At 45.1% G+C, this 71283-nt stretch overlaps 2 protein-coding genes and 1 long non-coding RNA gene across 11 annotated transcripts; 2 read left to right on the forward strand and 1 right to left on the reverse strand.

Moving 5' to 3' along the window:
• Nucleotides 1–15391: 15391 nt before the first annotated feature.
• Nucleotides 15392–52888, reverse strand: LOC123127234 (nuclear pore complex protein NUP205). 4 transcript variants are annotated; one of them, XR_006462201.1, is made up of 46 exons: nucleotides 52601–52888; nucleotides 52406–52501; nucleotides 51731–51805; nucleotides 51528–51632; nucleotides 51333–51443; nucleotides 50273–50432; nucleotides 49982–50064; nucleotides 49745–49867; nucleotides 49412–49639; nucleotides 46821–46910; nucleotides 46276–46431; nucleotides 45223–45339; nucleotides 44946–45152; nucleotides 44103–44204; nucleotides 43886–44017; nucleotides 36489–36619; nucleotides 36276–36395; nucleotides 35887–36004; nucleotides 34990–35187; nucleotides 34787–34905; nucleotides 34321–34471; nucleotides 34120–34232; nucleotides 33967–34048; nucleotides 33787–33873; nucleotides 33623–33700; nucleotides 32824–33018; nucleotides 26958–27050; nucleotides 26778–26891; nucleotides 26545–26703; nucleotides 26410–26465; nucleotides 26227–26299; nucleotides 25935–26125; nucleotides 25619–25829; nucleotides 24768–24932; nucleotides 23740–23910; nucleotides 23523–23657; nucleotides 22755–22898; nucleotides 22558–22680; nucleotides 22387–22479; nucleotides 21303–21431; nucleotides 20985–21085; nucleotides 20471–20590; nucleotides 20306–20381; nucleotides 20001–20105; nucleotides 19016–19171; nucleotides 17613–18910 (listed from the first exon to the last, which is right to left on the reverse strand). XR_006462201.1 is itself a non-coding variant. In XM_044546823.1 (45 exons), the coding sequence occupies exons 1-45, from the start codon at nucleotides 52745–52747 to the stop codon at nucleotides 15653–15655; spliced, it is 5562 nt and encodes a 1853-aa protein (XP_044402758.1). In that variant the 5' UTR covers nucleotides 52748–52888; the 3' UTR covers nucleotides 15392–15652. The 4 variants fall into 4 exon arrangements, 3 of the variants coding, with proteins under 3 accessions (XP_044402758.1, XP_044402760.1, XP_044402759.1); XM_044546823.1 differs by lacking the exons at nucleotides 17613–18910; nucleotides 19016–19171 and adding an exon at nucleotides 15392–15656 and having other exon boundaries at nucleotides 20026–20105; XM_044546825.1 differs by lacking the exon at nucleotides 19016–19171.
• On the forward strand, nucleotides 15675–19675 carry LOC123127235 (zinc finger BED domain-containing protein RICESLEEPER 2). 3 transcript variants are annotated; one of them, XM_044546826.1, is made up of 4 exons: nucleotides 15688–16244; nucleotides 16867–18958; nucleotides 19044–19144; nucleotides 19335–19675. In XM_044546826.1, exons 1-3 carry the CDS (start codon nucleotides 16116–16118, stop codon nucleotides 19136–19138), a joined length of 2316 nt encoding a protein of 771 aa, XP_044402761.1. In that variant the 5' UTR covers nucleotides 15688–16115; the 3' UTR covers nucleotides 19139–19144; nucleotides 19335–19675. The 3 variants fall into 3 exon arrangements, 1 of the variants encoding a protein (XP_044402761.1); XR_006462203.1 differs by having other exon boundaries at nucleotides 15675–16235; nucleotides 16867–19144; XR_006462202.1 differs by having other exon boundaries at nucleotides 15681–16244; nucleotides 16867–19144.
• Nucleotides 52889–54898: 2010 nt separating the features above from the next.
• Nucleotides 54899–60364, forward strand: LOC123127236 (uncharacterized). 4 transcript variants are annotated; one of them, XR_006462205.1, is made up of 8 exons: nucleotides 54900–55207; nucleotides 56425–56770; nucleotides 56854–56963; nucleotides 57694–57751; nucleotides 59085–59250; nucleotides 59377–59456; nucleotides 59897–59999; nucleotides 60117–60364. It is a non-coding gene; the product is annotated as an uncharacterized lncRNA (long non-coding RNA). The 4 variants fall into 4 exon arrangements; XR_006462207.1 differs by having other exon boundaries at nucleotides 56854–56958; XR_006462204.1 differs by having other exon boundaries at nucleotides 54899–55207; nucleotides 56854–57751.
• Nucleotides 60365–71283: the final 10919 nt, after the last annotated feature.

Consider the following 71283-nt stretch of genomic DNA (forward strand, 5'->3'; position numbering starts at 1 on the left):
GTTGTTGGTGTAGATCACCGTCACGAAGATTGCCACGGCGGCGTTCCGGCGCCACCGGGAGAGAGGGGGAGAGAGACCCCTTCCTATTCTTATTCCTTTACCTCCCCCACCGCTGCATAGAGGGGGTAGAGTTGGTGATGACGGAGGCAAAGTTGTTGGTGTAGATCACCGTCACGAAGATTGCCACGGCGGCGTTCCGGCGCCACCGGGAGAGAGGGGGAGAGAGCCCCCTTCCTATTCTTATTCCTTTACCTCCCCCCTGGATGGGAGGAGATTTCCCCCTCTGGTCCATGGATGCCATGGCGGTGGAGGGGTGGGAGCCCCTCCGAGATTGGATCTCTCTCTTTGTTCTCTTCTATTTCACCTTCCTGTTTTTTGGCCCTTCACCGTTTCTTAAATTCCCGGAGACCCATAACTCTGATTGGGCTAAAATTTTAACAAGATTTTTAGCCAGATATTAGCTTTCTTGCGGCCGAAGAAGGGCACCAAAAGCCTTAAAGGGGCACCACAAGCCTGCCAGGCGCGCCCTGGGTAGGGGGCGCGCCCCTCGAGCTTGTGGGCCCCTCAGGCATCATCTCGCGTTGATTCTTTTCCCCAAAAATCGCATATATTCCAAAATAAATCTCATAGCCCTCAAGCAAAGTACTTGTCAGAGGTCTCATACCTCTCGACATGGGCATGAGTATGAAATACCAATTTCAACTCTTGGAACATCTTATATGCTCTGTGGCGTTCAAAACATTTTTGAAGTCCCGGTTCTAAGCCGTAAAGCATGGTGCACTAAACTATCAAGTAGTCATCTTACCGAGCTTGTCAAACATTCATAATGTCTGCATCTGCTCCTGCAATAGGTCTGTCACCTAGCGGTGCATCAAGGGCATAATTCTTCTGTGCAACAACGAGGATCATCCTCAGATCATGGACCTAGTCCGCATCATTGCTACTATCATCTTTCAACTTAGTTTTCTCTAGGAACATATCAAAAACATAGGGGAGCTACAACGCAAGCTATTGATCTACGACATAGATATGCAAATACTATCAGGACTAAGTTCATGATAAATTAAGTTTAGTTAATCAAATTACTTAAGAACTCCCACTTAGATAGACATCCCTCGAGTCATCTAAATGATCACGTGATCCATATCAACTAAACCATGTCTGATCATCACGTGAGATGGAGTAGTTTTCAATGGTGAACATCTCTATGTTGATCATATCTACTATATGATTCACGTTCGACCTTTCGGTCTCCAGTGTTCCGAGGCCATGTCTGTACATGCTAGGCTCATCAAGCTTAACTCGAGTATTCTGCATGTGCAAAACTATCTTGCACTTGTTGTATGTGAACGTAGAGCTTATCACACCCGATCATCACGTGGTGTCTCGGCACGATGAACTGTAGCAACGGTGCATACTCAGGGAGAACACTTATACCTTGAAATTTTAGTAAGGGATCATCTTATAATGCTACCGCTGTACTAAGCAAAATAAGAGGCATAAAAGATAAACATCACATGCAATCAAAATATGTGACATGATATGGCCATCATCATCTTGTGCCTTTGATATCCATCTCCAAAGCACCGTCATGATCTCCATCGTCACCGGCTTGACACCTTGATCTCCATCATAGCGTCGTTGTCGTCTCGCCAACTATTGCTTCTACGACTATCGCTATTGCTTAATGATAAAGTAAAGCAATTACATGGCGATTGCATTTCATACAATAAAGCAACAACCATAAGGCTCCTGCCAGCTGCCGATAACTTTTAAAAAACATGATCATCTCATACAACAACTTATATCTCATCACGTCTTAACCATATCACATCACAGCATGCCTTGCAAAAACAAGTTAGACATCCTCTACTTTGTTGTTGCAAGTTTTACGTGGCTGCTACGGGCTTCTAGCCAGAACCGTTCTTACCTACGCATCAAAACCACAACGATTTTTCGTCAAGTGTGTTGTTTTAACCTTCAACAAGGACCGGTCGTAGTCAAACTCGATTCAACAAAAGTTGGAGAAACGGGCACCCACTAGCCACCTGTGTGTGAAGCACGTCGATAGAACCAGTCTCATGAACGTGGTCATGTAATGTCGGTCCGGGCCACTTCATCCAACAATACTGCCGAATCAAAGTAAGACGTTGGTGGTAAGCAGTATGACTATTATTGCCCACAACTCATTGTGTTCTACTCGTGCATATCATCTACGCATAGACCTGGCTCGGATGCCACTGTTGGGGAACGTGGCATGCAATTTCAAAAAAAAAGCATATGATCACGCAACATCTATCTAGGAGATGCATAGCAACGAGACTGGGAGAGTGTGTCCACGTACCCTCGTAGACCAAAAGCGGAAGCGTTAGGTTAACGCAGTTGATGTAGTGGAACGTCTTCACGATCCAACCGATCCAAGTATCGAACGTACGACACCTCCGTGTTCGGCACACGTTCAGCTCGGTGACATCCCTCAAGCTCTTGATCCAGTAGAGGGTCGAGGGAGAGTTCCGTTAGCACGACGGCATGGTGACGATGATGGTGATGTGATCCGTGCAGGGCTTCGCCTAAGCACTACGACGCTATGACCGGAGGTGTAAACTGTGGAGGGGGGCACCGCACACGACTAAGAGAAATCTTGGTGTGCCTTTGGGGTGCCCCCCACCCTCGTATATAAAGGGGGGAGGAGGAGGCCAGCGGCCTAGGAGGGGCGCGCCAAGGGGGAGTCCTACTTGGACTCCTAGTCCAAGTAGGATTCGAACCCCCCCCCCCCCACCTTTTCCTTCCAACGGAGGGGGAAAGAGGGAAGGGATAGGAAGAGGAGAAGGAAAGGGGGGGCGCCCCCTCCCTAGCCCAACTCTCCCTTGTGGGATGTCTCCTCTTCTCTCCCATGGCCCATGAGGCCCATGATCTCCCCGGGGGGTTCCGGTAACCCCTCGGTACTCTGATAAAATACTCGGATCACTCGGAACCATTCCGATGTCCGAATACAACCTTCCAATATATGAATCTTTACCTCTCGACCGTTTCGCATCTCCTTGTCGCGTCCGTGATCTCATCTGGGACTCCGAACAAACTTTAGTCACCAAAACACATAACTCATAATACAAATTGTCATCAAACATTAAGCGTGCGGACCCTACGGGTTCAAGAACTATGTAGACATGACCGAGACACATCTCCGGTCAATAACCAATAGCGGAACCTGGATGCTCATATTGGCTCCTATATTCTGTGAAGATCTTTATCGGTCAAACCGCATAACAACATACGTCATTCCCTTTGTCATCGCTATGTTACTTGCCCGAGATTCGATCGTCGGTATCATCATGCCTAGTTCAATCTCGTTACCGGCAAGTCTCTTTACTCATTCCATAATGCATCATCCCGCAACTAACTCATTAGTAACATTGCTTGCAAGGCTTATAGTGATGTGCATTGCCGAGAGGGCCCAGAGATACCTCTCCGATACACGGAGTGACAAATCCTAATCTCGATCTATGCCAACTCAACAGACACCTTCGGATACACCTGTAGAGCATCTTTGTAATCACCCAGTTACATTAGGACGTTTGATAGCACACAAGGTGTTCCTCTGGTATTCGGGAGTTGCATAATCTCATAGTTAGAGGAATATGTATAAATCATGAAGAAAGCAATAGCAATAAAACTAAACAATCATAATGCTAAGCTAACGGATGGGTCTTGTCCATCACATCATTATCTAATGATGTGATCCCGTTCATCAAATGACAACATATGTCTATAGTTAGGAAACTTAACCATCTTTGATTAACGAGCTAGTCAAGTAGAGGCATACTAGGGACACTCTGTTTGTCTATGTATTCACACATGTACTAAGTTTCCGGTTAATACAATTCTAGCATGAATAATAAACATTTATCATGATATAAGGAAATACAAATAACAACTTTATTATTGCCTCTAGGGCTTATTTCCTTCATTTATTCCATAGAGGCAACACTTTTAGATTCATTCATATGATCTCGAGGTAGATCGCATGTACTTTGTACCCCATTATATCAATACAATCAAAGCAGGGCATAGGATTTTACATCCTTGAGAGGGCCTGAGCCTGGGTAAACATTGTATCCCTATTCTTCCTGTTACCCTCTAGTTGAGACCACCATCTCGGGGCCCCCTACCCGAGATCTTCCGGATTTAGCTCTGACACTGGTGTCCTTCCCAACTGCTTGATATGCCTTTCAATAGTCGTCAGATCAAACAACTCATGATTCTCGTTCTTGCACCTCACGACATGCATCTCTCTCCACCAAAAGAGCACAGAAAAGGGAGAAAAAAGCAGTGCCGCTACTTGCACGTGTCGCCACTTGCTTGAACCACTAGTGATGCTACTCACCGCCCTGTCGTCAACATTGCTCCCACCTCATTGTCATTGGTTGCAATGTGGCTCGGCCCCGATCACAGATCCGCGTGCTCGCGGTCGCGGCAACCCCGGTCGTCATGGCTCTTGCTGGCTTCCCCACATGCAGCTCTCGTTGGCAACGGTCACACCTCCGGTGGAGCAGCAGCGGCGCCATCAGCTTGTAGCAATAGCATCCATAATTTTCAAAATTATCATGTCGAGGTTGCAGCACTGCAGTTGCCTATTACCAACAATGATACTAACAAGGCAAAAGTTGCAATGTTTAGTTTCCTTGGTACTTAGGCAGATTTTAGCACAAGTTAAGTGGCAAGCAATGCAGTCTACACATGCATATCTAGAGTATGGGCAGCGGATGGTAAACAACATGCAAGTACAAGAAAGTAAAGGGGTAGAGCTTGGAAGATCAAATGCAATAAAGGCACGGTGATTTTTGTCGTGGTTCCGATAGGTGGTGCTATCGTACGTCCACGTAAATGGAGACTTCAACCCACTGAGGGTAATGGATGCGCAAGTCCATGGAGGGCTCCACCCACAAAGGATCCACGAAGAAGCAACCATGTTTGTCCCATCACGGCTTACGCCCATGAAGGACTAGCCTCACTCGGGGTAGATCTTCATGAAGTAGGTTGTCTCCTTGCCCTTACAAACTCCTTGGTTCAACTCCACAAGCTTGGAGGCTCCCAAGTGACACCTAACCAATCTAGGAGATACCACTCTTCAAAAGGTAATAGATGGTGTTGTTGTGATGAACTCCTTGATCTTCTGCTTCAAAAGATAGTCTCCTCAACACTTAATCACCCTCTCACAGATTTAGCTATGTGGTAGGAGAAGGATTGGAGTGGAAAGCAACTTGGGGAGGCTAGAAATCAAGGATCAAAGGGTGGAGTGGAATCCCCTTGATTTCAACACAAGTGTAGGTGGTTCTCTCTCAAAAATTGGATATGAGAAGTGATGGTTTCATCCCAGTTGCTCTCTGAGTTGTTAGAATGGGTCGAGGTATATAGCAGCACCAAAATTCTAACTGTTATACACCTTTACGCACTACTTGGTGGGACCGGGTGAAAACACTCGGTGAGACCCACTGGTATGAAAGGTTTGAACTTTAGGCTTTTCGGTGAGACCGGATGGAACATCTTGGTGAGTGCTACTTGTGAACGGCGTTGGGATTTCCTCGAAGAGGAGAGGATGATGCAGTATAGTAGAGATAAGTATTTCCCTCGGTTAAGAACCAAGGTTATCAATCCAGTAGGAGAACCAAGCAACACCTCGTTAGTAGTACCTACACACAAAATAACAAACACTTGCACCCAATGCGAACAAGGGGTTGTTAATCCCTCGGCGGTTAATTGCAAGGATCAGATCTCATAGTGATAGATAGATAGATAGATAGATAAAACACAAAATAAATAAAGTAAATAAAATTGCAGTGAGGTATTTTTGGATTTTAATATATGATAAAGATATAGACCCCAGGGCCATAGTTTTCACTAGAGGCTTCTCTCTTGAAAATAGCATACGATGGGTAAACAAATTACTGTTGGGCAATTGACAGAAAAGCGAATAATCATGATGATATCCAAGGCAATGATCATGTATATAGGCATCACGTCTGAGACAACTAGACCGACTCTTGCCTGCATCTACTACTATTACTCCACACATTGAACGCTATCCAGCATGCATCTAGAGTATTAAGTTCATAAAGAACGGAGTAACGCCTTAAGCAAGATGACATGATGTAGACAAAGTAAACTCACGGATGAATAAACCCCATTGTTTTATCCTTAATGGCAACAATAAAAATACATGTCTTGTCCCTTTCTATCACTGGGATATATATCACCGCAAGATTGAACCCATCACAAAGCATCTCTCCCATTGCAAGAAAAATCAATCTAGTTGGCCAAACCAAATCAATAGTTTGGAGAGAAATACAAAGCTATAATAATCATGCATAAAAGAGTTCAGAGAAGACTCAAATAATATTCATGGATAATCTGGTCATAAACTCACAATTCATCGGATCCCAACAAACACACTACAAAAGTGATTACACCGAATAGATCTCCAAGAACATCAAGGAGAACATTGTATTGAAGACCAAAGATAGAGAAGAAGCCATATAGCTACTAGCTATGGACCGTAGGTCTGTGGTAAACTACTCACACATCATCGGAAGGGCAACAAGGTTGATATAGAGCCCCTTCGTGATCTATTCCCCCTTCGGCAGAGTACCGAAAAAGGCCTCCAAATGGGATCTTGCGAGAACAGAAGCTTGCGATAGCAGAAAAAGTGTTTCGGGTGGCTCTCTATTGCTTTCCTGATTTTAGAGAATTTATATAGGTAGAGTTATGTCAAACGAAGCAACAAGGGCCCCACAAGGCACCAGGGTGCACTTACCCCCTGAGCGCGCCCTGGTGGCTTGTGGGCCACCCCTTCGTCTTCTGAGCCTCTCTCGAAGCGTCTAGGGTCTCTTATGTCCAGAAAAAATCGTCAAAAAGTGTCGTGGCATTTGGAATTCGTTTGGTACTGATATCCTGGAAAACCAAAAACATGCAAAAAAACAGCAACTAGCACTTGGCACTAGGTTAATAGGTTAGTCCCAAAAAATGATATATATATATATAATGACATATATTGCATATAAAACATCCAAGACCGATACTATAATAGCATGGAACAATCAAAAATTATAGATACGTTGGAGACGTATCAGTGAGACCGATGGGTGATAACCTAATCACTTTCCACACTTCGGTGAGACCGATCGAAACCACTTAGAAATTCTGAGATGAATTCGATTGGCAATAGAAGCTTGGCAAGTGCTCTTCGGTGAGACCGAAGGGTCATCTCAGTGAGACCGAGTTGCTACGGTTTAGGCAGTGGCTATGTCAAGTGTTTTTCAGTGGGTCCGGATAGGAGTGGTTCAGTGCGACCGAGGTAGACTTTAGGGTTTTGGACATAGATGAATGTAAGAGTGTGGTTGAGGGTTTTGGAGCAATATCTCTAAGCACTTGAGCAGTTAGTCCATGATCAAAACCTCGTCCCCTTTTAATAGTATTGGCTTTCTTATGGACTCAATGTGATCTTGAATCAAACCAAAATGTACAGTCTTGAACCTTTGCCAACACATGTCCTTAGTAGCTTGAGGGGTCCACATTTTCATCCATGTACTTGCCTAAATTGAACTCTTCCTGAAATATATGCAAGGGAAACATTAGTCCAACAATATGTATGTTGACATGAATTACCAAAACCACCAAGGGAGCAAATCTGCTTTCAGCATCCTCGGTGTGTCGCAGCCCCATCGCAACATCTCTCATTGTCAATTGTAGCATCCACATTCGCCGGTTCCAACATCCTCGATGCGCCATCGTAGCTCACAACATTGCCGCTCGTAGCATCTGTTGTGATCAGTATAGCATCCTTGACACACTGTGCGCCCATCGCGACTTCCAGCGACGCCGATTCCAGCATTGCGTTGCCAAGGTTGCAGCACTCCGGTAGGACAATTCCAGCAACGCCAGCCACAAGCACGATGACTTGTCGCAGCTCCCGATGACACCGGTCGTGGCATCGACGGGAGCTGGTAGTAACACCGGGCATGCCGGCTGTAGCATCCTCTACGTCACCTTCATCAATACCCGATGCGGGACGTAACACCCCCAATGGCTGGTTCTAGCTCCTGGATCGGCGCGAGCGCGTGGCCGGTCGGCCAATTTTAGTCAAGGGGAGCTCTAGGAATCAGACTACTGGTATTTAGATTCATATCAGACTCCTGGCCCACCGTTAGATTGATGCAGCCTGGACGTGTGATTGGAGAGGTGGGCCTAGGTAGTTAGTTTGCATGTTGCACTAACTGCGATTTGTTTCCCATCAACTGCTCCCAGAAATCATGCTAGACCTACATAATTGTAGCAGTAACCTCCTCCTTACCGCTTCATCCGTACACACTTTGAAATTTGCAGAGAAACTGGTGCATCTGATGCATGTTGTTGGTCAATTTTTTGTGACTGGGAAGCACATATGGAAACACGTTCTAGCACTTCAGCAATTCATTTTTCTTACACCTCCTAGCGAATTTGCTTCCATATCAACTGAAGCTTGTTTCAATCTAGTGAGATTTTGTGTCCAGCGCGACCATTTATTTTGTTTAGACTGCGGGAAAATTTTACTTTGAATGACCATAGAGTTGTCACCGGTGCAATAATAAAATGTTCCCAACAATATAAATATATGATTTCATCAAACACCTTTTTTTACCATCGTTATTACTGGCGGTTTCGAAGAAATTAAATTGGGACTTTGCTTCCAAATAATTCGGTATTTGCGTCCAAAGAAATGAGAATTTGCTTTTTTTTGCAGACTAATTGGAGAGCTTTATTCATCGAAGAGCATTCATGGATGAGTCAGCCAATAGGCTTGTCACCAAGAAGCTTGGAGTTTCATCTATCCAGCTATCTGTTACATCAAGTGCACAAGCACACTTCGCACAAAGATGCGCAGGAAGATTAGCTAATCTACTTACATGGCAAATATGAAAAGAAGCAAAGTAGGTACTAGGCTCTCCTATCTCATCTAATAAGTAGGCCACAATAGAACGAGAATTGTGGCGAGAATTCCATAGTGTCACCAACTCCAAGCAGTCTACTTCCATTATCACATGGGAGAAACCTCGGAGAGTAGCAAAACGAACACCATCACGTAAGGAGAGACCCTCCATGATCAGAGGATCTGTAATCCCGGAGTAAGGCTTGCACCACGCACCAAGCAGGGCCGAGGGAGACCGAGCAACACCACCGGCCCCTCCCCGGTCTATCTCAAGGTTGAGTCAGTCGTCAGTGTTGATTTTGGCAAAGCCCTCGTCAGGCGGACGCCATCCAAATCCAGGCAGAACTTGTGCATCCTTGCGTGGAAGATGAAGGAGTGCAATGGCTGCCTTGGTAGCCCGCATAGTAGACACCGGATCCCTACCCTCTTCTCCATGCTTGATGCGGTTCCTGGAATGCCAAATGGACCACATGATAGTTGTGATCCTTGCTCGGTCGTCAAAAGAGAACCATGGGGCGCACGTAATGTCACGTGCCCATGATTCCGAATGAAGATTAGGTAGCCACAGTCCAAACCACGCACAGGCCTCTTCCCAGAAACTTTGAGCGTGCGGGCAATGTAATAATGCATGCTTCAGATCCTTGTCTGCCGCGAGACAAACTTTGCACTGACGAGCATCTGTAATGTGTCGATGATTGAGTGTTGCTTCATCAGGAAAAATCCCTCAAAGCACTCTCCACCAAAACACTCTGACTTTTGGGATTACATTCAACTTCCACATGGCTTTCCACAACTGTTGATCACTCGATGAGATTCCGGTAGCCGTCCCTTCCTCTAGAGCCAAACGCTCATTCTGAGTCACAAGAGAACGGTACGCTGTTTTGACAGTGTAGTTGCCTGATTTTTCAAATGCCCAAGCAAGAAAATCATTGCCACCGCCCGACCTGATAGGGATGTTAAGAATGGCCGCAGCATCAGAAGCAATGAAGTTTCCTCTGACCAAATCCTGCCTCCATGGCCAAGTTTGAGAATCAATAAGTTCCAACACTAGCTGAATGTCAGTGTTCGGTGGTCGTGAAACGGGTGTCATATTAATCGTACCTGGAATCCACTTATCATTCCAGATTGAGATAGTACTGTCATCTCCAACACGAGTGATCAACCCGATTCTCAAAGCTTCCCTCCCCGCTATAATCGCCTTCCAAGTGGCAGAAGCTGACTTGGGTGCAGAGGCCCGCATAAACTCAGAATCGGGGAAATACCTTCCTTTCAATACTCTAGCGCAGAGGGAATTCGGGCTTGTCACAAACCGCCATCCGTGCTTATCGAGCATTGCAAGATTAAATAAGTGTGGATCTTGAAATCCCATACCCCCCTTGCACTTGGGTGTCGCCAATTCCTTCCAAGACACCCAATGCAGTGACTTCTTATCAAGTGAGTTGCTCCAAAAATATTTGGCCATAGGTGAAGTCAGACTCTTGCAAACTTTCGTAGTAAGCAGAAAGGTACTCGTAGGAAAAGTGGGGATTGCTTGAGCTACCGATTTCAACAAAGCATCACGCCCCGCACAAGCAAGTAACCTCTTCGGCCAGCCTTGGATCTTGGAACGCACCCTCTCGCTGACATGATCAAAAGTACCTCTTGTGATCCATCCAACAGCGATGGGTAAGCCCAAATATTTTTCACTAAAGGCCTCCACCTGGATATTCAAGGTAGCCTTCAATAATTGCCGCAAATCTGATGGTGAGTTAGAGCTGAAGTATATTGAACTTTTCTCTCTATTGACACATTGCCCCGAAGCTTCCCCATAGACTCGAAGAATTTCATTCGAACGAATAGCACTCAAATTGTTTGCATTGATAAAGATAAGGCTATCGTCTGCGAACAGTAGATGAGTGACCTGAGGAGATCTGTAACTCACACGCAGCCCCCTATCAACAACTCCTCCATTGTAGAATTTTAACAATGAGGAAAACCCTTCCGCACACAGTAGAAATAAGTAAGGTGATATCGGGTCACCTTGACGAAAACCCCTCGTTGGTGTGACGTAAGGTAGTAGCTCTCCATTGACACGAACTGAAAATCATACAGAGGAGACACACTTCATGATTAATCTAGTGAAACTCATGCTGAAACCGAGCCGCAACAATATTGCTTTAAGATAATGCCACTCAACGCGATCATAAGCCTTCATCTTATCAAGCTTGACCACACACAAATAATTTTGTACCTTCTTCCTCCTTTTCATGGTGTGTATACTCTCATACGCAACCAACACGTTATCTGTAATGAGGCGTCTCGGGACGAAAGCACTTTGTTCTTCGCTGATGATTGAATCCATCCAGCTCCTCAACCGGTTACTAATAGCTTTGGTTGCAATCTTGTACAAGACCGGGCACAGAGCAATAGGATGATATTGTGTGATCGACTGTGGGTGGCGTACCTTGGGAATTAGTGTGATAGAAGTATCGTTCAACCCCGCTGGTAGCTCTCCTCCATTGAGAAAATCCAACACTACTAGTGTAACATCAGCACCTAGTAAATCCCAGTGTCGCTGGTAAAAACCTGCACTAAAACTATCTACACCCAGAGCTTTGGAAGGTGCCATCTGGAATAGTGCCACCTTCACTTCTTCGGCCGTGTAGGGCTTACCGAGATCATCATTCATGGCCTGGGAAACTTTAACAGGCACATGCGATAATAGATCGCTCGCATCCGAAAAACCCTGTGTTTCATACAGGTTTTGATAAAAATCTTGCACCTCCATCGTATCCTCCTCTTCAGACGAATAGACCGAGCCATCCTCTCATCGAAGGCAGGATATTTTGTTGATCCGTTTGCGCTGTGCCGCTTGAGCCTGAAAATAGGTCGTATTTCAGTCTCCTTCACGAAGCCAGGGGACTCTGGATCGCTGTCTAAGCCACACCTCTTCCTGGTGCAGCGTCTCCTTCAGTTTTTGCACAATTTGTTTCTCCTCCTCCGTTGGCCCCGAGCCAACAAACTCGCACCGAATTCAATCTAGCCTCTTCTGCAGTTGTCAAGCAGTGCGCGTAAGACTGCCGAATTCTCTAGAACCCCATGGTTCAAGTGTCTGTTGTAATGTATCCAAAGCCATCGAAATCCCTTGGAGCCCAGGTCCTCGTTGTATGCCCCACCAGGTTTCCTAAACCAGACGGTCATAATCCAGATGAGTCTGCCAAACATTCTCATAGGGGAATTGCTTCTTTGCCCGTGACCTACCGGGCTATGCAACTTTATTTCTGTCATCACGAAGCAGTGATCCGACTCCACCGATGGAAGATGTCTAACTCTGATATGCGCAAAGTGTTGTCTGAACTCTTCGTTTGCAAAAAACCTATCCAACCTGGCATTGACATTTGCATCGCCTGCTTGATGATTATCCCATGTGTATGTTGTCCTTGACCAGCCAAGATCCTGTAAAGAAACATCGTCGATCACCTCCCTGAAAGCGCGCATCTGCCTCTCCGGCCGTGCTGTTTTACTAAAGTGCTCGGAAGCGAACAAAGTTTCATTAAAATCACCCGCACACAACCATGCCGCATGAGGTATTGCATGAAGGGAGCGGAGAGTTTGCCAACTCTGGTGACGACCATCAACTCTTGGTGCCCCGCATATACCCGTGAAACGCCATGTTGAGGAAACTTGATCATTACTTTGGACAACCGCATCAATATGGCACTGACTAAAATTCTTTAACTCGACAATAACATCGCGAGACCAGAAAAGACCAATACCGCGACTAAGGCCGGCACTGTCTACAGCAAAACAACCTCCAAAACCTAGAGTGTATTTCAAATCCTCAACTCTTTTTGCATTGATTTTTGTTTCCATAACAAAGAGGAGGGTGGGTCCTTCTAGCTTCACAATACTGCGAAGCTCTCAAACTGCCTCGGGGTTCCCAAGCCCCCGACAGTTCCAGCTCAAACAGCTCATTGGGACGGGCAGGATCGCGGAGCGATCTCTGCCGAATTGTCCGGTGTGGGTTTCTTCTTTTCTGCTCACGGATGAAATCCTCCCCATCAGTGTCATTGCTAGCTGAAGTTGGATCCTCATCGTTTTTACTTATGCCAGCTCCATCTGCATTTGTTCCTCCCCCAGTAAGGAGCAAAGTTTTCGCCACAGGCATGTATACCTAATTTGGCCCCTCTTTGCGCTTCGGCTGCGTCTTGCTCTTATGTGGGGAGATCACCTCCTCACCGGTTTCCTTGTGAGTGCTAGAATTTCTCGTTGTTTGTTTGTTGTTCGTACCCGACTTTGGTTCCTTGGGGAAACCATCATAGCCTTGCTTCCTTGACTCGTCCGGAGCACGAAGCGACTGACCAAATGGAAGTTCTCCTTTCTCATCTCTCGAACCTGGTGTCGGACAGTAAAGTTCAGAGTGTCCCGGTCTGCCACAGGAGAAACAGAAATATCGCACCTACTCATATTGGATGTCATACATGTCCACCTTCTTTCTCCTTGCAGAATCTATCAAAATCCACCTTCTAAGTGGTTTGTTCACGTCAATGGAGATCCTTGCACGCAGGAACCCCCCATTGTGGTCAAACTTGACTTGTTGTGCATGTTGATCCATCTGTTTAGCAATGGGCATCCACCATGGCTCATCTCTCAAATTGTAGGGTAGGTTAATAACCCTAGCCCAAATATGCAGCCTATCAAACTTTACCTCATCCGGCCTCATGCACTCATCAAACTCTGCCAATATGATAGCATGCTTGTTGATATGCCATGGTGATCCACCCCAAACTCGATCTTTATCTCGTTGATTCTCGAATTCCGCCACAAACAGGTTCAGCCCCGTAGGACGGAACTGCAACCCCCGTGGATTGCCCCACGCCGAACGGAGCGCGTTGGTGATGGTCTGAATATGAACAGGATTACGGTGCGGTACTTTACCAGCCAGCAGCCACTTCCCCAATCCTCCCTCCGTCCGACCATCAAGCACAAGCGGAGTCGCCTCTTCCTCAGATATGTCAAGCTTTCCCAAGGCCTCCTCCAGCTTCTTTCTCATGTCGCTGCCCGCCTGAGAACCGTCCCCTGCTGTCGCGCGAGGGGCAGCCATCGCCGGTATCCCAGCCGTCAATCCCTCCTCGCGCCGGCGACAAATCCCCGGTCGAACGTCGAGTTCCACGTCAAAACCCTAGATCGCCTCGGGCGCCGCCAGAGGGTTTAGGATTTCAGGGAAAAACTATGAAGAAATGGGAATTTGCTTCCAAAGAATTTTGAACTTGCATCTAAAAAAATGAGTATTTGCTTCCAAAGAATTTTGTATTGCATCTAGAAAAATGAGGATTTGCTTCCATATACAACAAAAATAATGCATCTAACCAGGTTTTGCACCGCATAAACACAATGTAGACGCCCATGCTTCCAAAGATACATATTGTGCTTCTAAATCATTATGATACTATTTTCATATATCAGAGAATTGCTTTCATACAAACATATATTTTTTTCAATAAAAAAGGAAATATATGATTTCCGCAATTGTGAACATTTGCACCAGTTAAACAAAAAAATTGCTTCCATTGTGATCAAGAAGCACTGAACCATCTACGTCAGTAACACGATCTGCAAGCATAAGTGAAGATTGTGACGGGCACCATGGCCTTGTGGAAAGACGTGTTACATCTTACTACCTTCTTCTATACTACCTGCAATCCGAGATATGATCATGCGACTGGGTTAACAAAATTCGATGAACATATCCTAAAGCGATGGAGAAGAACTCTACAATGCTTAAAATTATGAAAATGCCCAAATGGAGAAAAGAACAATAGAAACTATGCCCCCTCCATTCATCCATGATGATTTAATGATACATGCAATCCAGTTTCAAACTAGTGCATCAGTCAGGACTCACATGTGCTTCACCCTGGTCGCCTACTTGTACATGCAATGCAGAGATACAACGTCGCCGGGTAATCCACACTCCTCTCCTGCATCGCGTAAGAGGCTATCCCAGTTGGCCTCGTATCCAAACCGGGACAGCGCTCAGGCAAGGTGGATCAGAGGCCAAAACTGCAGGTGTAACAGGGCCCAATCCTGGCAAAATTAAGCACGGCGACGATGGAGGTTACTAGCTTGTCGGTGAGCAGGTGGTGGGTCAGTCCCCGCGCCAGACAAGGGGACACAACAACGAGGTGTAACTCGTGCTTGGCGGTAGAGAACCGGAGATGGGCATGGCAAGCTCTTCGATGTGCATTTGATGGACAGGAGAGATGGAGAGATTATGGGGCGTAGGCCAGAAAATCCGGTGGTTAATATCAGGCTTGATATGTCTCGAAAAAAATCAGGCTTGATTTAAGGGCATCTCTCAGCCGTGAGACCAAATACAAATCGACTTTGTCCGACGAGTCTGACAAATGATTCACATCGAAATACTGTAGGGAAGTGTTTCCCTTCATGTAAACAGCCAAAATAAGGATAATCCATACCTTTAACAACAAATCCTCCAAATTATGAATGTCAAGCCTAGATCTCAAGGATGGAGATCAATTTACAATTTGACAAAACTATTGAATTCCCCAATCAACAACATATCAGAGCAGAAATTGGCCTCTCACCAGAGCAATAACATTTCGATATGCCAGTAAGTCACCATATACAACAACATTGTTACACATATCCTACAAATCATTTCTATTGTATACTGCTCCCCGGTATCCATCACTCAGCCTGGGCGTTCGGGTACCCGTACCCGTTACCCGAACCCGAACCGAACCGGAATAACCGAAATGTGGGTTAATTCGGGTATCGGTCTTCGGTACGGTTCTTATTTTCAGACTGTTCGGTCTTCGGGTAAGGGTTCGGTTACTAGTCTCGAAAACCCGAACAAACCATATTAACCGAAGTTTATATAAGCAACGTCTCACGCGATCACTGGATCACACCACACATGCGGCTGCGCGGCCCAGGCCCAACTCACCTCTCCCCACCGCTCGTATAAAGCCTCACACGGTCCCACCCTCACAGTCACACGAAACCCTCGACGGCTCGACCCCTCCTCCCTCTCGTCCTAACCCTAGTCCCCAGTGGCGGCGGCGGCGGCGGCGGCTGTGACGCAGGAGGCGGGATGGCGCGTCGGCGCGTGATGGCGTGAGGCACGTGGGCAGGTCATGATGCTGTAGCGATGCGCCGAACTGCCGAAGGAGCCGCAGTTGCTGGATCGAGTGGAGACGGAGACGCGCGAGCCACCGGCCGGAGTCAACGCACTGAGCACGGTCGACGGCAGCAACAGCAAGTGATCAACGTGAGTGTGGTAAGTCCCTTGACTTTGTCACTCCCCAAGTTTCACTTTGTCCCGATTCAGATGCTCAATTGCTCAAGTAGTCAAGTGTTCGTTGACTTGTTGGTATATGGGCTGTAGGCGTTTATATAGATAGTGAGTTTGAGTCCCGATTCAGATGCTCAAGTACTGTAATTACTACTATGTGTATGTAGATAGCAGATTGTTTTGACACCTTATGCAGACAACAAAATTGATGTATGTGTATCAGTGTATGCAGAGTTGCAGACAACAGACTAAATTCTACTGTTAGGCTAAATTCTACTGTTAAATGTACTATTTGTAGATAAATTCTACTATTTATTTATATAAATTCTACTGTTAGGCTAAATTCTACTGTTAAATTAGACAACAGACTAAATTCTACTGTTAGACAACAAAATTGATGTATGTGTATTAGTTCACTAGTTGTAGATAAAGTGTACTATTAGGCTAAATTCTACTGTTAAATGTACTTTTTCCTGTAACTATGAGTGATGTTATATATTGTACTGTTTATTTCATCTTACTTATACTGTTATATTTTCTATAACAAATTGTCACTTCTCATTGCTGATATGTTAGGCTAACTAGTTGTATCATTTGTTGTTTGTAGATGGCAGAACAAAGTTCTCGTATTTCGCATTCAGACACCTCCCCTTACAACGCTTCAAACTTGGAGAAGGACAGTCATGATGGGCAACAGCTCCCCGACCAGCAGCAGAAGGAGACGACCGAGGCTGAGAAGAATACAGAAAATGCCAAGAAAAGGAAGGAAATGGCTCCACGGTCGGAAGTTTGGAATCATTTTAGCAAGGAAGTAAATGCCACGACAGCAACATGCAACTATTGCAAAAGTGAGCTTGCTTGTGGTTCTAAAAGGAATGGTACATCATCCTTGTTGAAGCATTTGACAACCTGCAAGAGAAATCCTCATAGCAACAAGGATGACAAGCAACCAACTCTACAAGCTACTCCGAATCAGGGGGATGCTAGTAAGTGTTCACTCACTACCTGGAGATTTGATCAGGATAAGCTTAGAGATGCTTTGGCTGAAATGGTAATTGTGGATGAGCTTCCGTTTGCATTTGTTGAGAAGCCAGGATTTAGAAGGTTTGTGGCAAAGGCTTGTCCTCGTTTCAATGTCCCATCCAGGAGGACGGTTACTAGAGATTGTGTCCGCATTCATTATAGGGAGAAAGTCAAGCTAAAGAAATTCTTCAAAGAATCTTGTGAAAGAGTTTGTGTAACTACCGACACATGGACATCTTCCCAAAAGCAGAATTTTATGTGTGTGACAGCCCATTTTATTGACAATGACTGGGTTCTGCATAAGTGGATCATTGGGTTTTTCTTGGTGAGGGGTCATAAGGGGGAAGACATTGGGAAGGACCTGGAGAAGTGTTTGGTTGAGTGGGGCATAGATAAGGTGTTTTCAGTAACAGTTGACAATGCCTCACCAAATGATGGAGCAGTAAGCTACATAAAGAGGATCATGAACAGTGCCAATGCAAGCATAGGGAGAGGAGAATATATGCACATGAGATGTGCTGCTCACATTCTGAACTTGATAGTTACCGATGGGCTAAAAGAGTTGGATATCTCGGTGAAGCGAGTCCGTGCTGCAGTCAAGTTTGTTAAGAATTCTCCAGCTAGAATTACTAAGTTCAAGAAGTGTGCTGAATTAGAGAAGTTGGCAAATAAAGGTTTCTTGTCACTTGATGTATGCACTAGATGGAACTCCACATTCTTAATGCTGAAAGCTGCAGCCACATATGAGAAGGTGTTCGTGAGGTATGAAGAAGAGGACCCATACTTTGCAATTGAGCTAAATGGCGACAAAATGCCAGGAGTGCCTCAACCAGAAGATTGGGATAATGCTTCAAAGATGGCAGAGTTTCTTGAGCATTTCTATAAGCTTACCCTTCGTGTTTCAGCCTCAAATCATTGCACATCTCACATCTTCTTCCATCAAATTGCTGATATCATTGTCTTGCTGAGGGCTTGGTGTGGAAGTGGAGACCCTTTGCGGAGAGAGATGGGAGAAAGGATGCTGGACAAGTACAACAAGTATTGGGCAGATCACAAGAGCTTCAACATCTTGATCTTTGTGGCTGTTGCTCTTGATCCAAGATACAAGTTGTCAAATTACATCAAGATTGCAACTTTTGAAATGTTTGGGCAGATCAATGGAGAGGAAGTGTGGACAAAAATGAATACAACTCTTACAAATCTGTTCCAAGAGTATTTTAAGTTATATGGTCCAACTGAGCAAGAAGTGCAGCCTGATGATGCACCTAGCTTTGAAGAGGACAGCAGCGAAAGCTTGATGAGTTCCTTGATTGCAAAGAGAATGAGAATGAATGACTGTGGAATCAGCATTAGCCCTTCGAAGTCTGAACTTGAAAAGTATCTTACAGAGGATAATGAAGCAAACAGCAGCAAATTCAACATTCTTGAGTGGTGGAAGGTCAACTCATCTAGATTCCCTGTGCTATCACGTTTAGCTCGTGATGTCCTAGCTTTCCCGATATCTACAGTCGCATCAGAGTCAGCTTTTAGCACCGGTGGACGCATTCTTGATGAGTTCCGAAGCTCGCTCACTCCATTCATGGTGCAGGCACTAATTTGTACTCAGGATTGGTTGCGAAGAGAAATTCCTGTTAACAATGAAGAGAATGAAGAGCTACTTGCCAACCTAGAGGATGGTAATTATGCAAACAAGATACTCTTAGATATGTGCTTTCCATTTTGTTCATACTTACATTCTCTCGCTTACTCCATTTATTTCAGCGATACTTCAAGAATTGTCTGATCTGAGCGTTGCTAATGCTAAGTCCGGTACAAGTGCTGGTGTCCACATCACCATTGATGACATCGAATCATAAGTCTTGGTGAGTAAAATTCTTGCAAGATTTCCCCTGTAACTTGCATGTTGTTTTCAACTTGATATGCTCGAAACTATGGTGGGAAAGTGGAAATGATATGCATGATCTCGTATACATATCACCTTAATGTTACGCAAGATTTCTGTTTTAATTTGTTTTGCACTATATTTAAGTGATTTTCGTTCCACTTTTGCAGGGAATAGCAGAAGAACATCAAGTGTGCCGCCAGCCCGCCAACCTAAGGAACACTCTCAGCTCACTCTCAGCTCGCCCTCAAGGATACTTCATACTTGTTAAGCCCTTAAAATATTAGCTATGGTTATCTCAGCTTGGACCTATTACTAGTGTCATGTGTGTGTTTGTGACTGTTTGGACCTATTCAGCTTGAACCATGTTTATTGTGTGTTTGGACGACTTGTGTTGTGCACTGGTGTGTTGGGAGCTATCACCTATGAGAGTATGAGACAATGATGTGAGTCTATTATTGTCAAATTTGATGTCATGTTGCTGAATGCATGAATCTGTGCTTGTGTTGTCCACTTGTGTAACTGAATTTGCGCTTGCACTGTGCATTTCTGCTATGCACTTGCATATCACCTGAGACTAAATTTGTGCTTTTGTTATATCTGATTTTTTTGCTGCTGTGATTGTGAGGCTATGTTGCACTGAATTTTCAAACTCTGAATTGTGTACAGTATGCTGGTCTGAATATTTCGGGTTATGGGTACCCAAATTACCCGAACCGAAATTTTCGGGTAATTTGGGTACGGTTCCTTTTCTGGCAGACACAAGTTCGGCTCTCATTTTCAACTACCCGTATTACCCGTAAACCGAACTAACCGAACCGAATAAACCGTATTACCCGAACGCCCAGGCTGATCCATCACATGGTCATGCTTCTTACGCTCATCTCTTTCAGAGTGCTAACAGATCTGTAGAACAACTTAAGATTACGTCCAACTTTGTCCTGCAAGGGCAGCCAAAGATATTGTTTCATTTTCAGAGCACACCAACCTCAACAAAGCCAAGCATGAGAAAGAAGTAGATCCCAAACTTCTCAGCAAGTTCAATAGAAGTTTGTATATTCACCTGGCCCAATTTTGCTTACATACATACATTAATTTAAAGCTGAGCTAATGAATTGAGACATTTATATGAGTTCTATACCTCTTTTAAATGCTCTAGCCTCTCCAATAAAGGGAGTAGTTCGTCGGAAAATGAAGACAAGTCTTCTGCACAAGCTCTACAAATATATGAACGTAATGGTGTTTCAGACTTCAAAAATAAAACAGTAAGAAACAAAGTGTTTGCAAAACCAATAAATATTCATACTCATCGTGGAAATGAACAAGGAGAATAGTGATGGCACATTCAGCGACTTGGAGTAGAAGTGTTATAAGCTGGTCTCGGTTGCCAGCCATGCAACACAAATCTATCATTGCAATATATCTCCTACAAAGAGAGAAACAGTCTAGTGGTTACCTACTGAAAATGCTGTTGATGAGTAGATACTACTCCGTAGATAGCATCAACCATTGATACAATATAAACTTACGATCATTGCAGGATAGCTAATGCATGATACAGTGCCTAGTAATAGCATGATAACACATGAGAGAAAAAACTTTACCACAGTCAAATAATGATGTACTTGTATATTTTCGCTATTGTCATCCCAAGCAGAATAAAGAACATTTAGTCAAGGGACCAGGAATATTTTTTTACTTCCCTATTATGTTTTCCCCGTCAAAATGTGCACATTATTGCTGAGATGTTTGAATGACAAGATAGCGTACATCTGAACCAAGATTGTGGGTAAGAATCCAGAAACAAAATAGAGTGGTACCTTTTACGGATGTTATCGTTGGGCGAGATGCAATCTTGCTTCATGCATACTTTTATTATCTCATCGACCTCCTTCCTAGATAACTCATTCAAATCACGAACCTGTAGGATGAAGCAGACAAATTAACTCTTGTGGAATCAAAGATTGAGAGCATACACATAGTTACTTTCAAATCCAAAGAACTAAACCACCAGATCATTTCCATCAACTCCAGATATGTATTCAACTTCCAACTACATATTCAGCGGATATGCTCCTTACTTGGAATCCGCTCTAAGTAATATATTTAGTGTCAAGGTAGCTTAGCAAATTAAATACCTTATTCAACAACAAATATTTTTCTTCACCTACTCTCTCAAGAGCAAGTGTTACAGAGTTCAGAAGATTTGAAACCATTTGTAGTGTTGGTTGCTGCTGACCAAATTTGTTGTCATCACCGTCTGAAATCTGCAAGGTCAGGTTGCAGAATGTTATCAACAATGTATGAAAACATATAAAGCACCAAACAATTGGACTCTGCATTTGACTTTTACATGGTGATACACATATAACACTACATTGGTCACTTAGTTCAATTCCATAACCCCCTGCGTTGATTTGGCAGTACTCCCTCCGTCCGGTGAAAAGTGTACATATAGAAATTTTAGGACAAATTATGAAGTGGAGTAAAAAATGTATCGAGAAGATGCAAGCCACCATCTCTCTCCTCTTTAATTAGCCAACCCCCAATGAGCTAAGTGCATGTAGAAATTAAGAAGACCATGTGTAGAATGTTATTGGTCTTGATTACCGTGTGATGAGAGAAAATCATTTTGTTCTACTTTAAAGTGCATTGGGAAGATAGACGTACACTTCTTTGTGGACAAATTTTAAAGCCAAACATACACTTTTCACCGGAAAGAGGGAGTAAATGCCAAGTGTTATGCAGGATTGCAGACAGCCATATCACATGATAGAATTTTTGTATATTTATTTTGACAATATCATAAGTTTATGTGTTTACCAGCATATTACTTCAAAATAAACAATCAAAGTTCCATACTGGAGACCACCAAAGCAACTATTAGGGACATGTGCAGTAACATGGGAACAAAATTGTTTTTCTTTCACCGCCTTTTTTTAGAAATACCGAGTAGAAAGCAGCATAGAAGTTGCATTGAATATAAATTTATGAGAGAGACATCACAACTCACAAGCCTCATGCCTAATCACTACAAGCACGAGTTTATTAACTAACAGAATATTATGAGCAAGGTTCTAACCAATCAAAAAGTAGGATGACTGCAACCAAATAGCAAAATCAACAAAATACTTTTTTTCCTTTATTGTACTTAAACCTGACTGCACAGACAACACGACCATGAACAAAAAACATAATAGGGGTTTAAACAGCATCACTTACTTGAAACCGCATGTTCTTCTTTGTAGCCAGAAAATATAGGTAAGAGATTAGGCCAAAGCAGATACCAAATAATACCAACTCTGACTTCTGATTCTGGTGGGCAGTGACATTTACATGTATTAGAAGAGACCCAAGTGCATAAGAGTACACAAATAGAAGATTAGGACTTGCCTCAATCATATTTGGTGATTGAATGAAATTCAGAGATCCAAAATCAAGACTAAAAAGAGAATGCATCATGGAGAATAGATCTTGGACATAGCTGCATTCATCATTTTCCTCGTATGCCCATATCTATTAAGTATACAAAGAAGGTGAACCCACCATAATGTAGAAGACAAAAATCAAATGAGAAGCAAATAACAAACCTTGCTGAGAATAGAAACCACCATATTAAGCCGCTCCAAGCTGAAGGCATTAGCTCCAGATATGTTCTCTCTTAAAATGCTATCAAAAATGGACTGATGCTGCTTGGCAAAATCCACTATCTCACGTACAATTTTGTTCTTCACCTGAATCAAGATTTAAATTTCTAGTGGAACAGAAATACAGAAATTTCACAGACTAACATCAAAGCAAAGGATGCGTCTCAAGTAGAACTCATCACGACCAATAGCCCACGGTCCCCATGAAGAACATTGATTATGCCCAATGCTACTTAGAAGGAATTGCTATTTAACTTAAACAGTAAAATGCCGCTGAAGTTATGTCACTGCAATGGTCGATTGACAAAATAGCAAGACTAGAGCAAGATCGTTCAGCTAATCATATTTAGCCATCGATCGTCATAATTAAATACGAAATAATGTAGAAATACCTAGAAGTAGTGCGATGTACTTCATGTTAGCGTATAGCTCATCAAAATTTATATTTCTAATTTTTCCTTTTTACATTCTTTTATTTAATGCTTTTTTGCAGGGCCATCACCTGCCGATACGACTATCAAAAAGAAATTGAACTTCACAGAGATCAAATGCCATTTAATCTTCATTGTTTGGTTCTCGTGCAAATAATTTTTTCCCCAAATGTAACTAGGCATATGGCATGAAAAAATAAGTGGATACCCAGAAATAGTACACATTTATGTTTCCAAATGCTCGGTGCAGATGACATGAAGAAAATGTGGACATACTGACCTCAAGAAAATCAGCTGAGTCCACGAGGGATGTGAAAGATGTGATTATCCGCAGTACTGGTGCAGTAAGTGACCACTTCTTGTCAATTTCCCCAGCTCGTTCCTTCACAACATTGGAGTTTAGCCTTGAACTTCCCTGATAATATACAAATATTGTAAGTGCATCTGCATAAACAATAAGCATTTAACAGCTAAATGGTACAGACTTCATAGCACACCTTTTTCTGATAACCCAAGAGGTTGCACGATGAAAGATTTTGTAAAGCACCCATGGATAACAAAATCTGAGAGCCATGTTTGCCATAATGGTGAGTGATTCTCAGAAGTAATGAAAACTGAGCATCAATAGTGCAAAACCGCTGTGAAAACTCTGATGAGCATGACATGTCCTACAAAACAAAAGAAAGTTGATGAAACAGGACAGTAGGAAAAGCAAGACAAAGAACTATAGGCAGCAAACTTCATTGCTAATGCTAATTACAAAACCACGAGCGCACTGACAATAAACGAAATCTTTCAAAGAGAAACTCCACTAAACTTTTCCACACAAACCCCATCTTACTGTGGCTGTTCATCTTTAATACTCCATGTGCACAAAAAGACAAAGATAATGGAAAATAATGCAGTTATCAGGCTTCATAAAACAATAGAGATATGTTATCACTGCCTTCTAGAAAAAAAGAACATAGGCAGAGTTCCTCGTTTCAGACAGATAAAATAAAAGCCATAAAACAATCAGACGTAAGAACATTTGCTGTCGGACCATATCTTCATGGTTCAGACAGATAAAAATAAAAGCCACAAAATAATCAGATTTAACAACACTGGCTGCCAGACCCAGGGACGACCATATCTTGATGGTTTGAAACGGCCAATAAAGCAACCAACATTTATCCAGAAAATCCATAACAATTTCACCTTTAAATTCCTATCCATGTGTACCTTTTAGTAAAATGGAAGACACCCCTGCTTGAATTGCACTACCCAAATCTGATATGGTGGCCTAGACTAGTTTTACTTCCCATTGTCCTATTTTTGTACTAGTTATTATTAGATACACTCCCAAGTGGTAGCTCTATCCCACATAGAGAGTGAGAAGGAAAAAGAAAAGCTTCACAACACAAGCACAGATTCATTTTCAAAGGAGGTTAGCAATAAGTCAGTGGCATAAAATAAAATAATGCCTAAAACTAGCCAGCAGATTCTCAAAAAAAAAAATTACAACAGTTGGCAACAAAGTCTGCACCTTTGACAAATAGTTGCTAACATCAGTTAGACATGATCTGAGAATTCCTCGACTTTGAAGCTGGTTTAAGAAATACTTTTCATGGTCAATACTAACTAATGAATCAAGAACATAGAACGAAATTGCTTTCCCAGTTTCACTCCCATGGATAGCATCCTTAGTAACCTGTAATAGAACAAAATGAAAATGAACCATATAACATTCAACAATGTGCTTAGTAAATGTAGTCAACTTACAATAAGACATGAACTTTCATGAATATTAGGGTTGGTGGACAACATAAGAATACAGTAATGCACACTTTAGTAAGTATAATTGGAGAATGTTGTATTTAGGGTCCAAAATCATCTACAGAAGACCAGAACCATGTTGGTGTGGTGATGACAGGCAGAGATATGCATATAAAAAGTTTACACAGCCGCTTTGATTGAGACTAAGTGGTGCAACATATCCATGTCACAGATGTACAGCAAACTTGCAATACCTTATGCTTCTCTTCAACATAATCGCGATAGAAATTTTGCCTAGATCTCTAATTAGAACATAAGGCCAGAGAAAGGAATGCTATCCAACACCAATAAGAGCATCATGTAAAGCATGACAAATAGTACAGAAAATATCTACAATTTATCCAAACAATTTGGTCAGGCTAGCATATGGCAAACTTAGCCTAGTGTCAACTGAATAACTGTCAGTTGTCACTTCAGCTACCTGGCCTTTGAGTATTATGGCCCCAAGCAACCTCATATGCATCTTCAGACATGACAGGGTTTTCAAAGAAAATTCAACTGACTGGTGCAACACATCAAACAAAGCATCCATTATTTTTTATTAACAGAAGAATGCCTAACCAAATCGATGACCGCTTGAGCTTCCTTCCTTATGATAGCAAAGTTGGCACGTGCTAATTCACTTTGCTCCTTCAGAACATTTTGAAGAGTGAGTTCATCATCATCTCCCTCCTGTTCTTCAAGTAGCAAGAAACGGATAACTGACGGAGGAACATCAGAGTCGAGAATGCTACCACAATACTGGAAGTAACTCAATAGTAATGCATATTGGCTGCAAAAGACAATCCAAAGTCAGCATTTATACTGGAAAAAGGAAAGAACAAGTTGGATAAAAAAAGGTCCTTCGTGCTCTAGTCACCAATGATGGTGAAATTACCGTCTTCTCAAGGTTTCAGACGATTCATTTCTCATTATTGCCATAATGAGCTTGAACAACAATGAGTTACAGGCTGCATTTGACAACTGTTTTGCCGAAATAATGTCAAGGCACGTAACTGCATCAGAATCTGCACCAGTTGGGCATATGAATCTTTCATCCCGCAGTTTAGCCATACAGGTCAGTGCTACCTTGAAAATGGCCACATGAACAAATTTAAGTAGTCTACAGAAGGTACGGTACTCGATTAAGAGAATGATAATTGATACAGAGCAGCTAAAGGACAAGTTACATTGGTTAAAATATACGCCATTTTCACTGAACAGTCTGGAGATGATGTGGCACCCAATGAAGCATCAAGCAGCCTGCAGCATTGTGTCCAATATGATTGTTACACTTATCAAGAACAAGAGTTTACATTCTACGAGAAGAGAGGCCAAATTTATAGTCAAAAAAGAAGAGAGGCCAAACTCACTCAAACAATAACTGTGAACGATTCTCAAGCAATGACATCCTTCTTGATACAGCTACCTGAAATTAACAACAAGTGGGTTACTATATCAAATTTCCAACAGAAAAGATTAAGTGGTCAGGTACACACACAACTCACTTCAACAATTTGAGACCAGCTAGTTAACATGTGAAGCTGGGCTGCCTGTTCTTCAAGATTTTTGTTATATCTCCAGGCCCATTTCAGCATATGATGGAACGATTCTTTTAGCTCTCCTTTCTCAGACTCACTCAATTGTGTGTGGAGTTCTTGTGACATCTGAACATCAAAAGAAGCAACTTGAAGAACATAATAATCTCAAAACCCAATATGAACAGGACTGAACACGCAACCTGGATAAGCTTTTGATGGAACGCATCCAGATCAATCAGTCGATCACCTCTCTCCGAAAAATAATATACACCGCCAAATTCAGATGTTGCAGAATTCCGTAGGATCTCTTCAATCTAAGAATCAAAAAACTGATGAGATACCAAAAACAAAATAATAATTTCACAGGTTCACATGCACACCTTCGATTCAACTCTCAGATTTGAAAGCAACTGAGGGTATTTCATTGAAGTGTCTGGACATCTGAACTGTACAACTTCAAGCAATTCCAAAACCTACATGAAACAAATAGCACATAAGATTTTCTAGCTGACAAATTGTCAAGACATCTTACTCTCACTGTTAAGGAATAAAAGTTCAGCAAGTCCGGATACTTCTGAAGTTTTGCGGTGTCCTGAATGGTGAACCATTCAGGACTGCTCCATGTGCAGGCATGAGTTTTATTAACGCCGGTGAAGCATTTGCGCTTCAAGCCACCTCTGACTCTGTCGTTCACTGCTCAGTGGCTAGGCCATCAATAATCCCAAATCATTGCCAAGTCTAAAAGGCAATCCAACCAGCCAGTGATGTTGCCACCAGATGGTCCCTCGTCAAAAGAAGCTGTCTTTTGTGGTCCATGGTTCACTCAATTTTGAAACCAATGTTCTGGGTATTGAGCACCTAGACTGCTCCATAATTCGCTTTTTTGGTCCAAAAATATTGGCAAATTTGATAATTTGCCACCCCTTACCTCCCCCTTTCATAATTTGCCCCCCTCCTGAGAATGACAGGTGGGGCCCGGGCCCGCCCGTCATTGAGACAATGGGTGGCAAATTGTGAAAGGGAGAAATAAGGGGTGGCAAATTATCAAATCGCCCAAAAATATTCTCCATGCATAATCTTCTAAGCTGATGTAGTTGCACAGGTGCTAGAAATTTCTAATAGATTTTTGATTTCATGTATATGGTACCTAGTGAAATAATGGCCAACTAGGGGTGTGTTTGGTTGGAGAACCAAGCGGAATGGAATGGAATGTCATGGTTCCATCCAACTGGAATGGAACAGGTCGATTCTTCTGTTTGGTCGAAAATAGTAAAGTATAATGGAAAGGTTCCATCTCGGTGTTTTGTTCGAGAGATATCTCATCTTCAATAGGAAGGGTGACATTCCCCCCCTCACCCCTCTCTCTCTCATATGCTACGTATAATCTCAAGTTCTCAACAATCATAACTCGGATGGTAGCAACAATTAGTGCATACAACCACACAAGTCAACATTAAGAACAGATCGAGGTTTTCTCGATTTCAGCAACAACAAAAAAATCAAAGGTTACTAATGTGACTAAAAAACACTATATCTTTACTGGAAACAAGCACCTCAAATAATTGACCACACCATGCTACTTCCTAGTGCACCTGAGAAGTAAAATTATACTCCCTCTGTCCCATAATGTAAGACGTTTTTTGACACTAGTGTTATGGGACGGGGGGAGTATAACCTATGATCCAAACTTCCAAAGCATCTCGATAGAGAATGCCGAAACTTGATCACTGGAACATGCAAGAAAACCAAGGATGCCTCGAATAGCACTTAAATAATGTAAACTGTCACATTTAAATCTGGGAATGGGTTTTGATTAACTGGGGCCAATGGTTCGGTTTTTTGCTCTGGGCTTAATTGGTCCGGGTTGTGATGGGCCAGACTGTTATCAGTTTGGTTTGGTTTGGGTTTACATAAAAACAAGTTGGGTATGGCTGGGTGTGGGTCTAAATGGTTTGGTCGCTAACAGTTGCAAATCCTGGTTTAGAACCGGTTCTTGAAGTGGGTGTATGCACGCGACGTGACGTGGCTGGTCACACATGTATGTACGCAACGCGACGCGTCTGGATACATACGTATTGGGCTGCTACTATGGATCAATTAAGCTACTAGCTAGCTTGCTTGTTTCTTGGTTAGCTTTGTACATACAGCAGATTGATTTGGTTTCAACCCAAAACTAAGAACTAGGTTAAACCCATAGTTTGAATAGTGGTTTGGTTTTGGTTGAGGTGGACAGGGCGTACGGTTTGGTTTGGTTTTGGTTCTGCGTGATAATTGGAGGTGTGGTTTAGTTCTGATTCAAACTCCGCATTGACTGGTTATGGTTTAGGTTTGGTTGAGTTGTATAACCATTGCCAGGTTTAGTCACATTACATCTAGCAACCTTGGGTTCGCAAATCAAGAAAAACAGGCAAAACTTAGAAATGGAAGTTCTGGGAACATGGTTCTATATCCTTGCAGATGACTCATGATAGCAAAACAAAGTGACGCCACAGAATCAAGCCGAGGCGGGCGGACGCACTCCTCTTCCTCTGTTCCTCAATGATGGTGAGCTTGATACCCTTGCCCTTGGGCCAAGGTTTTCGAGTCGACGAGTCGTTCTGGGGTAGTGACTCTTGAATAGTCGACCCTGTAGTTGCGACTAGTCGCGACTCGTCGACGTCGACACGTTGTTGAGTCGACATTTTTTATGACTCATCGACTAGTCGACGGCTAGTCATTCAACTTAAAAACAGTGCCGTAGGCAGGCTCACGAACGATGCAGTGTGGCACCTGCTACCGGTGTGTCTCCTGGCGCAAGAGCACCTGCAGAGATTCCACAGCGCAGACGTTGACTTCCCGATGGATCTTGTGTGTGCTCGCCTTGCTGGGCTGCCACCCAGGTGTGGCCACCGCTGGCCAAAACCAGCCCTGGCCCCCTGCCTCCCCCTTCCACAACGTTTGCACATCGATGCTTGAGGTGTGCCCACGGGAGAGAGGAGGTGAGTATGTGAGAGGTTACTGGGTGAGAGGATGGCGTGGTGAGATTGGGAAGTCGCATGAGAGCACAGAACATAAGATTCTAGCAAGAAGAAGACAGCCCGGCTGATTTGGTGTTACCTCCGCATCTGAGGTGAATATTCCTCTGTGTGGAACCACCTCATTGCACTCCACTCCTCCAACCAAACAGCCGGATGGCCCCAAATCTGGAACCAACTCGTTACAATCCACGACATTCTCCAACCAAACACACCTTAGGTGTGATACTAGCTTATGGTTACTAAAAGGAACTGACAAAAATGCAGGCAGGCAGCGAAATCAAGTTGGACTATTAAAGGCAGCAGCAAGAATTATATCTAGGACGATGATCAACGAGTAACACAGTAGCCACCCCGTATTTCCAGCCATATTTCTGTGGTTTGTTGGAGCTAACCTTATTGTGACTTGAACAAGGAAGATAAGTCCAAGTTGGGTTCGTGCCAGAAGCTGCCAGCAATAGCTAGCTAGTTGCCTTAGTAGTGAGTAAGAAAGGGCTGCAGCAAGCAGTAGTAAAAGCGAAGTTGGAATTTACCTTAGGTGTCAGAGTTGTACTCTTGTTTTGGTAGAAGATACTGATCATGTGCTAGCTGCATAAGAGTAGTCTAGCTAGGTCGGTTTGAGTAAAGTCTTATATAAGGACATGCGCCCCATGGATGTAAAAAATAAGCATTGGCTGCTAAGTGAAAGAGCAAGGGCATCTGTTGCCCAGAACAACAACTTTCTTGTGTGTGTGTCTCCAGAAAGAAAGAAGAGAGGTTCAGTCTAACAGCCTTAATGGTACCAACAGATTTCAGGCGCTTTCACTAAGAGCATCTCCAACAGGCGCGCCAAACTAGCGCCGCGCCGCAAAATCCCCCCTTTTAGCGCGCGCGCAACCGGAATAGTTGCTCCAGTGGGCGCGCGAAAACCGCGCGCGCAGCATACGTAGTCTAGCGCGCGGGCCGAAACGCAATCGCGCGCCGCTTATTTGCCCCTCCAGCCGCGCCGCCGCCGCCGACCGCGCCACCCGGCGACCGTTCCGGCGCTTCCCCGGCCTATCCCCGCCCCGCGCGTGCTTTCTCCGGCCCCCCTCTAGTCCCGACGCCCCGCGCGCGTGCTAGTCCTCCGACGAACAGCGCCCGCGCGCTCGCTGCCCGCAAGGTGTTCGACAAAACGCCTAGAAGGTATGTATTGCTCAAAAGCCATGAATTTCATGCATGTTGATTGTAGTTTTGTATTTATAGTATAGTATTCAACATTGTAGATGAGTTCGTCGTATGATTCTTCCGAAGAAGAATTTGATATGGAAGAGGAGGATCTTGCAATGATCCTAGCTATGCATATTAATAAAAAACTGAAGCACAGTGGTTCAGTTATGGGTCGTAAAAAATTTGGAGGGATAGGATCGATGCCCACAACAAATTGATCAGGCATTATTTTGCGGAGAATCCCACATACCCCAAGTCGTATTTTCGTCGCCGGTTTAGGATGAGCACCGAGTTGTTCAGGCGCATTGCAAAGAAACTAGCGAGCCATGACCGCTTTTTTCAGCAAAGGAGGAATGCCGCCGGAGAGCTCGGGCATAGCACCTTTCAGAAGGTGGCAGCCGCTTTGCGTATGTTGGCATACGGTATACCGGCTGATCTAGTTGATGATCACTTGGCTACGGGTGAGAGCCAAGCCATCATGTGTGTCAAGCGCTTCGCAGTCGGAATTGTGCAGGTGTTTGGCGAGGAGTATTTGAGATCTCCCAACGCTGAAGACGTCGCAAGGCTTTTAGCGATGAACAAAGCTCACGGTTTTCCTGGCATGCTTGGCTCAATAGATTGCATGCATTGGACTTGGAAAATTGTCCAAAGGCATGGCATGGGCAATTCCACGGCCAAAAAAAGGGTTCCACTATAATCCTTGAAGCGGTGGCCGATCAAGAGACTTGGATTTGGCATGCATTCTTTGGAATGCCTGGATCTTTGAATGACATCAATGTTATCAACCGGTCAGCACTGATGAGTAAGATTGCAAATGGGGAGTTGCCACCGGTGCAGTTTGTAGCAAATGGCCGTACATACAACTATGGCTTTTATCTAGCGGATGGCATCTATCCAAAATGGCAAACCTTTGTCAAGCCGTTGAAAAAGCCAGAAGGTAAGAAAAATCTTGATTTCCACAATGCTCAGGCGGCGGCTAGAAAAGATGTGGAGAGAGCTTTTGGGATTTTGCAAGCCCAATTTGCTATTGTGAGAGGACCGGCTAGATTTTGGGATCAGAAGATGCTTTGGTACATAATGCACGCTTGTGATCATGCACAACATGATCATCGAGAATGAGCGTGGCCAAGATGTAGACTACTCTCAGTATGAGCTCTTGGGACATCCCGTGCGAGTGCGACGAAGGGCTGAAAGGGTGGCCCGTTTTGTTGCCTCCTATCATGCCATTCGACGTCCCGCAGCGCATAATGATCTTCAGAAGGATCTCATTGAGGAGTGGTGGGCATGGAATGGACGACAAAGAGCATCATGATTTGTGCGTTCGTTTATTGTATTGTTGAACTATTTGTTGTGTTTAATTGCACTATTTGTTGTATTGAACGATAAAAACTGTTTGTTTGAGTTGTAATAAACGAAATTGAACTATTTATTTTTGTTTGTTTTGATCTTTTTGCTTCTGTTTTCAAATGCATATGTTGTTTGTGCGAATCGCGCGCGCTGCATTTTGGCGCGTTGCTGGAGCGGCGCGCGCGCTGCATTTTAGCGCGGCTGCTGGAGCCAGCGCTGAGCGCCGCGCTGAGCGCCGCGCCAAACCAGGCGATGCGCGCGCGGCATATCTGTTTTTTGCGCGCGGCGCGACCGGCGCCTGTTGGAGATGCTCTAAGAAACTAAGGGCTCGCAATAATTGCACAGAGCTACAACGAGGTAATAAAAAATAGGTCCTGTCCCCAAAAAAAACATTCCATCACAATGGAGATAACATCATACTTATCTAAGTACACATGTCCAACTGAATGCTAATGGTGACATCAGTTCCCTGGACATTTTGTAGTTCAGTATAATCCGTACACTTGGAGGCGGAAATCAAGTTCAGCTCTCATAACCAGATCATCTTCTAACAAGCTGCATTTAGTATGAAAATATACTGACAATAATCCAACACACACTAGATCACAGATTTACACAGGCACTACCGCACAGAACTATTTCTTCATTCAAAAAACAAGCAAGTCAACAAACAAAAATAGCAGACATCAAGCATTACCTTGTTTCTATTCATCAGCCCACTGCTAGTGCAAATGGGAGTGCCAGGAGATTGGAACATGCTTGCATTCTTCATGTTCTCAGCACAGTGACCAAAAGTATCATTAAGAATAGCCAGACAAGCTTCCCGATACACAGATGATGATATATCAGATACATGTAGTGCCAATGCTTGTATCTTTAGTAACCACGCCCTCTGAAACCAACAAACTACAGTTTAATAACACAACAAATATACCAACAAGACTAAAATAGCAGTCAACCACCAAAACCAATAATATCCTGAAAATCAGCCATTTGGTTTCGCAGCTGATATATGATTGCTAAGTAGCAAAACAAGATCTCCAATAATCCAGTTGTTTTCCCATATCCCATCCGATAAAAGAATTGTGCTGTCAAATCACTAGCACTTTTCAGTTATTGCAAAGTATTAGCAGTTCGGTAGTGTCCAAGTAGTTGCACAAATGCAACAAATTACCTGAAATGGAGAATACCTGAAGGTTGCTATTAAACTACCTAGCATGTCCCTAACTTACTGTTTTCAGATTGTGCTTCCCTACATTTCATGACAAACTATAATTTTATATTCATATATATATATATATATATATATATATATATATATATATAAAGAATAATTCAATGGAAGATTTAATCGCTCAATGGATTGACATCAAGTTTTTACCTAGATTGGTTCTCAGTTTTGTTAACTATTCAAAAAGGACTTTTAAAGATTGATGATCGAGAAAGATTTTTTCTACAAAGAAATCAAGAAAGATCGATGTGTAGAGATTTTATACCTCATGGAGCATGCTGATGCGAAGAGCTTGATTATTGTTCCTTTTGGGAAGTGGTGAAACACCGATGGTCCCAACATGCTGAAATCAGTAGGCAAGAAAACTATGAGTTTCAATTTAAGCATTTAACTATGTTGATCGAACAGTAGAAAACAAGAAACGAGAACCTTTGAAAAGAACTGGTACTTCGTTGTACTCAGGAGATCCATGACAGGTCCACAAGTTAAAGGATCAAGACATGACTCGTACATCAGCTGAATTCAGACAAGGCAAATGATTTTTTTTGTGCAAAAAGGCAAAAATTGTAAAATAAGATTATCTGATTTCTGTCAACTCAGAAAACAAACCTGAAAACTGAACTCGTGAAGTAAAGCATTTATATCTGGCTTTGTCACCTTTTCGAGATTGTCAAGGATTATCTTTAAACAACTGTAGTACAATGATAGTCAGTTCATCAAGAAAGTACATCACTATATGTAAGCATGTGGCATGAATTTAACCTGTAGTGGGATTTTGGTTTTAGAACAGTTCGTTCTATAGGTCCATTGACATCAAATCTTAGGAGTAAATGTGTAATGTTGGGAGCTGGACGACAAATATTGTCAATAAGTAGCTGCATGAAACATGTCTAGCAGAGTTAAAAATGACAGGTATATTAAGTAGTCCGTAAGAGAAACTCAAAGAAAGCTACAAATAGCAACCTGCAGTATTAGAACACCGACATCATCTTTTGTGTTCTCTATGACCTGGAAATCGTCAAAACGGAACTCCAAGCAAGCAGCGTAATCCTCAATTACAGATTTAGCAACATCTTCTTTCAGAAGCAACTGTACAAGCCCAACTATTCTAGAACTGTCATGGAAAGAAACTAGTAAACACATTGGCAATTTGCATATTTCTCTTCAGTAAATTGTAGATTATAGGGAACGAAATGCAGTACAAGCCCAACTATTCTAGAACGGTCATGGGAAGAAATTAGTAAGCACATTGGCAATTTGCATATTTCTCTTCAGTAAATTGTAGATGTTGATAGGAAATGAAATGTAGTCTCCAACATATAGCAAGCTGAAACAGGCAGCCGGAAGCAAAAAAAATGCAAGTAATATGGATTCCCAAGTGAAAATTTCCAGAAAATACTTCTATCAAAATATTAGAGAAAATCCATACCTCAGGATGCCCATAATTTTTATTGAACACTGCTGAATTTGAGGAAGATAATCATATCGAACAAACTCTAGCAAAGATATAATTTGTCTATGATTTTGAGATAATATAATGTCCAAGGGCTGCATAATTCAAAGGAAAAAAAATCAGATAGAGAGAGGAATGACCAACAAAAACTAGAAAATGACATAAGAAAGAATAAAAACCTGGTAGAGTGGACGGAAAACATCAGCAAGAACCACATCTCTCTCCATTACGAGAATAAATATTTCAAGTGAAAGATGGACAGCTTTCTCCAGAAGAATCCCGTAAGTTTGGGTAGTCCGTTCATTAATAAGAGTGTCAACACCCATTAGTATGATGTTCATAATATTGCGGAATGCAACCTTCCCACACATGAAATCCTGCACATATGAAGGTTGTTGTGTACAAGTTCATGAAAAATCTTTAGATCTTTGAAACAATGTCATCAGAGATACACCATAAAGCATAAGCAGCAGTCAGCTACTGGAGCAAAGAACATGAGTATATTATATAAATTCAAGAGCACAGAATGTATACTCATCTGCTTTAAACCTTTGTTTTGTTGAGAAATATGCAGTCAAGAAAATAAATCTGTACACTGTAATTGACATTGATAAGCATGAGAATTAACAAATTAAATCAGATAGTATTTCCTGAAAAGAGTTTTCTCTCAGATCATTGCTAAGATGCACGACATACGAAAAGAAAGCTGACAGCAAGCCTGATGACAAGTGCCAGAGACTATCTTCCGGCCTTCAATTTCTAAACACGGTAGAGGAAGATCTTTTTTTTTTTTGTACTTTTAGTAGGGTCTCAAGAAAGTTATCAGCCACTATAATCAAGAAAACTATGCAATACAGCATAATGCCAGATGACCCTTGACCAAAATAAAGTGAAAGGCTACTACAGAAATATAATAGGACATACTACTGTAGATCAGTGCATTGGGCAATGAGTAAGGACAAAAGTTACACGCCGTTCACAAGGGATCCAAACGGCGAAAAAGTTGTGATGAACTCCCAGGTACAATACTGACATGTAAATTATATAAGATCTAAGGGCAAAAAAAATGGACATACTTTCACAAGTTCTAGCACCGGGAGCTGTTTCTCGACTGAGGCATTTGATGTTGAAGGCCCAGACGTGTTAAAAGCAGCATAAATATCATCATCCTTTATGTCGTACATGCGCAAAACCCTGGATTCGAACAATAGCCAACTTATTTGAAGAGCATAATAATTGCATTGTGTAGCAGAATAACTTCAGTATAAAAGAAACTTCCATCAACAATAAAACTGCTGAATTCTCTCACTAAGGAAGATATTTCCCACTGGCTAGGATAACATAGAGGAGTTATTTCCCACTTGCATATAGTTGGTCTTTCAATACAATATAAATACGCCTCTCCCGACTGTTCGCAAATAAACAAAATATACATAAAGAGAGAGATATAAATCATTATACTCACATATGAAAGTGCTCCAAGCAGGCCAGTGCTAATTCCCACTTTTCCCGAGGGTCAGCATAGGCTCTTTGGGGAAAAGGCCCAAAGACATCCTCATATACAAATTTAAAGATACCCATGAACCTAGAAGGAAAAGATATTACTATCCAAAATGTTTTAAGTACAGAATAGATGATGATGATGATGATGATGATGATGATGATGATGATAACTTACCTCCGGCCTTTGTCACTTATGTTTCTTTCTTCTGCAATGAGAGCATTGACCAAGTTGAGAAATGATATGGTTGATGGATAACTCTCCCTCCTTGCTTCAACTTCATTCAACTCAAACCTCATGTCATAGACCTATGAAAAATACTTTCATCAACAATGAAAAACATTAACCGAGCTACTTACACCTAGTATTATATACTCCCTCCGTCCGAGAATACTTGTCATCAAAATGAATAAAAAGAGATGTATCTAGAACTAAAATACATCTAGATACATCCCCTTTTATCCATTTTGATGACAAGTATTTCCGAACGGAGGGAGTAGGAAATTAGTAAGAACTCCATTTTACCCCCTCAAGTTCTCAATTCATGCCCAACAATAAAGGGCAGCACGGTGCATGTAGCTACCTCTTGTGCAGGGTCCGGGGAAGGGTCCGACCACTTTGGGTCTATTCTACGCAGTCTTTCCCTACATTTCTGCAAGAGGCTGTTTCCAGGACTCAAACCCGTGACCTCCTGGTCACAATCCAGAAACAAAACCAGGTGTTCGACACCCTAAGACTATCAAAACTGGTGCAAAATGTTGTGTAGCAGACTCACCTTGTTTTGGCTGTGTCGTATGTGTGTGTGGCGGCTCTCCTGAGAACGGGAGGACTGGATGCCTCCTTCTAGGTCAGTACCTCCACATGGGCTTGGGCCCTAAGTGACAAGGCTTGATGGGCTTGGGCCCATACCGGTTCAACACTCCCCCTCAAGATGGGTGGCAGATATCTATCATCCCCATCTTGTCACATGCCAAGTTACAGTCCTTCGTTCCCAGTCCCTTTGTCAAGCAATCTGCAAACTGCTGCCCAGAGCTGACGTGAGTAAGACTGATGATACCAGCATCAAGTTTCTCCTTAATGAAGAAGCGATCAATTTCCACATGTTTTGTCCTATCATGCTGAACTGGGTTATTAGCAATAGCTATAGCTGACTGATTGTCACACCACACCTTCAAGGGTCCCTTCCTCAGAAGTTTCAACTCGCTCAGTAGGTACTTCACCCAGAGCATCTCACATAACCCTTGAGATAAAGCTCTATACTCGGCTTCTGCTGTTGATCTAGACACAACAGGTTGTTTCTTGCTTCTCCACGACACCAAGTTTCCTCCCACAAACACACAGTAGCCAGAAGTTGATCTTCTATCATCTTGACAACTGGCCCAATCAGAGTCACTATAGCCATCCACTTCAAGATGTCCACTCTTCGCAAACCACAACCCTTTACCTGGAGTCCCCTTCAAGTATCTCAGAATTCTGTGCACAATATCAAGATGCCCACTCCTTGGTTCATGCATGTATCTGCTCACCACACCCACGGCATACGTAATGTCAGGCCTGGTATGACACAAGTACAATAACCTCCCAACCAGTTTTTGATAATCTTCCTTATTCACCAGCTCGCCTGACTGAGCTGTCACTTGATGATTTTGTTCAATCGGCGTAGGGGCTGCACGGCATCCCATCATGCCCATGTCACTCAAGAGATCCAAGGTGTATTTCCTTTGGCACAAAGATATTCCCTTCTCTGTCCGGGCCACTTCAATCCCAAGGAAGTATTTTAGGTTGCCCAAATCCTTCACCTCAAACTCATTGCTCAGACACCCCTTCAATCTCTTTATTTCCTCCTCATCATCTTCGGTGATGATAATGTCGTCCACATAAACTGCAAGAATGGTGATCTTTCGATTAGAGAGTGAGTGTCTGTAGAACACCGTGTGATCACCATTACATTGACCATACCCCATAGCACGGACAGCACGCCTGAACCTATCAAACCAAGCCCTCGGCGATTGCTTCAGTCCATACAAGGATTTCTTCAGCCTGCATACCTTCCCCGTTGTCAGTGAAGTACCAAAACCTGGTGGTATCTCCATGTACACTTCTTCCTGCAACTCACCATGCAAGAAGGCATTCTTGACATCTAATTGATGCAATTTCCACCCAAAGTTTGCAGCACAGGAAACCAATATCCTTACTGTGTTCATCTTTGCCACTGGAGCAAACGTCTCGTCATAGTCAATTCCATAAGTTTGACTATATCCTCTGGCGACCAATCTGGCCTTATACCGTTCCACCTTCCCCTCAGGATTCTGCTTCACTGTATAGATCCACTTACAACTCACTGCTTTCTTTCCTGCCGGCAATGTGGTTAGCACCCACGTCTTATTTTTCCTCAGTGCTTCCAACTCTTCTATCATTGCTTCATGCCACTTCGGATCTTGCTTTGCAATCTTCCAATCCTTTGGGATTGACACAGTTTGAAGAGAGGCAACAAACACTCTATAGGAAGGAGACAAAGCCTCATAAGACACAAAATTTCCAATGTCATGATCATCCAAAAACTCCAGTGGTAAAGCCTTCTCAGCCGCTTCACGTGTCCCCTTTCGCAACGCAATAGGTAGCTCCACTGTGTCAGATGAGCTTGCACCACTGCCTTGCTGCTCCCCCTGCACTGACTGCTCCCCCTCCTGCACAAGTGGCTGCCGCCGAGAATATACCAGACGAGTGTCAGATGAGTCATGCACCTGTGGCACTTGTGGCTCTCGCCGAGAGTACACTAGGGGGATCTTCTGCCACCGATCTCGAACAGGGAGCTGGAGATTACCAATCTGAATGGAACCCACGGTTGGTTGGACCCGTACCTGCACATCACCATCAGTGAGAGTACCAACCGAAATTGTACCCACAATTGGCTGGACTTGAACCTGCACATCATCATCATCAATGTTAGTGCCCACAGAATCCGCGTGAGTGTGAGATACAGCCTTCTCCCCCTCTTGACCATCTTGCACAGAGTGAAAATGGTCAAGCTCTTGAAACAACACACTTAGATCTGTTGGCTCACCATAGAATGGCTCAGACTCCCTGAAGGTTACGTCCATACTGACAAACCTGCGTTTCTCTGAGGGACACCAACATTTATATCCCTGCTGACTAGAAGAATAGCCCAGAAAAATACACTTCACTGCCCGCGGATCAAGTTTTCCAACAGAAGGACGGTGATCTCGAACAAAACAAGTACTGCCAAACAACTTTGGGGGAACAACAAACTTAGTTTCTCCATATACTAGCTCACACGGAGATTTCATGCTTAGTATTCTTGATGGTGTCCTGTTGATCAAGTATGTGGCTGTCATAACTGCTTCACTCCACAAGAATTTGGGCACATTCATCGTAAACATCAATGACCGGGCAACCTCAAGAATATGCCGATTTTTCCTTTCTGCCACTCCATTCTGAGGAGGGGTGTCTGGGCATGAAGTTTGATGAAGAATACCGTGATCAGACAAGTAAGCCCCAAATGTGTTGTTCACATACTCTGTCCCATTGTCAGTCCTGATCACCTGCACCTGCACCTGAAACTGATTCTTCACCAAGGCATGGAAATTCTGAAAACAGCTAAACACCTCATCTTTGTGACGCATCAAATAAATCCAAGTCATACGAGAATAGCAATCGATGAATGTAACAAAGTATTTCATTCCATTCATTGATACAACTGGGCTCTTCCATACATCCGAATGAATAAGCATAAAAGGAGATATGCTCCTAAGCCCCTTACTCACATATGAGGCTCGTGTGTGTTTGGCATATTCGCAAGCATCACATGTCAACTTGCCCTTGCCTATCCCACACATAACATCCGGAAAGATTCTACTCATCTTATCAAAAGATACATGGCCCATCCTACAGTGATGGATCATCGCCTCCTTCTCCTTGTCCTCCATGGTCGCAGCACACACCAAGTCCGGCTGCACCTCCTGGTCCATGTACCAGAGCCCCCTACGCCTGGTGCCAGTCCCAACCGTCTGACTCGTCTGTCGCTCCTGAATCACGCACCCGAATTTGTCAAGGATCACACGACAGTCAATTTGATCAATTAGAGCACTGAAAGAGACCAAATTGACAGGAAAAGCCGGCACATGTAAAACTGAGGATAGGGAGATGGTCGGAGTGCACTTGACTGTGCCAACCCCCATGACAGGCTGGTTTGTGCCATCAGCAGTTTGCATAGTGCGCGTGTGAGATGGAGGGTGCTTATTGTAAGACTCAAACATGCAGGATTTACTAGCAACATGCTTAGATGCTCCAGAGTCAAGAACCCACTCTGGAGCACTCTCATTAGAAGCAAGAGATGCCTTTTCCGGATTACCTTCATCAGTGGAGGCCCAGAGAGCAAAGTCTCCATAGTTGGCATCGTCTGCATCTTTGCCTTTTGACGTCCCAGTGTCTCCTGCCACTGCCATGTGAGCCCTCTGATCTCCTGAGTGTCCTGAGTAACCACCTCTGCCCATAGAAGCCTGACCCCTTGAGGTCCCTGAGTATCCACCTCTGCCTCTACTCCTGCCTCTGCCAGTTCCCCCTCTGTTGTATCCCCTGCCTCTGCCACGAGTTGGACAGGCCCACTTCCAGTGACCTATCTCCCCACAGATATGACATTTGTTGGGATCGCTCCACTCCATGCGCTCAGTGACTGCAAATGTCGAAGCCGGCACAGCCTTCATGTCTGCATGCTCAAGAGATAGCCGCACCTCCTCTTGAGACATTGCAGCAATAGCCTCCTCAATAGAGGGCAGAAGAGGTTGGTGCAACAGGGAAGCCCTCCTGCCATGAAAGCAACCTCTAAGACCCTCCAACAGTTTCAGCACACGCCTGCGTGCAATCCACTTGCGCCCTGACTCGATGCAAGCCGCATCATAGAGTTCCAGAGGGTCGCAGTTATCCTGCTCTGCCCACAGAGCCTGCAGCTCTGCCACATATGCCATCACTGACATGTCGTCACCTTGATGCAGCCGACTGATCTTCCCCTCAATCTGAGCAATTAGCATGACATTGCCCTTGCCTGAGTACAAAGTGGACAGAGTCGTCCATATCGCAGCGGATGTGGATAGCCCCTCCACAGAGCGTCCAATGGGGGGCACTACCGAGTTCAACAACCAGCCAATGAGCACAGAGTTTATGACCTTCCATCTCTTTCCCTCCACAGTAGTCTTGTCTTCTGGTTCAGCAACAACACCCAACAAGTGCCCATCAAGCTCCTTCTGTTCCACAGCCAGCAACGCCCTCCAGGACCAGCTCAGATGGTAGTCCCCTCTAACTTCATGTCCATGGGTGACAGTTCGATCTTCTGAGCCACTTCCTGTCGAGGAACGATGGCCCCAGATTTCGACTCCTCGAGGAACTTAGCTAGCTTCTCGAAAGCCTCAGCAAGGCCTGTTGGCTCACTCATCTTCGGAGACAGGCTCTACACACCCAACAACAACAGCAGCAAGCACAGCCGCACACAGTCCTCTGCAGAATCAGCAGCAACAGTCCGCTGCACACATACAGCAAGGCCCTCTGTTCTTTCTCCCCCTCTGCTCACACTCCGCACGCGCAGCAGCAACAATAAGCAGCACCTTCCTCTTCTTCAATCCCAGCAGCCAGGACACAACGGCAACGAGCAGAGCCGTGCGGACTCGCTCTCTCCCTCCGCGCGAACGACAGCAGCACGCCTCTCCTGCTCTCCACGTTCGCTGTTCCTCCGGCTCTTCTCCTCGTCCTGCGCCACAGCCGCACGCCTCCACGCGCACAGCCGCCGTTGATTTCCCGCTGGCCCGCGCAGCCGCCGTGCGCTCGCCGCCGTGACGCGCAGCCGCACGCGCGCGCTCGCACACAGCCACGTCCGCCCAGATGCGCCGCCGCCTCCCCACCGGACTCCGCCGCCGGCCGGCGACTAGGCCACCGTCGCCGTCGTCCCCAGCACCTCGCCTGCGTCTGATACCATGTTGTGTCGCAGACTCACCTTGTTTTGGCTGTGTCGTATGTGTGTGTGGCGGCTCTCCTGAGAACGGGAGGACTGGATGCCTCCTTCTAGGTCAGTACCTCCACATGGGCTTGGGCCCTAAGTGACAAGGCTTGATGGGCTTGGGCCCATACCGGTTCAACACAAAATCACTCGTAGGCTGGTCATTGGCTCATTGCCATGTTGGCAGCTACACAACTGGTACTTTGCTGAGCTCCTCTCCTTTGGTGTACCTCTTCTATTCACCAATTTGGGCTTGCCAGTGACCAGAAAAGTGCCACCTCACTTTCTGTATCAGACCAGCGTACTAGACTCAGTGACTTGACTAGGTTAGCTAGCCGGCGAGTTGAACTCCAAGTTGTTGACTTGGCTTGGAGAAGAGAGGAAAGATGAAATGTAAGGGGGAAAGGAAGGGAGCAGTGGTGGCAGTGTTAACAGCTCCAACACATAGGTCATCATCCCCCCTGCATACATACAGAAGGAGGTGAGCATGCTCACGGCCACAACAAGAGCAAATGGAGGTAACGGATACATGTGTGGTTCCGTTGCCTAGCTTTACTTTTGGCAAAAGAAAAAAATTAGACGACTAATCATCGATTAATCCATCGGTCAGAGAAGCAACCTCGACTTGGGCTCGACTCGACTTGCGGTCCTGGTTGCGCAACTGGGTGACTAATCATCGATTAGGCGCTGTTAATCGGAGATTCCTGGTTATCCCACTTGAGGAGGCACTGGACCAGGAGGAACCCACGCCGTCAAGCTGCTGCTGCGCCCCCGCCGCACCCCCCACTGCAGCAGCAAGAGAGGAGGGCGGTGGCAAAAGAGCTAAGGGAGTTGAGACGTGAGAGATCCATCTTATGGAAGTGAGGACTGAGCAGTGGCGGCTTGGTCACAGTTTCTCACGGAGTTAGAGCAGAGAGAGATAGGGGCTTGAGTTGACCGTGCAGATTAATAGTTGTAGCATCCAGTGGGTCTTGACATTGGGAGAGGAAATGGGACTAGCTGGGCTGGCCCAACAACTAACGGTCATCCTCCCTATTTTTCGTATTTGTTGTTATTAGGTATGGTATTTGTAGGATATAGTAGTATCGACTAGTAAACGATCAGTCATGATTAATCTTAGCTAGTCTCGACCAATCCACAAGCCGGTACCCCCACGAACTCCACTTGACTTTCGACTTGTAATCTTTGCTTTTGGCAAAGTGAGGTAGGACTTCCTTAATTCCTTGCTTTTGAGGAAGAAACAAATTGATCACCTCCACTAACAGTGATTGCATTGCCCACTTGCAAGTAGCAAGGGTAGTCAAAGGACGCAAATATGCCTCAAAATAACCAAAAATATGCACTAGCATGCTAAACAACAGCAATATGAACAAGCAAAAATGTAATTACCAAGAACTACAGTCCATTTAAGTATATTATATCTTATATTCTTAACATACAGGACAGAGAATAGGAATAATTTATTTTCCTTCACTTTGTATTGCTTTACAACAAGTTAGACGCTGAGTAGCAAATATAACCCATGTGAGGTAAACATGAGTAATTTCAAAGTGAACTTTGGGGGTACCTGTGTTGCCGCATGCTGCCCAGGTGGTACCGTAACCACCGGAAGATCATATTGTTCAAGATAACTCCAAACAGCATCTTTCAACTGGGGTGAAACTTTGACAAATGCAGTGATTGAATTCCGCAAAGCCCCCTGGACATGAATTAGCACAAATTATGAAAAGCAACAACAAAAAAAGATGCCAAAGGTACACATGTAGGCATAAAAAAACATGTACCTTCAAATACGGGGGCACATTTTCATAGCTTAGAAGCTTAAACAAAGGTTCAATGTCAGGGAACCATTTTCTTCTTTCAGATGGATTTCCATTTTCCACCACCTACAGTATGTTGACAATTTCCAAAAAAACCGGAAGTGAGTATTCCTTCGTAACCAAAAAACATATTCCCTCCGTTCCAAAATAGATGACCCAACTTAGTACTAACTTTGTACTAAAGTTAGTACAAAGTTGAGTCATCTATTTTGGAACGGAGGGAGTACTTTTTTAGGCAAGCCACAAATAGCTCCTTGCTTCAGAAAGAACATATCTAAGAAGCAGACTGAGACAACAGAAACAGATTAATTGAGAAACGGATGCATGTGCTGATGTGCACAAGTAATAAAAGCAGCATGAATTTAAATATTAATACATCATTGGCAAAAATAAACAAGCCTATAGAAAAGACAGTCTAGCTTAAATACAACATATACAGAGAGGAACATCAGGCGAAGAACAACTCGGACCATGATAGGCAGCAGGGATCAGTGAGATAACTTAGAACTAAGACAAATGTTTTATTAGCCTTGTTGAAAATCCTACTATTTCGGAATGCCGGTAATAACATAAACAAGGGAAGTAGTTAAAAGGTTAGAACAGATTGAATTTGCTAACATATAATCTTACTATGATTTCTCAACTTCACTAGAAAAATATACGCTTGACAACATTTGTCCAAAACTAGAGAATTACAGCATGTATAACATGTCAGGGGAGCTAATACTGAAAAAATATAAATTTGAAAATTTCCAACTATGGAAGATGATATAAGGCACAAGAATAAGAGCAGCCGAAATTGCAAACCTTCTGAAGGACAGCTAAATACGCAACAAGTGCCTGTGCATCTCCCTCTGGAAAATCAGGCAACATGCTTGTGGAAGATTGTAGGGATTTCTTAAACTTCTCTTCATAAATAGATAAGCAATCAAACAAAGTGTTCCATCCAACTGAGCGGTAAATCTTTCCCTGGAGCAATTCGTATACCTTGGCGGCACCAACGTCACTGGAAGCCTGAAAGTCCAAATAGTTCAGTCGGAGCACAAGATGGAATATTCAACAGATCAGTAAACATTTTGCATACCAAAGTACTTAGAAGTCCAAGGAAGGCCACGAGGGTTTGTGTATTGGTGTGATCTTCGCCTGCATATACGACAAAGGTCCACAGTTCCTCGTTTCCATGCACTAGCTCAGGCTCTTTCTGATGAGAACACAAAAGGATAGAGTAATCACAGAAACAAAGTTATCAAAACTCAGCTTATAAAGCAACGAAAATTATCATGTGAGCACTTTTTTTAAACGTAAATGTGAGCATACTTGGAGGTCCTTTTACTGACAACAATTAAAAAGTACATAGAAAGAGATAATAAAGGCAGTGAAGTTTCTTTAATGTAAAACAGGAATTCTATGTTAAGGTCAAGCAATTGATACAAAAACATTCATACAATTGTCACAAAGGCAATGGCTGGTGGCAGTTGCTAGATGAAACTGGTCAAGAAGAGGTTTGCTGAAGCCTAAACCTAAACTCAACTTCGAGAAAACATTGATTAATTCAGTCAGTACAAGCAGTGTGTCAACTAGCTTGACCACACTAAATCCAGGTCAAATTACTGCAATTGGCAACAACAAAAACAAATTGCAGATCTTTGAGCATTACAGACATCAATATACACCAGCAGGTATTGAATTGGATGCCTAGGAATCTAGGTGCACCAAACACTTCATATTTGTAGATACAGTTTCCTAACCAATAAAAATAAAGGTTGCATCTAACTAGGAAAGCAAACTGTGGTTTGAGTCAGTATTGCTGGAGTGGATGGAAATATTGACAGAACCATTATCTGTGATTTAAATAGTATGCCAAATCTGTGCAAAAAAATCCCAAAAACATGCACATCATACATAAATAGTTTCATAGCTTTAGCAAAGAAACCGAAATCACACATCATATCGTATGGTGCACAGGATAGTTAATGACTCCTGTGTCTTTAGGAAACACTGAAGTACTATAGCTAATTATACAAATTATCATAAAACCAAGAAGACAAGGTTAAACACCATGACATCACGCTACCTCATGTACATTTTCCGGTCCATACATTTGACTGGAAGAACGTATAAATGAATGAAGCAATACCTGATAGATTTCTCCAACTAGTTCCAGTAGGGATACAAAAGGCTGGTTAGTAGGCTGACCAATCTGCTCCCCACTTATATTAGGATCTTCTCTATGATCCCATGGTAGAGAGTATGGGCTGAGAGCATTCATTGCTTTTTCCTTGATTTCTTTTATCTGTTAAAGAAGACAATGTTATTGTTTTCTTTTCCTTTTTCTGTAACAAGAGTGACTAAAGGTTCTTAGCACGTTATAAGCATTGTATAACAGTTACTAAATAATGATCACATTTGGTTGTAACAAAGAAATTAGAAATCATGTTGTGGCAAGTGTCAAGAAGGGGAGCCTTGGCGCAGTGGTAAAGCTGCTGCCTTGTGACCATGAGGTCATGGGTTCAAGTCCTGGAAACAGCCTCTTACAGAAATGTAGGGAAAGGCTGCGTACTATAGACCCAAAGTGGTCGGACCCTTCCCTGGACCCTGCGCAAGCGGGAGCTACATGCACCAGGTTGCCCTTTTTTTTTTTGTTGTGGCAAGTGTCAACATACATTGAGGAACTATTCTAACCTTATCTCTAGAAGTCGGATGGGAGAGAAAGCACATCATCAACTTGTGCGCATAGCCAGTGTACATGTAAACAATGTCATCATCGTCATTCTGCGTCAAATGGAAAGAAACAGTGATATATTACCTCCATATCAAAAACTATTCTTACACAACAAATTTGACCAATAATATCAAAAAATGAAGATGGCCAAAAGAGATGTTGATCTCACTTTGCATGTGCACAATGGCCCAAATCTACATACTTCTGCATGTGTTGTGGTCAGATTTGGCCAAATTTTGATATGAAAATGGTAGCATTGTATCGACAAAATATTAACCATTACTTGGCATCTAATGATAACCTCAGCTGTCCATATTACAAGTATTCATGAACAATAAAACAGCAAATAATATAGATGATTTGTTCACCAAGGCGCTAAGCAACAGAGCAGCGCCTAATCAGCTCAAAGTTCTAAATGGTGCGAGGTGCTGGTCGGGCAGCAGAGGGCTAACTAGCGCCCAGCTCACCTAGGTGGCCAACTAGCTAAGGGGACTCGAGTGCAGGAGGGGAAGAGAGAATGGCTGTCATCAAGATCAAGGCAGCAATGTGCCCTTAACTGCCATGGTGTCGAGCTCTTTCTCATCATGCCGTGGCTCTGTGTGTGCAGCTGAAAACCCTAAGTGTCCGTTTGCATATTGAAATTGAATTGGTCTACTGAAACCAGAGTACCAGTTCGATTCATGTGAAAATGGGAGCATCCCATACTTCGATATTATTTTATTGCGGTTCAGGAATATTATCATGGAAATGAAATCACAGCCTGGTTGCATTTTCTGTTTTCTTGCTGGCTATCCATATATAAGCCTAGAAACTCATGCCACTCTTCCTCTTCTCATCTTCCCCTCGCCCAATTCCATCCATGGCCATTGCTTCCCTAGCATCTTGAGTTGCGACTCTACCAACATGACCGAACTCTGGTAAACTCACCCTGCACACAATAGAGATTGAGAACTTTTTCCTCCAGATGTAACCTCAAGAGATGGAGACGGCAAGGTAAGGGGAGGTGCAGATCTTGAGCTCACCAGATAATATGCAGGAGACTCAGATTCGGATGACAGAATCTGCACCCATCTGCTTAATCGGCAAAGACAAAGAGGATGAGGTGGCACCTGTGACGGGGAAGAAGAGGGAGCACCGACAATGGGAAAGAAGAGGTTGTGGGCCAGCAATGGGGAAGAAGAGGATCAGGTGTCTGCAGCGTGTCACAGGAGCTTGGCGGCAGTGGTGATGGGTCGACATGAGTTACTGAAGGAAATGAGAGGTGGCTGTTTCCAAACGATACAGAGTGTCAAGCTCGCTATTGGTCCTAGTTGTTCAGCACAGCCTGTCGAATTGGGCTCGAAATCCGGTCCTGGCCCTGCCCATCCGAACAGCAGATATGGATGCGACACAACTCCAATTGCCAAATTCTCAGCTCAATTCCAGCATCCACATGGGGTGTACGGGCAAGTGTAACATCTCTCTCCTCTCGATCTCTACTTTCTTCACATATTCTTCAAAATTCCTGCATTTTTAGTGGTGCATCAAACACATATTTTGCATATTTTAATATTTTCTTTAACGCCGGTTTCTGCAGAACAGTACAAATGAACTGGACAGCATGACACTAAGGCCCCGTTCGGATGTCTCTTAGCTTCATCAAATCCACGACTCCGGCTTCATGAGCCAGCTTCCCGTGAGGAGCTGTGTCCGTTCAGGAGGATGTGGTCAGCTTCTCCCCACACTGCATGGGCTGTGGATGGTCTGCAGGCAGATAGCCAGTTAGGGAAGGCAGATGGAGACATGGGCTACAGGCCCAATTTGGGGTGAAAGGCATGGATGGCTGTGATGCATCCACCTCGCCATATCCAGTGGCTACTACGTCTTCTTCCACCTCCGTTCGTTGACATGGGGCTTCTATGGTTCCTCCAAATGTGTGCCAGCGGCAAGCCTCACCACAGCACGCCTCCTGTAGGAGAGGAAGGCGACTGGGATCCGGACAGCCTGGGACGACGACTTCAGGTGAGCTCGGGGGAGAGGAGAACGACAGCGGGCAATGGGGGTGGCGGCTGCCTAGGGTTAGCGCGAGAGGAGAGGCGCTGGCCTCGGTCTGACTGGGCAAGGTCGAGGGTGCCTTCTAGCAAGATGAGACGGTACACACAACTTCGGGAGGGCACTCACACATAATTTCGAGCAAGTCCACGCTTCCTCTTTTGGCGAAGCTGGGCAAACGCAGCTCCACGAAATGACACTGAAAGAGGCATGGGCTTCACGGAGCTGCAGCATTCGGGCCAGCACCACGCGCAGATTTGGTTAAGCGCGGAGCCAGAGAGGATCCGAACAGGCCCTAAGTTCCCATATTTTTCTAAGTCATGTGTTTTATATGTCTAGCATTCTAAATGGCCCTAAGGTGACACAGTTGTACAAATACAAATACTGAATGAGAAACATTTATATTCTTATGTACAAAACAAGCTTGCTGTGCTCAACCAGTGGTGGTCATATGGTTAATTGGGTATACCATTACCAAATCAGAATACCAGATGGCCTCAAGAGTGCAGAGTTGCCATACCTGGTAAGCAGCTGCTTGCATAACCCGCTCCCGTAAAAATTTAAAAGCATTCAGGCAACAGATAATATCCAGACATGACCAAATATCAGTCACAGCTCTGGAGGAAGCATTAATGACTGAGTCTCTTGCGCTATTTCGATCTTGTGTTAACATCAAAAGAACAGTCCATGCAAGCCGCACAACACCAACAAATCCTTCAGCAGTTGTACCGTTACATGTCTTCATCACCTGGCATGACGACAATCCCAGCTTGCAATGAGCATAAATTTTGCTATATGTTCCAACATAGATTAGTTTAATATGTAAATATAAGTATATTTTAAAAAAGCTTACTAGTTCATGAAATTCATGTCTGAACGAGGAATCAGACGATGGCAAAGATGTTTTCTCATGGGAATTACTTAGGGCGTCAGAAACAAAAGTTATTACAAGAGAGAATAGAACGCCATAGGTGATCTGCAAAGGTAAATGATAGTTATGCATTGCATCACAAGTTGAGAACACAAACAATTAAAAATTGCACAAATATCATGTCTACAAATGTCAAAGTAACTAATTAAAACTTCAAACCTGAAGCTCAACAGTAGAATTTTCATTTACTTCAGCAGCGCAGTCTTTTAATATTGAAAATGTATCCTTAACCTCCTTGGGACCTACATGAAGTTGCAGATCATTAGTGGTGGTTCGCTTTAACTTGAAGTGAACAGAAGGATAAACCTACATTTCCAGTCCAGGAAGGCTAATGAATAACAATGATTCATTTCCCTCAGAAAGAATAACAACTTAAGTCATCGCGCAAGCGTATCAGAAGATCATAGCAGGTGATATGGAAAATTCAAATTCATATTGCATTTAACTCACCCATTAGTTTGATAAGTGCAGAAAGAGCAAGGCAGTGACTCAAACTTAATCTCTCTCGGGAGACAATGGCACGCCTCTCGACAAGAGCTCCTCTGAAATCAAGCACATAGCACTCAGAGCTTGGTCGGCCAATACCAGATGGTTCTTCCCGGTTAAGCTCCTTTATGGGGAAAGAGATCAAACTGTCAGTGGCCGTTTTTCAATAGAGTGAAAGAGAGATGCATCATAGAAATTAAAGAGAAATGACACCTGTACTAATGCATCATCCTGGAATGAATTGTTCAATACGCTACTCCTATTATTCAAACTTCAAAGATAAACGGTGCTTTGGATATGGCAGCCCGTGATATGTTAAGACAATCACTTTCTGTAATAGTAATGTATTGACAAAATAATGTAAATATCTATAGTATGGAAGTACTTCTGGTGGTAAATCAAATGGTACTAGTTCGCAGTGTCAAATTAGATGGCTCTTTATTTGTGGACACGGTATGAGAAAACTGGCTACACGTTTTCAAATGTAATATATATTTTTTAACAGAGTAGACACTAAGATATGACTTTTATGGTCTGACTAGGAATACAACTACAAAAATTTGAAGGGGGCAATGCCAGCAACAGCAACAGCAACAGGGCCAGGTTATGGTGAAGTTGATGCATAAGCCCCCTCCTATTGTCCACTATTTTAGTTGATTTTAAATTAATCTTGAAGCTTGAGCTCAGCGAGAGCAAACTCCAACTCCTCATAGGAGGAGGGGGGAGGTACACAAAATCAGCAATTCAGCATATGAAGCCTGTGTTCATTTGTTGCCACTGGAGACATATGTATGTTCCAAAAAAAATAGAAAGAACCTGTAGATGTGTGTGTACTTTATGTTGCCTGCAAATTTTCATGAAAAAAAATTGTGTGCCCTGTGCATAAAAAGGCAGAAAAGCTAGCAACTTTGCGACTAAATTCAGTTACCTCACATGATTGTAATATAATATATGTCAATATTACTTGGTATTTAAAATGTGAAGGATGCAGCATATGGCATATTCAAGTTCCATAAAGTCCAACCTTTACAAGGGTGATTATCCGCTGTCGGAGACCGTCGCTAAAAAGAGCCTCCATTTGATTTTGGATTTCGTACATCAGATCAGCATCAAGTCCTTGGTCAAGTACAACAGACTACAGAAGATAAAGAAAACCAATGAAAGCGCCCTTTAATCTCAAATTCCGATGTAGCTAGGATGAACTCGATTGGTAGACTACCCGCAACAAAATGTACAGAGAAGTTATCAGATCTCTCCTCTCCATGTACCAAAGGCCAGCTGCAAGCCTATATATTTCCAGTGGCTCCCGGCCATATAGAACCCACTACAAATCACAACAAGGCATGCATGTAAGGTAAATGGTCAAATACAAACATAGATAACATGTGGACATAAAGTAAACTTTAGTTCTGCAAATTGTACCTCTCTGTTGGCAGAAACTAGCAAGCGAACACACTCAATTTCATTAAGATTGAGTTCATCACTCAGCTTAAGGGCCTGAAAAAATCATAGATGCAAATCTTAGCATCAACAAAGCTACCAAAAAGGATGCCAGGAGCCATACTACAAACTGAATGTAAAGAAAATTGTAAGTATAATTAGAAGGTATGAAATTACAGGACACGTGAACAACAGTTTTCTATGGTACAATAGGCACCTTGAGCTAAGACGATTGTACACGATCTCAATTGAGCGCCATAAGCCAAATTCACAACGCGTAGGTTTAAAAAATTGTGCATGGCCTACCAAAAGTAGACCCGTCTGTTCATGCAACATTGTTGAATAAGCTACTTAGCACCACAATCACCACCTGAGAAAACATCAATCCAACCCGTCCTTACAAAATCCCAACAAAATCCGTGCATTTGCAATCACTAATCCCACTCAGTTATCTACCACAGTCCACAGACTAATCAAAGTTACAAGGAATCAAGAGCTAACTGTAGTAAGGTGTCATCTCTATTCGTGAGCTCCAATTAACAGCACAAAATGTCACACAGTGATCAACATAAGCAGCATATATAACAAATTATGGAATTTGCACACGCTCCTTGCATGTCTCGAACCAATATATCGGGACTGAGGGGGGAAACTTACAGTCTGCACGTCGGTGTCATCGAGCGTGATTGGTGGCATGTCCGAGAGCCGAACCTCCTTGGCCTCCACCTGAGTTCGATCGGACGCCTTTGGCACCTGCACGCGCGCACACGGCAGAGACACCAAAGCCAAGCCGAATCAAACCGAGCTCACACCAGACTAATAATTATACAACGAGGGGGGCACAGGACGAACCGGGTAAGAGAGGAGCGTGCGGAATGCGGGGGAGGCATCGCGGACGGCGTGGAGGAGCTCCACGCGCTGCGCCGGCGACGCCGGTGCGGGACCGAGCAGCGCCGCCTCGACGACGGCCAGGAGTTCGCGCGGCGGTGGCGGCGCCATGGCCGGTGAGCTCTCCCGTCGTAACCCTATAAATCGGCGGTGGCCGGCGGAATGGGAGGGGGGCGGATTAAACCCTAGGGGAGCTCGAGGCGGGCTTCTGGGTTTTGGAGTCGGGAGTTTTGGGCTGCTTATTAGGGCATCTCCAGCCGTTGGCCCTCAGGGGCGCCTAAAATCCCCGTCTGAGAATGAGCCGGTACAAAAATTAGGCATGGGATGAGTTGGTCCTCAGCCGCCGGTCTCAGGACCGCCCCAGACATGTTTAAAATAAAAGAAGTTCGGCGAAGTTTGGCTTAAACACGATAAAATTCGGCCAAACACGATAAATTTCGGCACATTTCGGCGACGCGTTACATAGCAAGTATAACTAAAAAAGAAATCGTTGAACGCGGAGTAGTCGTCGTCGACGCCGCCATCCTCGCCTCCGTCGGCGGCGGCGGCCTTCTCCTTCTTGACGTGGCCGTCCCTGTTGGACCCCTGCCGGCGTCGCCATGGCGGACTGGTGGCGGGGGAGGCGGCGCGTCATCATCGATGTCGTCGAGGACGAGGACTCCTCCTTCTTCACGGCCCCGGCGGCGCTGCTCGAAGCGCCGCAATGCGGCGACCTGGCGCTCCCTCTCAATCCTCAGAAAGTCCTTACGCGTCCATTTCAGGGCCGCATCGTCGTCGAGCTCCACCTCGCCGGGCTCCGTCTTCACGGCGGGGAGCCCCGACTCCGTTTTCACCGGCATGAGCCCCGGCTCCGTCTTTGGCTTGACGAAGCACGGAAGAGCCGACGAGGAGGCGCGCCGACCGCCCCTCGTTGATGACGATACCGGCGCTGCGAGTGCGCCGGGCAAGCGGCGTCTCCGCCGCGGGCTCGGCATTGACGCCGGGCAGTGCCGGGGGAGTGCGATGAAGATCGGGAGGAGGAAGAAGAGGAGGAGGACCCGAACCTCCTTGGCGCCCATGGCCCGGCGCGTCGATGCTGCGCCGGGGCGGCCGCCCTCGCCGGGTACGCCAACGGGCGGGTCGTTGCCGCCCTCGAGGTATGTCAACACGCCCTCGAGTGTGCGGCCGGGGACGCCCCACCACAGGTAGCGCCCCTCGCTATTCTGTCGGCCACCAACCACCGGCGCGCCGTTGATGGACGCCAAGCGCTGCTGCTGGTGGCGCTCGAAATACGCCGCCCAAGCCGCGTGGTTGTCGGCGGCGTACTGGGGGAGGGAGAGTTGGGCGTCGATGAGGGAGGTGCGCACGACCTCAACTTCCTCGGCGAAGTACTTCGGCTTCGCCACGGCGTCGGGCAACGGGGGAATGGGCACTCCCCCGGCGCTGAGCCTCCACCCCGTCGGCCCGGCACGCATATCCGGCGGCGCCGGGATGTTCGCCTGGAACAGGAGCCAGGACTCCTTTTCGCGGAGCGAACGGCGGCCGAAGCCGTTAGCCGCCGCCTCGTCTCCGGGGAAGCGTTCCGCCATGGCGACGGGCTCGGGAGAGGTAGAGAGATAGAAGAAGGGGCTGGGCGGCGGCGCTCGGGAAAGGTAGGGAAAGGGAGGAGCTGGGCGGCGGGGGGGGGGGGGGGGGGGGCTGGTGTGGGCACAGGCGAGTGCAGGCCACCAGCTATATAGCCGAGCCGCACCTGTGTGTACGCGTGCGAGGGAGGGGAGGCGTCGGCGCGCCGTCCCGTGACGCACCGCCTGTGAGGAATCAATGGCAAGGCTGACCGGCGACAGCCTTGGCATTGATTCCCCGCGGGAACCGAGGCCGTTGGGGGAAGACGAGACGCCGTGTCGCTGACGCGGTGGGCCCGCGACTGTTTCGCGCCAAAACAGTTCGTCCGGACGCCCCCCAGCGCGCCGGGTTCGGCCTGGGTCCGCCGGCGCTGTTTTCGACACAGGCCGGTGAAAATCGGGCTCCTGGGACGCCACACGTTTTTTTGGTGCCGGCGCGGAAAAATCGCCTGAGGAGGCATTTCTGAGACGCGGCTGGAGATGCACTTAGAGCAACTCTGACAATATTACATCCTAATAAACCATTTACTAGAGGGGGCTAGGCGCGCCCGCCGCGTCAGTTTTTTTTAACACGATACACCCGCAAATGCTCATCCAAAACAATAAGGTGCGCTGGTTGGGCTATGCCACATCAGATCGCTAGGAAACAAAAAATGCTTGGAGAAGCGATTGGGTAGGGGCTGGGCTAGATAACACCACCCTCTACTTTTCCCTTCCTCACAAAGCAAACGCACGGGCCATGTTCTCCAGCTCCACACGCAACCACTCCTCCGCGTCGCCGCCGCCTCTGCCTCACCCCGACTCCTTCCGCAGCAATGGCCTACCTCATCTCCCCTCCGCCGATGTGGTGCTAGCCACCACCACCGAGCCCTAGCAGCAAAGGGAGCGGTGGCTTATTCCACGCGTGCAGCGGCGACCCCGGGAGGAGCTCAAGCCGCAGCGATGGTCCACCGCGCCGGCGCCGTCGTCGGTGAGTCCCGGATCCAATCCATGATCTCTCTCTCTCTCTCTCTCTCTCTCTCTCACACACACACACACACACACACACACACAGAGGGCAGCTGCGGACCCCAAGGTGCGGTGCCGCACCCTACCTGCCGTACAGTCTAATCTCCCCCCCCCCCCCCCTTACCTCCTACCCTCTCTCTTCAGCTCCTCTATTTTTTTGCACAAATTCTTTTTTGTCTATGCCTAGAAGGTGTTTGATGAAAGTTCAGCAACATCCGAGCATGCTCACCTCCAGTTCGCCAACAACCAGAATTTAAAGAAAACAAGAACATCGAGTGTGCACTACTGATGCCATCATGGAAAACTCACTGCTCTTGTTTAATTTTATTTATGTAGTCAACATTTTGGTCAAATGATTCTCACGTGTTAACAAATTGTACTCACATAAAACTGAGTATTGGTCTAAGGAGCTGGAGGCAAAACAAGAATTAATGTTCCTTTATTTATTTAGAGCTTATGTTCAGATCATTGACATTTGCATATCCCCTATTTGTAGTATCATTTTGTGTCTCGTGTTATGCCTGTAATTAAGTGCAGTCGTGCCTTCTTATAATGCCTTGCACTTTCGGGTGTGTGGATGTCAATGTCTACTATTTGTCAATCACCCATCGAAGTAAGATCATATGATTTTTCTACAGCCCTGATTTTACCTTAGCTAAGATTATATAACCATCAACTTGGTCAAGATTGCTCGTGTGTGTGTCATCTTATGTTTTGTTTCAACGGTCGAATACCCATACGCCATCGAAGTTAGTGCGTGATGTGCCTACTTCTATTAGGAAAGCAGAGAGGATGTGATTGTTTTATTTTTCTAAAATAGGTAATGTGGCAACTAGCATGGCTTCTGCTATGTTGATTTAGATCTTGCTTGGGTACTGGTTACCTTAAGTAATGCTCCCTCCGTCCTAAATAAGTGTCGTGTCTTTAGTTCAAATTTATTAAAATTTAAACTAAAGCCACGACACTTATTTTGGGACGGAGGGAGTAGTTGAAATACATTGCAGAGAGTAAACAGAGCATGCGTATAAAGGTTGGTTAGGTCAACTTTGTTATTGATTTACACAGAATTGAATTTGTTGATATGGTGATAGGGTCTGCCATGTACATGGTTGTTGATTAAATTTTTGTATAAACTTCTACCAATATGTTCTATTATAAACTCACTAATTTATCTGTTAGACCGGCAGTGGAGGAGCAGCAGCGGCCAACGGCAGATCGGCGTGTCATGGGAGCAGACACGGCGGCCGTCACGGGCAGAGCAGAGCGAAGTTGGCATGGCGGCTAGGCGGTTGTCCGGACTGGATCCCGCCATCACCACCAGCCACCGCCTCGTTTGTCCGTGTCCATCTCGGCGAAACCAAGGGTCTGCCTCGTGTCCTGCGAGGTGACACTCCACCGCCACCGCTCTGCTGCTTCCGCCCTACGCTTCGCTCCCTCCCGTGCCATCCTCACCTCCGACAAAAAGGACCTCTTGGACGTCATTGCACATGCTGGCCTCTTCCGACCCCGTGGCCACCGTGATCAGGTTTGGATATGGTTTCATGCCTCTTTATGACCCCATTCATCGCTGTGGCCCAATAACTCTAATTTGGGGATTGCTTGCTGCAGGTAATTGATTTTGTGTTCCTGGGTTCGGGTAAGAAGCTAGTGACCTGCTCCAAGGACAAGGTTATCTGGGTTTGGGACCTCGACACACAACACTGCCTTCAAATTGTAAGGTGTCCATCACATCAAGATATGGTCGATGGATGTTGATTCTAGCGAGAAGTTTTTGATGTCTGTCTCGGCCGATCAAGAGTTGTGGGTGTTCAAAATCAGGCAATCAGCTGAACAGGGTGAAGATTGGAACAAATGGGATGCACTTCAGCATTGATCTATTGTGATTCCTTTTCCCCTTTAATAACGTGTACGTATAGGGTAGTCAAGCGCCACAGGATATCATCCTTTGTTGTGGATGAGAATGGGATGATCAATCGGATTGCCGGGGTAGTACAACATTGAGTCATTGGCAGTTGGGCTCAACAAGGACAAGGCGTTGTTCACCATAGGGGTATTAGGAACAGAGAAAATACTCACACAAGGCATGGAGCAGCTACAAACTTGTTAATGTTATACACGTCAGCATTTTCTTCTTCCAGTATCCCGTGAATATTAAAAATGTTTGCTAACTAATAGTCATCACAGTATCTGATATTCGTAGTTTTATATATCAATTGACAGGTTGATGATTTGTCAAAGGAATTTTATTGCAAATTCCTGTAGGCCTGAAAATGCACACTATCATAACAGAGTAATGTGCAAGTACACAATGTCATAGTAGAAAAATAGAATTTTGACTGATTATTTAACATCACTGTGAGCTTTCCTTTAAATTTGTGCCTTTTGATTTACCCCTGCTATTGTATAAGTATGTGTAGGTTGATTTTGCTTATTGTGTGTTTTATACAGAGAGCAGCTTCCCTTGCGCCGTCATCCATCCACCAACAAGCCCATGACCATGCATCAGGTCATAAAAAAATTCAAAAATTATTTCTTATCAATATGTTTCAAATATGCTTCAGTTCTAAATTTGTTCCCTTTTCCCTTCATTTTTCCAAGAACGGTACTGTTCGGCATTAGTAGATACTTCTACTAAGGGACAGGCATGTATGATAGGTTAATTTCACTTTTTTTAGGGGGGGGGGGGGGGAGATCTCACTTCATGTGTATTAGTCCTTGCCGCATGTGTGCTTTATTGTGCAAAATTGTTCCCTTTTGGATAGATGAAAGTGCAGATTCCACCAAAGTAAAATTTAGTAGGCTTTATGTTATCAATTTATTTTTGTTACATGTTGCTAAAAGTAAATGAAACGAATTTCTTTCTGTTTTGGTTCAGAAATATTTGATTTTTGGAGGAGAAAGGTCATACAAGGATGAGAATGGGACACCATATTATAGCGACGTGGTGATTTTATTCAGTTTAGTCAGAGGACATACATACGTACAAGTAGTTCCCTAAGGCGAAGGCCTTCCATTTGCTATTGCTGGCCATGTAAAATAGCATGAACCTGAACCTAAACTGCGATTGGATGTCTAAACTGAATTGTTGCATTCCTAGACATGGGAATGTGGATCAGTTTTAGTTCTGAAGAATCTGCATACTTCTGGTCCTATGTAATTCCAATTTATTTAGACAAGCATGCCAAAAGTGTTGAAACCCAAGTTAGGGTTCAAATTTGTGGGGTTGTGCTTGCTGCTAAACTGATCCTGGACTTTCTGTTGGCTATATTATAATTAGCAAATGGAAGTGGAGAGATAAAGCATAAATACTTGATAAACTTTTTTTGTTGGGGCGGGGGATGGTTTAGTCCATAGTTAAAAAAGGCGCGCCTAAGCGAGCGCTTAAGCGCGCCTAGGCTCTAGGCGTTGACAAAACGCATTGCACATAACTACGCTTAATCTGTGCATAACTACGCATAGGTTACAAAACGCACAATTAACGCCTAGCACTTTTTTGAACTATGGTTTAGGCACTTCATGCATTGTTGGTGTTGCAGACTTTTGCACTGCTACTAAATGTCCTATATGTTATTCTTTAGTAGGGATGTTGGCATAGAGATATCGCAATAATAAAAACGAGAATCCTCATTACTCACATATATATTACTATGTCCTTTTGTTTCCATTGAGACCTATTTTGTTTATTCTTTTAGTTCCAAGGCAAAATTCTCTGATTTTTAGTAATTCACATTTAACAAGACATGTGAATGGAGGATGGGAGGCATTTAGATGCAAGTCAGAAACTTCTTCTGCTAGCTTATTTTAAGTTTATTATTTCCTTGCTCCCCTTTTCATTGTAGAGAATGAAAAGCATCTTTCACGCTGCCAACGGGATCTGGACCAATAAGAGGATCAGGAGGACGAATACAGTGGACACTACTACTCAGCAAGATACAGTTCAAACCCTGTATCCTCCTGATTGATCTCCCTTCGCCCCTGTTTAAGAATCATGTTTCACCCATTCAGGTAAATCTAGCTGAAACATTTTACGAACTCTACAAGTTGAAAGTTCATACTTTTAGACGAGTATACCATTTTGGAGGTGTGTGTGTCAGTTCGCCGATTATTGACACCTCATTCTATGTATTTTAGTGTTGTCTTCAGAATTATAGACACCTCATTCTATAAGGAGGCCGCCACCAAGAAGAGCGAGGTTGTGTCAATGGACTCAGGTGCGTGCACTCGTTGGTGGTTTCAGTCTCATAATTTTTTCTTTCCAGTTGAAGAACGGGCGGTGGATATCTGTTACTCCATTCTGTCTTTCCTGGTCTGTACATTTTGAGAAGATTGCATACATTGTATTGATGTGTCTTTTGTGTGAAACTTTGACTTATTGGTCAACAATATATGAGTTATACGTCATCAAAAATATATCATTGGGAAGTTCATTGAAATATGCATCCAATGGCATACTCTTTGTGGCGTATAACTCACATGTTGTTGGTAAAATCAATGCTCAAAGTTATTTTCGGTCACAAAACATTGATAAAACTATAAATCACATTTTAATTCTTGTTGCGATTACACCTATTAGTTGCAGTTCATAAGCTGTGTTGAGTTGACTGCTGATTTCTTTTCTTCTATTATTTTCCTTTATGAACCTGGTGGCCAGCGACAAGTTGTAGAAAGAAACAAGGCTTATGTTAGGCAAAGTTGATTAGGTTGTACTACACACCGAGTGCCTCCATAAGAATCTAGATAAAATGCCATAAAAGGTGAGATTGGGCATAGTCTTGATATAGTTTCGTTAAAAGATATTCCATTGATTTTTTGGGTTTGGACATACTTATGATTGTTTTCTTCTAACTGCATCTTAATATATGCTTTTGTAGACTGTTCTAGATAAGATGATGGCTATCAATGTGAGCGACTGAGCTTTTATGTCCAGAAAATGCTCACTAATAAAATCTGGAATGTCTTATGTTTCTCATCTTTTTTCTTCATTTGTATGGTTAAAGTTTGGCTTCAAACCAACAAATAGTTAATATTAAATTAAGCTATTTTCCCGCTCCCCTCTTCAGTTGGCAAACCCATCAAGGAATTGTTGTAATGAATATATTTTATATGGTTACATCCACAACAGGAAGAGGTCTTAAATGCTATAGCATACGTCTATATTAATGTATATGAGTGAGAGCGAGGACCGAGTATGGGAATTTAATGTGCGAAGACAAGATGAGTGCGGACATGCCCGCCTCAGGAGGCACCACCAGGTGGCGCCCTAGCCTTTAGTACATATACACATACACTCACCTTTATGAATGTACACATGCACATCCTACCCCTATGAGCACCTTTGAGAGACTGGGACGGCATATCATCTTTAGTTTTACGAAGTCACCGTAGGCGCCTCATCATTGACGGGATAGTCTTCTCCCACTGAAAATGCATCGTCAGAAATCCTGAAATAAATTCAGGAATAATGCGAGCATCAGGACTTGAACCCTGGTGGACTGGGGAGCACCAGGAATAGCGTCGCGCCGTTGCTTTGCAGCGCCGACCCCAAATCCAACTAAGGGCATCTCCAACACTCTCCCCGTAAATTTGCTCCGACATCCGTCCACTGACAAGGAGGGACCAGGCCACGAACGCTGATGCTCAAGGCGGCTATCCAACGTTGCCTGTATACATTTCCATCACTGTTTGAACTAACATGACGAAATTCATGCAAACACGGTGGATTTCATATAAATCGGACGGTATTCATTACATTTTGAACATTTTTCATATAAACGGGATGAATTCATTACATTTTTCATATAAACCATAGTAAACCCTACTCTAAACCTAAACTAAATGATTGTCGGCGCATGTTCCCCATGTCCGGCCATGAGCCCCGAGAATTGAAGCTTCGCCTTCTTCAATTTCATCTCGACGCTCTCCAGCTTCGCCTCCGGAGACCCTGGAAGTGAAACTGTCCACCTTCACGTCGCCAACAAGTAGCTAATCGACCGACGATGTTCAGCCCAGAAGCTTGCCTCCAATGGGAGGGGAGGAGCAGTGGCCTTCTTGGTACCCAAGCGGTCGTGTCCTACCATGCACTACTCTTCCTCGCTACCGGCGGCGCCGGTGAACATTTCGGCTTCGTGGCTGTGGTGGCGGGGCGCGGCCGGGGCGGAGCTGGTGATATCCTCCTTCTCGTTGCTCTTGCCCTACACCTCATATGCCGCCTCGTCGGACTCCTTGTAGGCGGCTTCTAACTCTGCCTGGTGTTGGCGGAACCACCAACGGTCGCCGCCGATCTCGCGGGCGGAGTGGTAGGACTCAAGCAACACCTCTTACTCAGGCACCTCCATGTACAACATGATGGATGTGCTGGCGACGAGCAACTCCTCCGCCTCATGGTGCTCCTCGAGGAGGCGGAGGTTGTAGGCCTTGTCGACCAGCGCCTGCCGGAACTTGGCCTCCTCCTCTCGCGGCATGTCTGTGTAGTGCACACGGGCCTCACCATCGATGAGGCCCGCACGCACCAGCGAGGAGGGTGGCGCTGCCTCATCCTCCATTGGGGCGTCATCGGCCGCTGTTTGTTGGCTGGCCTGCTAGCCTGCAGTAATTAGCCCTGTGCGTTCGGTTTATTCGGTTTACATGATTCGGTTTATACGGTTTTTCGGTATGTACGATATTAATACTTCGGTAAATACGGTATGAAATTAAAATACGGTTCGGTTTCGGTATATACCAAATTATTTCGGTATGGTTTCGGTATATACCATAAAAACCAAAGTTGACGCGAATTTGAAAATGACGTAATAATAATTTGCAAATTTATGACTCAAAACACATTCTATTTTACACAAATAGTATATGACTATATATATAAGTATATATGCATGCATTGATTCATCTGTTGATGGTTATGGACGTGCTTAGCATTTTAAAAAGAGAAAAATGACAATGTTACAAGAAAAATGTAGGTGCTTAGTAGTGAATTTGACTCATGTACAAGAAAAATGACAACTTGTACGGTTGTTCATCTCAAGAAATATAAATTTATCTTTTACTTCGGTTTATTCGGTTAACCATTCGGTTTTTTGGTATATACCATAAAAACCAAAGTTCAAATCGGTATGAAAAGTTCATACCATACCGAAACCAGAAACCATAAAAACAAAAAAATCGGTTCGGTTCGGTTTATTTTCGGTATGGTTTTTCGGTTCGGTTTTAAAATGCACAGAGTGAGCAGTAATGGCGGCCATCTCCTTCTGCTCCGAGGAGAGGGTGACCCCAAGGACTTTGGAGTGCGAGGAGGCCATGGCGTGCTGCAGAGAGGAGAAAGGGATCGGAGAAGGATGGTTGCGGCTATTGTCGAGGTAATGAACCTGATAATGAGTACTAGGAGTACGAACTAAGGGCGGAACCTACCTACGGCGCAAGTGTCTCACTCAGATTTAGCCAGTCCGGGCCCCTCTCGGAGAAATAACAGCCCTACGTCTCGTGCTCGGAGGCTTGTGTTTTCTCTTGGGGTGTATGACTACAATGGGTGTTGAACCCTTACCATGGAGTTGAGGGGAGGCTTATATAGAGTGCGCCTCAACCCATTAATGTCATGTTACAAGGGGTTAAATGAGCATAACTACAACAGTTACCGGTAACGACAACTATAACTATACTTGAAATCTGGGATTAAGGCACCTGACCTTAGCGGTTCCCACGTCGCCTCCACGCCTCCGAGTGATGCTGGCGAGGCCGACTGGTGGGAAGACGTTCGAGTGCTGATGGAATATCTGAGTGGATTTCTAGGGATGCGCATCCGAATGCGCTTGTGGTCCAAGGACCTTCCAATGATGGTGTGAGACCCTAGGTGGGCCTTAGATGTCAGGTCCTTGACCCTACCAGTAGTAGGTGACCCCATCATTAGCCCCCGAATCGGCTGAGGTTTGGTAGGACGAATGGGTTGAATCATTGGCTTGGTCTGAGTGCTTCGGGAGCACCCGGGATCCGTTGCCAAGTGGTTACCTATCGTGACCTGGGCGAAACCACTGCGGATTCTGGACTAAAGGTTTTTCCGAGTGATCGGATCATGTTTGATTGCTGGGCAAAACTTGGTGGCATTCGTGTGTCTCTCGGGAGGGATGGACTAGGGGTCCGAATGAGGACGGGCCATGAAACCTGGGTGACGACGCTGGCGCGTGGTCTGATTCTCCGGAGAGATGTCACTCATTATCCCAGGGGAACGCCAGCGTGGGCGATCTTCGAGTCCAAGTTTATGAGGCTTGCTTGATGAGGACATGGAGGCCATAGTTACACCCATAGCCCCTACTATTGTACCTATTGGATCAATTAGTATAGATTGCGCACGGTGGTTATATTATCAGGTACTTTTGTTTCTTGATAATGTTTCTGAAGTTCATGAGAATATGATGCTGCCTAACTTCGATACATTTTTGTTGCTTATAGTTGAAGGGCCTAGCTTGGACAAGAAGGAACAACATTGGAGCATTATCAAGCATGAAGATGAAGGCGCGCGCGAAGAGAACAAGAACATAGTTTGTAGTGGAGATTTCCGCACTTTGAAGCCACCATGATGTCATATAAGAAGATGGATGAAATATACAACATGGCATTTTATAAGTTTCGCCCATAGCTTATTATTGGTGTTGCGCCACCTTATTTTCTGGGCCATGTCCATGTAATTTTCAAATACTACTTCATAGGCTGTTTTTAGAGTCCATATTATAGGGGAAACGAATCAGGAGGTATTTTAGTCCCACCTTGCCAAGTGTGGACGAAATCCCATCTCTTTTCCCCTATAAATATAGCCCTTAAGGCATCGTTTAGACTTGGGATTTTATTTAGTTAAAAGTTATCCATCGCTGCAACTTCGTGTACTTCGTTTGTGTCCAACGACCAGACCAAGACCGCTTATGAAACCCTACTTTTATCAATATTTCATGCATATTCGCAATATTCAGCTTGCATTAATTAACGTGGTTGTAGCATTTTTTTCACACATATAAATCCAACCTAGTGAAGGAAATATGCCCTAGAGGCAATAATAAAGTTATTATTTATGTCCTTATTTTATGATAAATGTTTATTATTCATGCTAGAATTGTATTAACCGGAAACATAATACATGTGTGAATACATAGACAAACAGAGTGTCACTAGTATGCCTATACTTGATTAGCTCGTTGATCGACGATGGTTATGTTTCCTAGCCATAGATATGAGTTGTCATTTGATTAACGGGATCACATCATTAGGAGAATGATGTGATTGACTTGACCCATTCCATTAGCTTAGCACTTGATCGTTTAGTTTGTTGCTATTGCTTTCTTCATAACTTATACATGTTCCTATGACTATGAGATTATGCAACTCCCGTTTACCGGAGGAACACTTTGTGTGCTACCAAACGTCACAACGTAACTGGGTGATTATAAAGGTGCTCTACAGGTGTCTCCGAAGGTACTTGTTGGGTTGGCGTATTTCGAGATTACGATTTGTCACTCCGATTGTCGGAGAGGTATCTCTGGGCCCTCTTAGTAATGCACATCACTTAAGCCTTGCAAGCATTGCAACTAATGAGTTAGTTGCGGGATGATGTATTACGGAACGAGTAAAAGAGACTTGCCGGTAACGAGATTGAACTAGGTATTGAGATACCGACGATTGAATCTCGGGCAAGTAACATACTGATGACAAAGGGAACAACGTATGTTGTTATGCGGTCTGACCGATAAAGATCTTCGTAGAATATGTGGGAGCCAATATGAGCATCCAGGTTCCGCTATTGGTTATTGACCGGAGACGTGTCTCGGTCATGTCTACATAGTTCTCGAACCCGTAGGGTCCGCACGCTTAAGGTTTCGATGACAGCTATATTATGAGTTTATGAGTTTTGATGTACCGAAGGAGTTCAGAGTCCCGGATGAGATCGGGGACATGACGAGGAGTCTCGAAATGGTCGAGACGTAAAGATCGATATATTGGACGACTATATTCGGACATCGGAAAGGTTTCGAGTGATTCGGGGATTTTTCGGAGTACCGGAGAGTTACGGGAATTCGCCGGGGAGTATATGGGCCTTATTGGGCCATACAGGAATAGAGGAGAGAGGCCAAAAGGAAGGAGGCGCCCCCCCTCTGGTCCGAATTGGACAAGGGGTGCATCCCACTTTTCCTTGTTCCTCTCCCCCTCTTTCCTTCTCTCCTACTCCAACAAGGGAAGGAGGAGTCCTACTCCCGGTGGGAGTAGGACTCCCCCCTTGGCGCGCCCTCCTCCTAGGCCGACCGCCTCCCTCCCTTGCTCCTTTATATACGGGGGCAGGGGGGCACCCCAAAGAGACAACAGTTGACCATTGATCTCTTAGCCGTGTGCGGTGCCCCTGATGAAGCTATGTACCTAGGGTAGGGTCATGGACCTGTCCTAACTGCCCTACCCAAGGACATCTCTAGAAGAAATCACCTTTCAATCGACTTGGAGGTGTTCCACTCGACAGACTCGAAGACACTCGACCAAGAAGCAATCACTCGACGACCAGGAGACCTAAAGTCACTCCGCACGCTAACGGTCGGACATTAAGTAGCTTTTATGGTCATCATAACACTTTATTACTAGCATTACCAGTAATGCCCTGCCTTAATGTACATTGAACCCTTTGTAACGTGGGCTGGCCGGGGTCCTGGCGCACTCTATATAAGCCGCCCCCTCCTCCGAGACAAGGGTTCGCACCTCTGTAATTCATACTCACATAATCCAGTCGACTGCCTTCGGGCTCCGAGACGTAGGGCTATTACTTCCTCCGAGAAGGGCCTGAACTCGTAAACCTTGCGTGCTTACAACTTCTCCATAGCTAAGATCTTGCCTCTCCATACTTACCCCCCTACACTACTGTCAGACTTAGAACCACGACAGTTGGCGCCCACCGTGGGGCAGGTGTTTTAGCGTTTGTTGGAGGAGTTGCGACCTTTTCCGACCCGAATCATCATGGTTTTCGGCGGAGTTTCGGTGGAGGGCCGCGAGATCCATCTCGGCGCGCTCACGTTCATCGTTGACGACTCTGCTTGGCTCCAGGAGGCTCCGCTCGACGTGGACGCACTCCCTGCTCGCGGGGCAACGCACTTTAGCGCGTGCGTCCGCGGCATTCTCCTGCGGCAACCGTCGACCCCCTACCGGTCGGCTCCTGTGTTGTCCTCCCTCCCCGTTTCCCGCCGGCGCAAGCGCTCCGGTCGGTCGAGACTTCAGCGGTGGGTGAGACACGCGGTGGCACGTCAGTCGGCCACTCCTCAAGTCCCGGCGATCGAGCCCGACGAATCCCTCTACGGCCTGTTCGACCTGTCGACTGGCTCCGCAGAGACCGCATCCGAGTGCGACAACAGCGATCCGGCGGCGGAGGTTCTGATGGTCGATGGACCGCCCAATCCTCCCAGTTTTCCCCGCACCGACGGAGGCGCGGGTGGAGGCGACCCGTTGCATCTCCATGAGGAGTACCTTCTCGAGCCTTTCACGTCGCTGCAGAGAGAAGAACTTCGCCGCCGGAACGTGGATGCACTTCACTCCTATCATTGGAGAAACCCCCGAGGCTCGCGCCTTGGAGGACGCGCGCCTGGCAAACTTGGCCGAGCGCACTCGACTGGAGAACCTCCAGCGAGCACTCGACGAGCGTGCGCGACAACGGGTTCCCGAATCCAGTCGACGTCAGCTCTTTCTGCCCCCGCAGGTATATCGAACTCCGATTCAGAATTTAGCAGCTGCGGCCCGTATAGCGGAGTCGATTCAGCCTTCCCAGTCGGAGGCTGGCAGAGGCTTACTGCAGATCAGAGCGTTACTCCGGGCAGCAGGAGATCAAAATTCCGCTGTTTCTCAGTCGCGGAACAGGATTCACAGCAGATCCGTTGTTGCGGACACAGTCCAGTCGGCTCACAGCCCGAGATCGCCCCCGAGGCGTGAGGGACGTGGAGACCGGCGTGACCAGTATGGGAACCATGAGCAGTATGATCACCGAGTCGATCGTGACGGTCGACGCCGAGTGCCCACGCCTCGCTACCAGGATGACAGGCGCCCTCATAGTGGTGGACGAAGGATTCCAGTCGACCCCAGAGGGCCAGGCTTTGACGCGAGATCCATTCTCGTCCAAGGTTTGGTCAACAGGAACAGGGCTCACCGAGAAGGTCACGACAGAGATGCACCTACCAGCAGCAGAGTACATGTTTCGGGGCCAGAGTGCTTTAGTAGAGCCATCAGGGCCGTTGTGATTCCTCCCAAGTTCAGGTTGGCGATTGGAGTCAGTAAGTTCACTGGTGAGTCCAAGCCCGATACTTGGCTTGAGGACTACCGAGTGGCCGTCCAGATTGGCGGCGGCAATGATGAAGTGGCCATGAAGCACCTGCCTCTCATGTTGGAGGGCTCGGCCAGAGCGTGGCTGAACCAGTTAGCACCTAGCAACATTTACACTTGGGAAGATCTCTCCCAAGTGTTCGTCACCACATTTGAAGTCACATGCAAGCGACTGGCAGGGCTGACGGAACTACGGTCTTGCGTGCAGAAGCCGAATGAAACTTTGAGGGATTACATCCAGAGGTGGATCACGTTACATCACTCGGTGGAGAATGTGCCTGACCACCAAGCAGTTTGTGCCTTCAAGGAAGGCGTCAAGTACAGAGAACTGAATTTGAAATTCGGTCGAACCGGAGATATGTCCCTGAATCGGATGATGGAGATTGCCACCAAGTACGCTAATGGTGAAGATGAAGATCGACTCAGGAGTGGCAAGCTCAAGTCAGTCGCCCAAGAAACCGGAGGAAATTCCAATCGGAAACAGAAGCGGAAAGCCGAGCCAGCGGCTCCCGGGGAGGCCTTGGCTTTAACCCAAGGAAAGTTTAAAGGGAAACCTAAAGGACCTTGGAACCCCAAAAAAGTTAAAGACCAGGACGGAAATGATGTGTTGGACTTACCATGTCTCGTCCACATAAAGAAAGATGAAGAGGGTAATTTCATTTACCCGAAACATACCACTCGACAGTGTCGACTCTTAATCCAGCAGTTCCAGGGCAAGCAACCCAAAGGTAAGGAAAAGGAGTCAGACAAGGTCGAGGACAAAGAAGACAGTGACGACGGATACCCTCAGGTCAATTCCACTCTGATGATTTTTGCCGATGTTGAAAGCAAAAGTTGACTGAAAGTTATTAACCAAGAGGTGAATATGGTCGCTCCGGTGACACCTAGTTACCTGAAATGGTCTCAGACTGCCATAACATTCGACCAGTACGACCACCCAATGCACATCGCCACCCCTGGGAGGCAAGCTTTGGTGGTCGACCCAGTTGTTGAAGGCACTCGACTGACCAAAGTCCTGATGGATGGTGGCAGTGGTTTGAACATATTATATGCTGAGACGTTGAAAGGGATGGGCATTCCGATGTCCAGACTCAGTGCCAGCAATATGAGTTTCCATGGGGTCATTCCTGGGAAGAAGGCTGAATCACTCGACCATATTGCTCTTGATGTGGTTTTCGGTGATTCCAAGAATTACCGCAAAGAGAAGTTGACATTTGAAGTTGTAGACTTCCAGAGTGCCTACCACGCTATTTTGGGCAGGCCGGCTTATGCACGCTTCATGGCCCGACCGTGTTATGTGTATCTCAAATTGAAGATGCCTGGCCCCAAAGGTGTGATCACTATTACGGGCAATCGGAAGAAAGCGGAAGAATGTTTTCAGAAAGGTTCGAAGATCGCCGATGCTCAGATGGCAGTGGTGGAGTTGCAGGAATACCAGAAGACTGCAGACCCGAGTGATTTGTTGCGAGCCAAGAAGCCCGCTACAGAGTCAGCTTTTCAGTCGACTGGCGATACAAAGACATCTCACATCCACCCGACCGACCCCAGCGCTGCTCCAACTCATATCTCGACAACACTCGACTCCAAATAGGAAGAAGCGCTCATCCAGTTCCTTCGTGAGAACTGGGACATTTTCGCATGGAAGCCCTCTGACATGCCGGGTGTTCCCAGGGAGCTGGCTGAGCACCGCCCAAGATTCGACTCAAAATAAAACCTATCAAGGAACATCTCCGACGGTCCGCCGTCCAGAAGAGAAAGGCCATTGGCGAAGAGGTAGCTCGGCTCTTAGCGGCGGAGTTCATCCGAGAAATCTACCACTCCGAGTGGCTCGCCAATGTTGTCATGGTCCCCAAGAAGGACAAGTCACTTCGCATGTGCGTTGACTTTAAACATATCAATCGAGCTTGCCCGAAAGATCATTTTCCTCTCCCCCGCATCAACCAGATAGTCGACTCGACTGCGGGATGTGAGCGACTGTCTTTTTAGACGCCTATTCCGGGTACCATCAGATCCGTCTGTATGGGCCTGACGAGATCAAAACAGCTTTCATCACTCCATTCGGGTGCTTCTGTTATGTTACGATGCCATTCGGCCTCAAGAATGCCGGAGCCACATTCATGAGGATGATTCAAAAGTGTTTGCTCACACAAATCAGTCGGAATGTGGAGGCGTACATGGATGATATTGTGGTCAAGTCACGGAAGGGTTCCGACCTGTTGACTGACCTTGTTGAAACCTTTGCCAACCTCAGAAGGTTTGATATCAAGCTTAATCCATCAAAATGCACATTCGGGGTTCCTGGCGGAAAGTTACTCGATTTTCTCGTTTCCGAACGGGGAATCGACGCCAATCTAGAAAAAGTCAGTATTATACTCCGAATGAAAAGTCCTGTGCGAGTGCACGATGTTCAGAAGCTTACTGGTTGCTTGGCCGCCCTAAGTCGATTCATATCTCGTCTCGGTGAAAAGGCATTGCCTCTTTACCGATTGATGAAGAAGTCTGACAAGTTCGAGTGGACTCCTGAAGCTGACGCAGCGTTCGCAGAGCTCAAAGCTCTGCTCTCCACCCAGCCGGTGCTTGCTGCCCCAATCAGCAAGGAGCCTTTGCTGCTTTACATTGCAGCCACAGGACAAGTCGTCAGTACGGTACTTATGGTCGAGCGGGAAGAAGAAGGGAAAACCTTCAAAGTTCAGCGCCCAGTGTATTATATTTTTGAAGTCTTGACCCCATCGAAGCAAAGATATCCTCATTATCAGAAGCTCGTATATGGGATTTATATGACCACAAAGAAAGTTGCCCACTACTTCTCTGATCATTCCATTACAGTCGTCAGTGACGCTCCGTTGTCAGAGATCTTGCATAACAGGGACGCAACTGGTCGAGTGGCAAAATGGGCGATTGAACTCCTTCCTCTAGATATCAAGTTTGAGGCAAAGAAAGCTATCAAGTCCCAGGCAATCACGGATTTCGTCGCCGAGTGGATTGAACAACAACTGCCGACTCAGGTTCACTCGGAGCATTGGACCATGTTCTTCGACGGTTCCAAGATGCTAAATGGTTCCGGCGCCGGAGTAGTGTTGGTCTCCCCCAGAGGAGATAAACTCAGATATGTTCTTCAGATCCACTTTGATTCCTCTAACAATGAGGCAGAATATGAAGCACTTTTATATGGGTTGTGCATGGCCATTTCACTCGGCGTCCATCGCCTCATGGTCTATGGCGACTCATATTTGGTGGTTAATCAAGTGATGAAGGAATGGGACGTCAGAAGTCCAGCCATGACTGGTTATTGCAATGCAGTGAGAAAGCTGGAGAAGAAATTCAAGGGGTTATAGCTTCATCACATACCCCGACTGAAAAATCAAGCAGCTGATGATCTGGCAAAAATAGGTTCCAAAAGAGAAGCCATTCACAACAATGTGTTTTTGGAACACATCCACACACCATCAGCCCAGGAGGATCCCTTCACTGAAGAGGCCCCGCAGCCAAAAAGCACCACGGATCCGACTGAAGTTGAAGTTCCAGCTGTGGTCGACCTGATCATGGAAGTCTTGGTTATCACTCCTGTCTGGACGGAACCGTACATCGTGTACATCCTAAGGAAAGAACTCCCAGAAAACGAAGAAGAGGCTCGACAGATCGTCCGTCGATCCAAGGCCTTTACAGTCATAAAGGGACAGTTATATAGAGAAAGCGTGACTGGGATCGGCCAGAAGT

Source organism: Triticum aestivum, chromosome 6A (assembly GCF_018294505.1).
Source record: "Triticum aestivum cultivar Chinese Spring chromosome 6A, IWGSC CS RefSeq v2.1, whole genome shotgun sequence".
In the NCBI taxonomy this organism is placed as follows: domain Eukaryota; kingdom Viridiplantae; phylum Streptophyta; class Magnoliopsida; order Poales; family Poaceae; genus Triticum; species Triticum aestivum.

What these genes read in the sequence shown, in the direction of transcription:
- LOC123127235 (XM_044546826.1), top strand. Translation starts at nt 16,116, where the DNA reads ATGCGCCGAACTGCCGAAGGAGCCGCAGTTGCTGGATCGAGTGGAGAC. An exon ending in AAGTGATCAACGTGAGTGTG is followed by an intron (nt 16,245 to 16,866) that starts GTAAGTCCCTTG and finishes TGTTGTTTGTAG; the next exon opens with ATGGCAGAACAAAGTTCTCG. An exon ending in ACTTGCCAACCTAGAGGATG is followed by an intron (nt 18,959 to 19,043) that starts GTAATTATGCAA and finishes CATTTATTTCAG; the next exon opens with CGATACTTCAAGAATTGTCT.
- LOC123127234 (XM_044546823.1), bottom strand. Translation starts at nt 52,747, where the DNA reads ATGGCGCCGCCACCGCCGCGCGAACTCCTGGCCGTCGTCGAGGCGGCG. An exon ending in GCATCAGCATGCTCCATGAG is followed by an intron (nt 33,019 to 33,622) that starts GTATAAAATCTC and finishes TGTTGGTTTCAG; the next exon opens with AGGGCGTGGTTACTAAAGAT. An exon ending in TCTTGGGTTATCAGAAAAAG is followed by an intron (nt 23,658 to 23,739) that starts GTGTGCTATGAA and finishes GTATATTATCAG; the next exon opens with GGAAGTTCAAGGCTAAACTC.